Source organism: Tiliqua scincoides, chromosome 13, assembly GCF_035046505.1.
Source record: "Tiliqua scincoides isolate rTilSci1 chromosome 13, rTilSci1.hap2, whole genome shotgun sequence".
Taxonomy (NCBI): Eukaryota; Metazoa; Chordata; class Lepidosauria; order Squamata; family Scincidae; genus Tiliqua; species Tiliqua scincoides.
This window is the reverse complement of record NC_089833.1, coordinates 6,458,791-6,529,047: the sequence shown is the minus strand read 5'-3', so window position 1 is coordinate 6,529,047 and position 70,257 is coordinate 6,458,791. Positions and strand designations below refer to the sequence as shown.

Genomic DNA, 70,257 nt, shown 5'->3' with positions numbered 1-70,257 from the left:
CTAATACATATAAAAATAATACTATATATTACTATATAGTAATATACGATATACTAATATAATACTAATAATATATACTAATATATATAAATATATATTGCTAAATATATACTATATACCAGGGGTGTCCAAAGTTTTTGGCAGGAGGGCCACATCTTATCTCTGACACTGTGTCGGGGGCCGGGGAAAACAAGAATTAATTTACATTTAAAATTTGAATAAATTTACATAAGTTTACATAAATGAATATATTAAAGATAAACTTATATGAATGAATAAAGGTCTTGCAATAGCTCAAGGCCTATAAAAGGCCTTGCACAAAGCAAGGCTGGCCTTTCCTTTGCTGCCTCTGCTGCATCACAGACATGAAACTGCAAGCAATGGCAGGAGCCCTCATTCCACAGCTCACGCAAGAGGTCAAACAGTTGCCCTCATGCTAAGAGCAGCTGCGTTGGGGCAGTGGGGGCTCCAACAAATCTCTGGAGGGCCAGAGGCTCATTGGAGACTGGGGGCTCCCTGAGGGCCGCATTGAGAGTCCTCAAGGGCCGCAAGTGGCCCCAGGGCCGGGGTTTGGGCACCCCTGCTATATACTAATATAATATACTATTATTATACTAATTCAATATAATAATTATATATATACTCCCTATATTATCCTATATTATATTATCCTATATTATCCTATTATATAATATATAATAAATATATATTTATTTACTTATTGCAATATAATAACTATATATCTATATCTATATAGATATTTCTTATTTCTTATTCTTATTTCTTATTTCCTATTTCTTTTATATGTGTGTGTGTGTACACTTCTTATATTGCAATAAGTAAATGAATTAATGAAGCTGCACACCTATGCACACTTTCCTGGGAGTAAGCTGCACTGAACACAATGGGACTTACTTCTGAATAGACGTGCACAGGCTTGTGCTTTTATTCTGCAGCCGTGACCCGGAACTGCCCCATGGTCAGAAGGGGTGCGTGCGTCTCGCTCTTTCGAGGCTCTGCGGCTCGGGCCGTCCCGACGCTGTCCGGGCGCAGTCGGGCATTTCCGGAGAGGAGCTGGAGGCGGACAGAGGCCGGCAGGTGAGGCTGTGCAGGTGGGGGAGGACGGGACTCTGGGGGTCCAGCAGAGGACTGGCTGCCCTTCTGTCCATACTTTCTTGGGAGCAAGCCCCATTGACTCTAGTGGGGCTTACTTCTGAGTAGACAGGCATAGGGGTGGGCTCTGAGGCTGCCATCCTCTCCACACTTACCTGGGAGTAAGCCCTATTGACTAAAAGGTGTAGGCTTCCTCATGAGGAAGCTGCTTGAACCATTCAGTAAAGAGGCTATGCCGTGTCTCCAAAACTAGGTGAAATAGGGCAAAACAGATGCCATTTTTTGAATAGGCACCAATTACCCGGGAATTGGTGTAATGTTTAAGGAAACAAAATGTTTGTTACCCTGTGTTATCAGTCTAAAAGGTTTGAGAACCACTGGTGTAGACAACACTGTGATGGTTGGACTGCTGGCCTGACTTGGTACACTGGGTTCCCAAGTGGTACTTTTGCACGCGCGTGATAGACCACACTGTTGCTGGCCCAGCTTGACAAGGGCTTGATCCTCCTACAAGAACTTCATTCACTGAATGCTTTGATGAAGCTCGTGAAGCGGGCGACCAAAATAGCTTCTGCCTGCAGAACGGAATACTTGAATGATTAACTGGCAGGTGTCTTACTTGTGAGCAGTGCGTTGTCCTCAAAATGCATTATCTATTGAGGAAGCCAGTTTCCTCTTGGAAAAACTTATGTAGTAAATTTGGGGGGGGGGGGCTGTGTCTATCAGTTAAATGTCAAATATGAGTGTGTTATAACAGCTTGGCTTTGCCTATTAGAATGTAATTTCAATATAAGTAACTTAAGTGTAAGTAAGTGTAAAGTCATGCACATTGGGGCAAAGAATCAAAACTTCACATATAGGCTAATGGGTTCTGAGCTGTCTGTGACAGATCGGGAGAGAGATCTTGGGGTGGTGGTGGACAGGACGATGAAAGTGTCAACCCAATGTGTGGCGGCAGTAAAGAAGGCCAATTCTATGCTTGGGATCATTAGAAAAGGTATTGAGAACAAAACAGCTAATATTATGATGCTGTTGTACAAACTGATGGTAAGGCCACACCTGGAGTATTGTGTCCAGTTCTGGTTGCCACATCTCAAATAGGACATAGTAGAAATGGAAAAGAGGGCAACTAAGATGGTTACTGGGCTGGGGCACCTTCCTTATGAGGAAAGGCTACGGTGTTTGGGCCTCTTCAGCCTAGAAAAGACACCTGAGGGGGGACATGATTGAGACATACAAAATTGTGCATGGGAAGGATAAAGTGGATAGAGAGATGCTCTTTACACTCTCACATAACACCAGAACCAGGGGACATCCACTAAAATTGAGTGTTGGGAGGGTTAGGACAGACAAAAGAAAATATTTCTTTACTCAGCGTGTGGTTGGTCTGTGGAACTCCTTGCCACAGGATGTGGTGATGGCATCTGGCCTGGATGCCTTTAAAAGGGGATTGGACAAATTTCTGGAGAAAATGTTCATCAGGAGTTACAAGTCACGGTAGGTATGTGCAAGGCAGAGGTAGGCTGCCTCTGATTGCCAGATGCAGGGGAGGGCACCAGGACACAGGTTGTGTCTGTTGTCTGGTGTGTTCCCTGAAGCATTTGGTGGGCCACTGTGAGATACAGGAAGCTGGACTAGATGGGCCTTTGGCCTGATCCAGCAGGGCTCGTGTTCTTATGTTAATAAATTGATTCAATTTGAATTGAGATAACAGTTGTTCTACCCTGCCTCTATTCAGGCTGAGTGAAGGTTTACTAAATCTGATTTAGTTTCCTCTCTCCGCACAGGGTCACCCCTATATAATTTTCTTTTTGTCTTGCATTCATGTTTTTGGCCCACTTTGCAGCTCAGGTGAGTTGTGTCTCCAGTTACTGCAATAGCTCAGTCCCAAGATTTGATTGCACTTTTTGTCTTTGGTCCCTCCCAGGGTGCAATGTCGGAGCTGAGCGACGAGACCAGCGAGTCGGAGCTGCTGAACCGCAGCCTCTCCATGTGGCACGGAGTGGGCCAGCTGGTCTGCTGTCAGAAGCTGGACGTCCCACTGGACCTCCACACAGCGGCCTCCATCGGCCAGTACGAGGTGGTGAAGGAGTGCATTCAGCGGTAAGGGGGTCGGCGTCTTGGGAGGAAGATGGTGCTGGCTTGGATTCCAAGGATGGGTTGGTGTCGTGTAAGATCTGCCACTCAAGAGGAAGGTGTTAAGTTCTACTGGCCAAGCCAAGCTGCTCTTTGGGTCCAAGCCAATAAGCGTCCTTTCCGTAGGCTCTTCCTTTGCTCTTATTGTCTATAGCAGTGGTTCTCAAACTGGTGGGTCGTGACCCACCAGTTCTTGTAAAGGTTCCCCCGCCCCTTAAAGGGACGGGGAGAGGCAGGGAAGTGATCCCCAGGATCGTGTCCGTTTGGGGAGGCGAGGGGGGTGCTTGTGACTTACTTTCAGAAGGCAGGGCTGCTGCAGGAGGTGCGGGGAGCCCTGCGTAGCCCTGCACAGTGCTCCCCAAGGCTTGGCCCTTTCACTGAAAGTGGGTGCAAAGTGCCTCCTGCAAAACGGAAGTGCTTTGCGCACACTTTCCCCAAGTGTTTCAAGCCTCGGGGAGCGCTGTGCAGGGCTGCGCAGGGCTCCCCGCACCTCCTGCAGCTTGCTGCAGTCCTTCCTTCTGAAAGTAAGGCACAAGCACCCCCTCACCCGCCCCCCTTAGCAGCGCGATCCTGGGGATCGTGTCGCTGCCCTAGCCCCTTCCCCACAAAGACTTACTGAGAGAGTAAAGCTCTCTCAAAGTTCAAGAACCACTGGTCTATAGTATATAAATCTAGTCTTCTACTTGAAGTTAGGGCTGACCTGATGCTTCCCACGTGGGGCATCAAATGCCACCCTGCCTTACCTGACAGTGTGTCCTACTTCTGCTACCCTACCTCTTCTTTCCTGGATGAAAAAAAGAAGGCACTCCAGGCCACCTGCTCTCCTCCTCCTTTCCACTTCCTCCTCTGTTGTCCTCTCCTGCTCCATTCCCTCTTTTTGGATCCAAGGAGCCGGAAGGAGGTGTAGCAGCAGCTTCTCTCCCCTTCATCAGATCCACTCCATGCATCTGATGAAGTGGGCTGTAGTTCATGGGCGCTGATGCTACTGTGTAAGTGTTGCTCTTCAAGGTGTCACGAGACTTCAAGGTGTAGGCATCAGTACCTTGCTCTCCACCCCATTCAACCCAGCAATCCCTCCTTCACCCACTACACAGGCAGCAATACCTCCTACAATGCAGCTTCCGTTAATGCTGTCTCTTCATGAGTGACTGTTATTGTGGCCAATGGGAGCAGTGCATTCTGGACAACACAGGGCCAATCGACACTGATTGTCTTCCTTCTCTTTACTCGTGTTTTCCTGAGTGCTCTTTCTCACACACTCGGCTTCCTGGTAATGTATCCCACATGTTACGGGAGGTACAACTGAATCCTGCTTATCCAGTAGTCTCACCCCTCCAACCCCACATTTTTCTCATTCACATATAATTCACAGAGAAAGGTAGGGGTGTGTGTTTATTAGAATGAATTTGATGTAAGCCAGCCACATTAAACCCACAGGCAAGAACAGGTCTAAATATGATAATTTAAAAAAAAATTAGCTTAGAAAATGACCTTTAACACCTATATGTTGTGGTTGTTTGTAAAAGATGCTGTCCTTGAAAGCCTTAACTTGTCCTGTGCCTTTCAGCGGGGAACCAGACCTCAATCAGCGGAACTGCGGCGGCTGGACCCCGCTGATGTACGCTTCTTACATCGGCCATGACACCATCGTGCACATGTTGCTCGAGGCCGGGGTGAATGTCAACGTGCCAACCCCCGAAGGGCAGACACCATTGATGCTGGCTTCAAGTTGTGGGAACGAAAGCGTGGCCTTCTTCCTTCTGCAGGTGGGGGTTCTTGGCAAGGATTGTCTGTTGATTCTTGATCATGTTGTGCTTTTAATTTGTAAATTAATCTTTTTTGGGGGACTGGAAAGGTAGGGTGCTAAACTTTTTGGAGCAAATTAAAAAAGTATTCTAATTAGGTTACAATTTGAGAAATGGGAATTTAAATTACCGCATATTTCTGATGCTGTTTCTTTATCTGACATATGTAAAGGGTTCCATATGGAGACCTCAAATAATTACTAGGTTAGCTGAGTCTGCCCTTTAAAATGACAAGCAGTCCAATCTTGAGCTGCCTGACATGCGGGGCTGCAGCATTGTTACCAAAAGGGCTGTTGTGTTTAGCGGAATTATTACACTGCCCTTATTGGAACATTAGGATCGTAGGATGGATAACAAGACGGCGTGATGCAGAGGAATTCCCTTTTGCTTAAAGAGGAGACTGAGAGAATGATAACTTTCAATACAAGGTTATGGTTTTATTGCAAAAGAACAGAGGTAAAAATAATACACATGGAGAAATATATTTCTTGGTCCTAATGCTGGAATTCAGTGTACCTAACTTTCATGGTGGTTGCACGTGAAGAGTATTTGGTGCATCCGAGGAAATCAGGAAAAGGAAGGGTTGTAGGGAAGGATTTTAGGGGTCCCTGCTATGCCAATCCCAGCTGCTAACTAAAGATGGGGAGAAAAGGGGGGGGAGAAGGGAAAGAGTTCCAAGGGCAAGATAGTTACCTTTCCTGTAGAGCCAGTTGGGGGGGGTCGAGAGAGAGCACATGTGAGAGGAAGCCCTCTCTTAAAAGGGGTTGGGAGTCTGCTGAGCTGGATGGTAGTTTGATTGCTAAGGGTGGGTGTTTGGAGTGTATATACATTTGAATGGGGATCAGTTATCAGCAAAATTCAATGGGGTCAATGGCTGGCTTCCTAGAAGGGGGAACTTAACAAAGACTGAGTGGAAACAATACAATGACTCAGTTCATTGAAGGCAGTTCAAGTTTGCATACAGTAATGTAGGAGATGCTTAAACAGTGATTGGATTAAAACACCAGACTTCCTCCCATAATGTGTGACTGTGGGGGTGGTGGTTGTGTAACCATGAGCTTCTGTGTAGGTACAATACAATGAATCAGTAACACCGAAATCATTCGCGTGCAGTGATGTAGGAGACACTTAAACAGTGATTGGATTAAGACATAGGACTTCCTCCCATAATGTGTGACTATGGGGGGAGGGGGGTTGTGCAGCCATGAGCTTGTGGCTTGACTAGAGTCCTGGAAATGTAGCCTGTATGCTGGGAGAACAGTTTAGCTCGCATGATATTATAGTCCATAGAAAATCACAGCTAAAAGGCAAAAGGGGATTTTCACATAACAGCTTGGCTGAAAATGGCTGCAGCTGCATCCAGCGTGCCCCAGGCAGCCGCTGCTTCCTCCTTGGGAGAAGGGACTTTCGTTCCCTTCCCCCAGGTAAGGCAAGTAGCCCCATAATGGGGCTACTATGGCGACCCAAGGGTCAGCATAGAAGTAAGAGCCTCTGTGTCGGGTGGGCGGCCCAGCACAGAGGCTCAGGATCTGGCGGAGCAAAGCAGCAGAACCTTGGGAATAATTCCATGCAGAGGTAGCCATGGATATCAACAGCAGCTTGAAGATGCCTCCTGGGTTCATTAACACAAGTTTCGATGTCCTCTGGAATGCACACCACCTTCAGTGGACACAAGGACAAGAGATGCAGGACCATCACAGATGCTCTTTGTCCCTTTTGAAGCAAGGTGCTGAGCTGGAGATGAAGGACATCCACGGCTGGACCGCTCTCTTCCACTGCACCAGCGCTGGGCATCAGCAGATGGTCAAGTTCTTGCTGGACAATGGAGCCAATGCCAACTGCAGGTAGGCGAGAGAACAGGCGCTGGCAAGTCTGCTTTTGTGCAAATCTTTGGAAGTGCGAAGGAGAATGACTAGCCCAGCCATCACTATCACATAGCACACCATAGGCTAGACGAGGAGAAAAACGTTCCGACTTTCTTGTGCCTTGTGCATGGGAGACGCATAAGAGGCGCAGGCATTTGTGGCAGTCTTGGGGTTGAAAAGGAAAGGCCATGGCTCTGGCTGTGGTTCAGTCCAATCTGTACTCTTGCTGTCACTGTGCTTTCCTCTAGCTTAGAAGGCTGGAAGAAAAGAGAGCTCAGTGTGCAGAGGCCATGTATGTATTGCAGTGCACTTGTCAGGGAACCACAGCGGTAGCTTGAGGTTGACCTGTTGGCCAGTCGTCACCTGGCTGACACGAAGAAAGTCATTGCCTGGTTTGGATGGAACACAAATGAACCAAAGCAGTGGTTCCCAAACTGTGGGTTGGGACCCACTGGCGGGTCATGACTCGATTTTTGGTGGGTCCTGCAGCAGCTGAGCAGAGCCTCCAATGGAAAGATCAGATAACTGTCTCAAGCCTTAAGGCTATTCAAAAATCAGATAGCTGCTAAATATTCTCCAAAGAGCTCAGCTCCTGCAGTTTGCAAGCATGTAAACAAATGTTTACATAGAAATATTGTTTACACAGAGTGTTTACATAATGTTTAAATAGAGAGATGTTTACACAGAGAAATGTTTGAGCATTTTTTTCTAGTTGTTGTTACTTGGAAATAAATAAGTGAATAAAAATATTGTTACTTTCTACAGTAGATTTTTTTTTAAGTCTGGTAAACCTAGATGAGTCCTGATAGAGTATTGTTTTTAAAAACTGGGTCCCAGTGCTAAAAAGTTTGGGAACCACTGAACTAAAGGAGATCAGGGCTTCAGCTGAATGGCACTAGATTTTCCTGCAATGCAAACTGAGGAGTTGGTCCATTACAAAAAAATGTTTTTTAAAAAAGTTAATTTTGAATTCAGGTTTGGGTTTATCAGTATTTTTTTAATATAATTTTTTTTTTAAACTCCTCTGGGTTGGTCATGAATTTTCATTAACATTTTGGCAATTGCTTCAGATACATCCCTGGAAAATAGTATTCAACTCTCTTGCTTTCTCTGTGAAGTGATAAAATGAACCTGCAGTGCTAACTGCGTAACTTGAGGAAAATATTAATGGTACTTTTAAAAGTGATTTATTTACATTTAGCATGCAAACTATACGCAATGGGCTTTAAAAAAATAGAAAGGACACACTAAATTGTACAGCTGAAAGCCATGGTTGATTATCGAGCCACTGATTTTAAACCAGTTGCCACTTTTCCTGCTTATGAATTGAAGGCAACCACAAGACTTTAGGTCCAAGTTCTGGATCCTTGGAAAACGACTCCTCTCTGAGCTTGTTCCTTAGGTCCAGTTAGGTTGGATTTGAGTCCCCAGTATAAACTGGATTTGCCACCATCTGAACTACAGCCCCTCACTAGGATTTTGGCCCATGATTTTGACAAATCGAAAGCAGCACTGACCTTTACGAACTTCAAGATGATTGTAGTTTATAAAATGATCCAAAGTAAGAAGAATAGAACAGTTTATTTAATGTATTGTTCTGACTGATACATTTAAAAGAAGTCTCAATGGTTCAGGAAAGAAAAATTAAAAATTCAAATATTTATTTAAAATGGCCTTGCAATTCTGCTTGTGATGGCTGTTTCCATAGGGAGGGGCCAGAGTGTAAATACAGGTGTGCGCCACTTAACAACGGGGATACGTTCTCCGATCCCCGTTGTTAGGTTGTTAAACGAACATTGCACCCAATCTAGTGCAATGTTCTTTGTTTGTCAACAAAACTTTGTTTTGTACACAGACACTCTGCAGCAGGCTATGGGAGACTCGATTGCCTCATTAAGAGCCTCTTTGTCGCGTTTTGACCATCATATATGCGATCTGTTGTTATGTGGCCCGTTGTTAAGCAGTGCACACCTGTAATAATAAATACAGTGGGTCCTCCTTATCCATGGGCTCTGCATCTGTGGTTTTGAATATACATGGATACCGACCCTGCGGCTGGAGGGTCTTCTGGGCCCATCTGAAAGGCACCGGAAGGCTCCATGCTCTTATACTCTTGCTGGCGTTCCAGTTTTAATCCATTCTTACTGAAGTGTCAGTACTTCGTGTTGTTCTTTCTGCGTCCTTCTGGCCTTTCCTTGTCCCATCTTGCCTCTTTTCTCAGTTCATTTCTTGAGACTCTTTTTTTTCATTCTTTCCCTGATTGCATTAAAGCTTCACTTTGGAGCTCTCCCTGGTCTTCGTCCCTCTTGGCTTTAGTTCCTTGTTCTCTTCTGCACTTCTATTGGATTTCTGCTCCTTCCTTCTTGCTGGTCCCACTGCTGGTCTGGCCCTTCAGGACTCTTGTCCAGGAAACTCGGCTTGATACGTTTGCACTGGACCATATCGTCCAAGACTTGCACTCCAGCATCACCTACACCTGCCAGGTAGCTGCTATTGGTCTTACTCTGGCTGTCTCACAGTTAACCGCACCCCTCGTGACTCTAGCCTTGTGTGTCCTGTTTCTTTCTATTGTTTAGGGAGCCCCTCTGCGGATACACCCCTCTGATGGAAGCAGCCGCTTCTGGCCACGAGATCATTGTCCAGTACCTTCTCAATCATGTAAGTGGCTGTCGATTTTCCCAGGTCACGCCTGGCACCTGTTCCTCTAACCTGGCACCAGGATGAGGTGGGCACCAGGATGAGGTCTTCTTGTTGTCTGGTGTGCTCCCTGGGGCATTTGGTGGGCCGCTGTGAGATACGGGAAGCTGGACTAGATGGGCCTATGGCCTGATCCAGTGGGGCTATTCTTATGTTCTTAACTACAATTCCCAGGAAGCCTTGCAGGTTTCTTGTTATCTGGTGTGCTCCCTGGGGCATTTGGTGGGCCGCTGTGAGATACGGGAAGCTGGACTAGATGGGCCTATGGCCTGATCCAGTGGGGCTATTCTTATGTTCTTAACTACAATTCCCAGGAAGCCTTGCAGGTTTCTTGTTATCTGGTGTGCTCCCTGGGGCATTTGGTGGGCCGCTGTGAGATACAGGAAGCTGGACTAGATGGGCCTATGGCCTGATCCAGTGGGGCTGTTCTTATGTTCTTATGTTCTTATGTTCTTAACCTCTGCCTTGAGAAACTTGAACCCCATTTCCTGCCTGTTGCTTTCACGACTGAACTTCTCCCTGGCTTTTACCCTGGGGTGCGAAGAGGGCTGAGCCCAAACCTCTTGGTGTTTGAGAAAGCACACTGGGTGCCCCCCCCCCACTTACCCAGTGGCACACCAACCTCTACGAACAATCTTCCTGCTCCCTGGAGGTGAAAAGGAAGAGGGGAGCTTAGCAGAAAAAAAGTGGGAGGATTTATTTAGCGTATGGCATATAACACGTGGACTTATATATCAGACTAGATCAAATGTCAGTGTCCGGTTAATGCAGCCATTCAAGGATAGGGTTACCTTCAAAGAAATAGTCAGACCATGGGCCAGTATACACCCTCAGTTTGCAGCCAGACACAATGTGGTACATGGTTTGGTGGGAGAACCCGCAATCACACAGTGTGGAGGAAAGGAGAGAAGAGCGGTGGGCTCGAGTGGACTCTCTGACCCATCACTCCTCCGCACTTCCTCCTCCATTCCCCCCCCCCCATTCTTTCCTTTTTCTTCTGGGCACAGCAGGTGGGCAGTCGAAAGGGGTGTCCTCCGTCCCTCCCCCCAGTTTGTTGCCTGAGGAAGCTGCCCTCACGGACTTGCGTCCACCTTAGCTTTTTTCTGCAGCGTGTCCCCTCCTCTAATAACTTCTGTTACCCCCATTGGATGCTCCCCCTTTCTCAGCCTTTATACGTAACATGTGCATTATGAAAAACATGGAAAGAGGCACTTTGGCTGCCTCTCTCCGCCTCTTGCGCATTCCCATGCCTTCAGCAGTCTGACAGTGGCACCCAGAGTTCCCTGCTCAAGCTCGTTCACATCACCCAGGACGTCATCTTCGTTTTTGTGGTCGCCTCTCACAGTTCTCTTCTGCATAACATCTGGACTTTCTTGAGTGTTATCCCTCATGCATCTTATTGAAGTAGAAATGTCCCAACTAGCATTTGCTAGCTCTCTGCTCTGAACTGTTTTGTCTCACACATGGAAACAACTCTGTCCCTATTCTGTTTTTAATGCTGGGCTACATTGGGCTACAGCACACCCTTAGGATTCTGCTGGCCACCCCTCCCCATGACCCACCTCTTGAATCCCTTATAAAGCTGCAGCCTGCTGGCGGACCATACAACTGACTAGTGTCTCTTGTCTCCTAGCAGGGAGTGAGGGTGGACATGAAGGACAACACTGGAGCCACCGCACGCACGTTGGCCATGACATATGGGCACACAAAGATTGTGGGGCTGATCGACCTACACATGGCCCCCGTACCGAAAGTCCTCTGCAGGGGTCCGGGTGAGTCAGGCAACGCTTTGATTCCTGGGAGAAAGGGAGAAGATCTTTATCTCTGACTGGTCCTACTCTTCCTCGCTTAGCTATGTACAACTAAAAATACAGCAAGTCCTCACTTAAAGTCGTTTCATTTTAAGTCATTTTGTTGTAAGGTTGATGAGAAAAAGAATTGATTCCCGGCCAGGGCCACTGTCCGTGTGGAGTGTACACATTCTCCCCATGTCTGCCTGGGTTTTGCCCGGCCCAGAAAGCTCACATTTATTTCAGTGTTTAATATTAGAAGTGTTTTGGGTCTTTATTTAGAAGTGTGGTGATGTTTTTTGTGACCAGAAATATGCTGTAAGAACGTAAATCTTGTTTACATTATATCAATTAGCTTCTGGTAAAATTGGTTTCGTTATAAGCCACTTCACTTTAAATTGCAGTTTTCAAGAACCGATCGACAACTTTTAAGTGAGGACCCAGTAGGGAAGCTCTCAAGACAGCTAGCAATGTATAAAAAATGGTATAATACAATTTAGTAAAAATGCCACCCAAACTCGGGGACAAGTAGCACCAGCTAGGCTTTTCCACAGAAGAGAATCTTGCTCGTACAACTACCAGAAACAGCAGAGCAATTTTCCCACAATCCGCAGCAAGAATTAGGCCCCCAAAGGCTGAATAAAACAAAGAGTTTCCAGCCATTGCAGGAGCAGCAGTAGAGATGGAGACAGCCTCATGCTCTATGGTAGGGTGTTCCACTGAAGAGATTGCCCTCTCACATCACTGCCAGACGCACTTCTCTCAAAAAGACCATCTCGGTTGACCTCCAGGGGCAGGCAGTTTCACACAGGGAGAGGGAATCCTTTGAGTGTTCTAGTCCCCAGCCATTTAGGGTTTTCAGAGCTCAGAATTAAGACCTCAAATTGCACCTGGCAGTAGACCAGCAGCCAGTTCCGTTGACAAAGTAGAGCTGTGATGCTCTCACTATACCCATTGCAGGTCATTATCTGTGCTGCCACATTCTGCACTGTCTGAAGTTTCAGGAAGACCTTCAAGGGCAGCCCCACCAAGAGTGCACTACAGTAATCCAAACGTGCTAGACATAGTGGATAGAGAGATGCTCTTTACACTCTCACATAACACCAGAACCAGGGGACATCCACTAAAATTGAGTATTGGGAGAGTCAGAACAGACAAAAGAAAATATTTACTCAGCGTGTGGTTGGTCTGTGGAACTCCTTGCCACAGGATGTGGTGAGGGCGTCTGGCCTGGATGCCTTTAAAAGGGGATTGGACAAGCTTCTGGAGGAAAAATCCATTACGGATTATAAGCCATGATGTGCATGTACAACCTCCTGATTTTAGAAATGGGCTATGTCAGAAGGCCAGATGCAAGGAGGGCACCAGAATGAGGTCTCTTGTTATCTGGTGTGCTCCCTGGGGCATTTGGTGGGCCGCTGTGAGATACAGGAAGCTGGACTAGATGGGCCTATGGCCTGATCCAGTGGGGCTGTTCTTATGTTCTTAATGAGTGGACAACTGTGGTCAGTTCTTGACAGATCCAGAAAAGGATGCAGTTGGCACACCAACTCCTGTGGAGATCTAGCTTTCTTCCTCATATTGTCTCCTTTTCAGATTGTCATCATTTAAATCTCCTTTATAACTTAGACATGTTTTATTGAGCTAGAATATGTTTCTGTCTTTTTACCATTTATTTAAAAACCGTCAACTTACTGTGGGAAAGCAGCGTATCTTGTGTAGGAAATCCTTCTATGTCTTGCTTTTTGTTAAAGAACTGATTTAACAAGCTGTTGTGCCGTTGAAACATGTAGGGGACTGTTCAGCTATATTCACAATTGAGGACTTGGGAGCCAGCTAGATGCTTCCTCCTCCCGAGCCAGCCCCCTTTTGGGTGTCAGTTCCCCTACATCTGCGCGGGTTATTGGTCTGCTGACCCACGTGTGTTTTGACACTCAGGGAAATACGAAGATCTGAGCTCTTCAGACGAATCCTACTCCGCTCCCCAGAGGCCGAGGCCCACTCGCAAATCCAAAGGCCCCAGCATCCACGAAGGGCCCCATGCGTTGGCGAAGATCACAGCTGTCAGGATCGGAGGGAAGGGCCAATCATGCTATGGTGAGTCCGCGGGCCTCTGTCTGTTCCAAGATGCCCCCCATTCAATTATTGGTTTGTTTTTATTCTTCATAGTTTTATACCATAGTTCCTCCCCTCCTTTTGTGCTCGCAACAACTCCATGAGGCTGAGAGAGAGAAAGAGAGAGAGTGACTGGCCCAAGGTCACCCGGAAGCCTCCTGGCTGAGCAGGGATTTGAACCTGGATCTTCCAGGTCTACATCCAACTTCCAAACCACTATACCAGGGGTGTCCAAAGTTTTTGGCAGGAGGGCCACATCATCTCTCTGACACTGTGTCAGGGGCCAGGGGAAAAAAAAGAATTAATTTACATTTAAAATTTGAATAAATTTACATAAGTTTACATAAATGAATATATTAATGATGAACTTATATGAATGAATGAAGATCTTGCAATAGCTCAAGGCCTATAAAAGGCCTTGCACAAAGCCAGGCTGGCCTTTCCTTTGCTGCCACTACTGCATCACAGATGTGAAACAACAAGCAGTGGAGGGAGCCCTCATCCCACAGCTCACGCGAGACGTCAAGCAGTTGCGCTCACACTGAGAGCAGTTCCGTCGGGCCAGTGTGAGCTCCAACAAATCTCCAGAGGCTCGTTGGAGACTGGGGGCTCCCTGAGGGCTGCATTGAGAGGCCTCGAGGGCCGCAAGTGGCCCCAGGGCCGGGGTTTGGGCACCCCTGCACTATACCATCCTGGCTCTTACAAGTATTATACTTCCCGCATCCCTTCCTATACTACACACCCCTTTCTCATTTTACTCCTCAATCCCATTTTCTTTCACTCAGACAGCTCAGAATTAGGTTTCCTTACTAAAGGTGAATTGCTAAAAATCACCATTCCTTCATTCATTCCTTCATTGATTGCTCTCTTCCACTCACTGTTGCCCTTTTACACACAGAGCAGGTTCCTCCCGAAGGCTACGTGACCTTTAACGACGATGGCAGCAGCTTTGAAGGAGATCTTCGTCACAGAGATGTCACCTCTCCCATCAACGAGCATGATGTGGAGAGCAATAGTAGCCGGGGTATGGCCCAGTCTCCAGGGAGTAGTGGGTTGGAACAGGTTGGAGCTTAGACTCCAGTATTGCCACCCTTGGCAAGTTCTAAGATCTGTATACATTTTTTTTTTAAGTATACAGCTAAAATATTGGGGGGTGGGGGGAGAGGAAGCAACTGTGTATGCTTGACGCCATAGCTTGATCACCTGACTGGTTTTTCTTGTGGCAGAAGTGGAGGGGAGGGTAGTGAGGGTAGGAATGAGACCAGGGAGGGGTAAGCTCATTGTCTCATCCCTTCTTCCAGAAGAGACTCCCCACTTCACCAACGACTTGCGCACCATCAGGTCCACCACCACCAGCAGTAGCAGTGAGAGGGCTGTGGGCGTCAGCAGCGAGGGTTCTCTGGAAAGCAATGAGGTGGGTGTTCTGCTTCAGTAAAGGGGGTAGGAGCTCAGTGGGCCGAATCCCAGGTTTATGTGATGCAGCTGCTGGAATTTGGAGTTCGTTGCCTAAAAGAGACCAGATACCTCAGGCCCTAGATCTCCGGGCACCTGTCATCTCTGAGCACCTGCCTTCCCCTTTCCTGGCAGCAAGGTTCACTGCCACTACCTCCTACTCCCTGGACTGAAGAAGAAGAAGGGAGGAAGTGTGAAGGAGGGAGAGGAGCATTTAGAGACACTCTAGCCTGCTACTCTTCTCTACCCTTCTGCTCCATTCCCCTTTTCCTTTTAGAAGCTGGGGGAGAAAGAGGAGTGACAAAGGAGGGAGAGGAGCATTTAGAGACACTCTAGCCTACTACTCTTCTCTACCCTTCTGCTCCATTCCCATTTTCCTTTTTGAAGCTGGGGGAGAAAGAGGAATGACAAAAGGAGGGAGAGGAGCATTTAGAGACACTCTAGCCTGCTACTCTTCTCTACCCTTCTGCTCCATTCCCATTTTCCTTTTTGAAGCTGGGGGAGAAAGAGTAGTGACAAAGGAGGATTCTTTACAACTAGAGACTTTGTGCCTCTCTGGTGCCTGCAGCGCAGCTGTGCCTCCATCTTCATTCATGTGATCTTTGCCAGCTTTCAGGCTGCACGGAACTCTTTCAGGCATCAGTGCTTGAGCTGCAAGTGGAAACGAAATGATAAAAGTTGCCCTGCTTCCTCTCTAAACTGCCCATCACCGTGACTTGTTTTATTTTCCCCAACGATGCCGCCCTTCCGTATTCCACAGGATTCGGACCACGCCACGAGGCTCTCCAGCCGGAAACACGCCAAGAGCTACACGAAGGCAAAGAATCGCTGCGCCAACAGCAACAGCCACTGGTCCTGTGGATTTAGGGCCCCAGATCAGCACTGCACCCCCTCTAATCCAGAGGCTCCATCCTATCCAGGACCCCAGGTAACTTTAGCTAGGCAGTCAGAGAACATTCCTGCATCCCGAGGAGGGGGGGAACATGGCAGACATGGGTGCAGGTTGCTTATTTGTTGGATCCCAGCTCCTATCAAGTCCTGGGGCAGAGCAGAAGTGGAGCCAAGGTAAGGGCCGCCTACCTTAGGAAGCAGCAGCAGCAACAGAGGCTCCTTGTTACTTAGACTAGGAAGCCAACCTGACCTGGAAGCTGTTTGTAGTGGTCCAGAGGTAACCCATGAGTAGTGCTGCCTTGTAACCGTGAAAAGATTTCCTACCTGGACTGCCAGGCTGTGTCCTTGTGGTTCCCTCCTGGGTGATGGGACACAGACTCAATTACCAGGGAGGGAAAATGAAGCAAATTGCAAACTTCTTACCAAATGTGTGCTGCTGAACTATAATCAAGTTTGCTTCCATTTGTTGCTCTTTCAGTGTAGCTATACAGTGGGCCCTCCTTATCTGTGGGCTTGGCCGTCTGCGGGTTTGAGTACCCGCAGATGCCGATCCCGCAGCTTACTCAGAAGGCCTCCCTGGAAGTGCCTTTTGGAGGTGATATATTATGATATTTTGACGGAGGGTTTGGCAGCCGACATCTCACGTCCTGGAGGCCTTCTGAAGAGGCCAGGAAGCCACGTGTGACCTTCGGAAGGCCAGGGGCATCCGCCAGGTAACTTGTCCCAGCAGCACAAGCCCCCCCTCCCCCCGTGGATTCAGTTATCTGCAGGTTTTGGTATCTGCATGGGGGAGTCCTGGAACAGATCCCCCAAGGGCCCACTGTACAAGCGAGTGTCATTTTTCCAAAGGCAGGATGGTACTGTTGGTTTTAAAGGTTGAAATATGACATTTTGATGGAGGTTTTGACAGCCGACATCTCGAACAGGAAGCCTGGCTGGCTTTGCTACCCAGTCCTCCTGGATGTGGTTGGAAGTCACCAGTCCTCGCTGCCCATGAGATGTGGCATTTTTAGAGACTCTGAATGGAAATGCACTTGCATAAGCAGGGTGGTCTAATATTGTCACCCTAAGCTTCCCCCTTTGCCCCCATTTGCAGGACCTTGCCACCTTCCTGGAGCAGATTGGCTGCCTGAAGTACCTGCAGGTGTTTGAGGAGCAAGACGTTGACCTTCGCATCTTTCTGACACTAACGGAAAGTGATCTGAAGGAGATTGGCATCACGTGAGTCCCTGGAGCTCTCCCCGGCAGGATGGGAGGCGGGATCCGTTGGCTGAGCTGCTGACTTGCCTCTTCTCAAACCCTCCAGTGTGCTTACAGTCCCAGGCCCTCCTGACACTTCCAGTTGCTTCCAGTGCTCTCGCTCTGGTGCATTGCCATGGAGCCGTAAGCATAGGAAGCACCCCTGAGAAGTGGGTGGAACTTCTCACACCTGCTGAAAGGAAATGGTATAGAGCTGCTGGACAGGGCAGGCTCCCACTAGACGAGAGGTATGGTGCTTTGCCCTGAATAAGTGAGAAGCTGGGACACTGGAAAGGGGAGAGGGCTGTGTGGTTGGGAAGGATCCAATTCTGCCTTCTTCTTTGACTTCCAAACCGGAATGTTTGAATTCCAAGCTGTGCACAGTATAACCGTGTAATGGGACCTTTGGCTGATTGCAGCTTAGGTTGGAAGCCTAAATTGATGATGTCACTTCTGGCCATGACATCACTTTCATGTTAAGGTCATCACTTCCAGTGGGTCCAGACAGATTGTCATTCGAAAAAGTGGGTTCCTGTGCTAAAATGTTTGAGAACCACTGCCGTAGAGGATGGATCTAATGAATGGCCACTAGTCGTGATGGCTAAGCTGGTGGCTGTGAGTTGGCACCTGTGGTAGAGTTGGCAAAGGAACAGGCAAGCCTGTAGTGGCTCTGACAAGAACTGCAGTGGTGTTTGCAAGATGTTGGCATCCTTTAGTCTCAGAAGACTATGGTATCGCGCTCTGAATGGTGGCTCTGGAACAGTGTCCTCTCCAGTATGCGAAGCCTGGGTAAAGTAGGTATGGAGGATAGGCTGTTCCCCATGCAGCAAATCCCCCCTCTCCACGTCACTGAAATGGTCCAATGGAAAGGCAGAAGCCAATACGGTTGGTGTTTGCAAAGGGTCAGGTAATCCCTAGTTCCCAGGCTGCCCTCTAGTGGCCATAGGTGGAACTTGCAGGCTTAGCAGCTGTCTACCTATGCATGCCAGTTGCAGGGGAACAACATGGCTTCCCAGAAGTAGCTGTTTGGCCATTATAGCAAAGAAGAGGTTAGAGAACACGGGCTTCAGCAGGGCTCTTCTTAGGTTGCAGCATTCACAAGCAAGGGAGCAGCAAAAGGGCCACTGCCTTCACTGCTGACTCTTGACCTCTCTTTCCCTCCAGTCTCTTTGGACCCAAGAGGAAGATGACCTCTGCCATTGCCCGATGGCACAGCTGTGCCCGCCCACCCAGTGACGCCCTAGAGCTGGCCTACGCAGATCGCCTGGAGGCAGAAATGCAGGAACTGGCCATTCAGCTGCACAAGGCAAGGCCCTGTCTTTATGACCCTGTGTCGAGGCTCACATTTCTATAAGGGCCGGCGCGGCTACTTACTCTTCCACTCTGTTCCGTTGTTCCTTTCAGATTCCAAAAAGCAGGAGGAGGACGGGGGTTGGTGGAGATGGGTAGGCTGGCACTAGTTACCAATTTGCTGCCTGAGGCAACTGGTTCAGTTGGTCTAAGGGACAGGCTGAGCATGGGTTGGGTCCCCATGCTGGACTAGTTTTGTGCCCCTTGTCTCTTCCCCCTCCCTTCAACTTGCTCATAGAATTGAGCACAAGCGAAGGTATTGTCACAGATGAGGGTCTGGTGTGTGTTCCTTGGCCTCCTTTGGGCGCCCACCCCAGACTTCTGCCTCTGAGCCCTGCATTCCTATTTCCCTTACAGAGGTGTGAGGAGGTGGAGGTGCTGAAAGGGCAGGTGTCCCAGGAGCAGGAACTGCGGGCTGTTGTGGAGAGCTGCCTGATGGAGCAGGACATCGCCCGGAGTGAAGCCCAGGCCAAGCTGCGGGAAGCGCAGGCCGTCGCCAAGGATGCTGGGGTCCTCCTGGAACAGCTGCAGTGAGTTCTACTGGCAAGGGCCAAACGACTCCCTGCGCCCATTTTCTTAACACTGTTACCCTGCACATGCCTGATCTCATCTGATCTCAGAAGCTAAGCAAGGTCAGGCCTGGTTAGTACTTGGATGGGAGACCGCCTGGGAATACCGGGTGCTGTAGGCTTCTACCATAGTCTTTCGAGACTGAAGGTTGCCAAGCAATTTGGCCCTAAGATAGTAAGAAAAGCCCTACTGTATCCAGCCCTAGACTCAACCTGGTCCAGCATCTTCTTCTCTTCCTCAGTGGCCCACAATCAGGACATGAAGGCAAATGCCCTCTCCAGCTGTTGCTCCCCTGCAATTGGTTTGCAGAGGTAGGCTGCTGCTGAACCTGGAGGTTCCACTCAACCATCATGACTAATAGCCACTGATAGTCTTGACTTCTATCTAATCCTCTTCTAAGCCAGTGGTCTTCCCTGCAGCAGATTCTATAGCTTAATTACGTGCTGCTTGAAGGACCACCTCCCTTTTGTCTCTCCTGCACCACCCACCAATCCGTTTCATGGGATTAACCCCTGGCTTCAGTGCAGTGATTGTCCCTGAAATGCTTTTGGGCCCTTGAAAAATGACTAGAGAAATGCTCTGTGATGGGGATTTTGGTGTACTACTCGGATAAGAATAGACCCTCAGTTTGGCTGTACTTGTCGTAAGAGGCGACTAAACAGCCACCGGGTAGATGGGACTCGTCAGCCTGGGAAGGCAGCTCATCCGAGAGAAGGAAAACTCTGATCCCAAACCTCCACTGCCTTGTGGCTACATCCAGTTATGGAAAAGGCTTCAGGAGTCAACCACGAGGCAAAATCCGGAGCCGGAGTCCCTGAGGCAGTTCATGGCTGAACACAGTCACGTTCTGGCAACTCCTGGGACGTCGCTGGAACCAACCGTATTGGCCTCTCCACTGGACCATTTCAGCGACGTGGAGAGGGGGGATTTGCTGCATGGGTAACAGCCTATCCTCCATACCTACTTTACCCAGGCTTCGCGCACTGGAGAGGACACTCTGTTCCAGAACCACCATTCAGAGTGTGACACCATAGTCTTCTGAGACTGAAGGATGCCAACAAGGGCTCAGAAGCTGCCTTCTTGAAGGCTGTTTTACCAGGATTTATCCACAATACATACCTGGCAGTAGAGAGTTCAGTGGGTGTCTGTGTGTCCCCCTGGTCGGTTTTATTTCTTGCAAGCGCCAAGCAGGGGATTGGATTTGGATGCCCTTCAAGGTGCCTTCCAACCCTGTTCTTTCCAGAGTGCCCAGCTGACTGTGTCTCTGTTCCTTTGGAAGGGCCTGTCAGGCAGAATTATCTTCCCGGGTGAAGCAAGAACACATGGCTGGCTACTCACTGGAGACCAAGGCACAGCTGAGAGCCGGTAAGTGGGGAGGCATTAGGAAAATGCCTAAAGGGAGGCCTGAGAAGGAAAAATGTGCAAGGATACTGCACCAAATGTGTTGGATTCCTGCAGCCATGTATTTTTTATTTTCCGTCTGGAAGGCACAGATCCGATTATGGAAAAGTTGGGCAGCCCATGTTTCTAGTAGTTGTAACTAAGGAGCTCTCCTCCAGTGCAGGACAACCTGAAAATGAAAAATTGGGAGGAGAAGGAAAGGGTTTTTTGTTTCCTACACTGCACCTTGTCTCAAAAACTCCCCTGGGGCTAAGTAAAGTTGCTTTGAAGGCCAGGTTCAGCCTGTGGGCCACCAGTTGTTGACTTCTGTCTTCACTCGTTACCCGGTTTCCTTTTTTGATGGTTTTTTGCCTGATGCTTCGCCCAACCCAGGCCAGTGGATGGTAAACCAAGAGGCATTAATTTTTTTCTTTGTCCTAGGCCCTGGAGGTTGGTCCACTGCTTTGAAGATTCTTAGCCTGCCTGAGCTGTCGTCTCTTCTGGACGAATGTTTGGGAGAAATGGGTAAGGCGACAGGCCCTCTTTGTTGGAGAGCAAGCGCCTCTCTCTGAAGAGAAGGCTGGTGGGTGTGAGAGCCGGCGTAGCATTGTGGTGTGGGTACTGAGCTGTGAAGCGGGGCTTTCCTGATTTGAATCTTACCTCTTGCCATGACCTCACTATTGGTAGGCTTGGGTTAGACCACTTGGCCTCAGTCTTCCCCATCTGTGATATGGGGCTAACAGTACTTCCTTACCTTTCAGAGGAGTTGGAAGGATTTTATCATGAAAATATGTGAAATGCATTGCGCACTTTGAAAGCAGCATACATTTATGAAGTAGCATACATTTATGAAGTATTACTGTTTGCAAATGTGAGATAAGGTGCAGTGCAGTTGCAGTGCAGTGCAGTGTGAGATAAGTTGCAGTGCAGGTGATGGGGAAGAGGAACTTTTCTGCCTCATGCTTCCCCTGGAACAGGGGTGTCCAAAGTTTTTGGCAGGAGGGCCACATCATCTCTCTGACACTGTGTCAGGGGCCAGGGGAAAAAAGAATTAATTTACATTTAAAATTTGATTAAATTTACATAAATGAATCTATTAGAGATGGAACTTATAGAAATGAATGAAGGTCTTGCAATAGCTCAAGGCCTATAAAAGGCCTTGCACAAAGCAAGGCTGGCCTTTCCTTTGCTGCCACTACTGCATCACAGATGTGAAGCAGCAAGCAGTGGAGGGAGCCCTCATCCCACAGCTCATGCGAGAGGTCAAACAGTTGCCCTCACGCTGAGAGCAGTTGCGTCAGGTCAGTGCGGGCTCCAACAAATCTTCGGAGGGCAAGAGGCTCCTTGGAGACTGGGGGTTCCCTGAGGGCTGCATTGAGAGGCCATGAGGGCCTCATGTTGCCCCAGGGCTGGGATTTGGGCACCCCTGCCCTGGAAGAACACAGGGATGCCCACATGTGGCAATGTTGCTTATCTGTGTCCCTAGACACCGCCCTTCGTTCCATGAGCCAGAATCTGGAGAGGCTACAGAGTCCAGAGAAGGGGAAACCACCCCGGAAACAACCCTAGCAGCAGAGGAAGGTGAGCAGGATGAAAGAGGAGCATGTGTGTTTAAATGTAGAGGCTAGCGGCCTGTAGAATTTCATTCTGTCTTTCCACCTTGTTCTGCCCACCATCCTCCAGTTCTCCAATCCACCATCCTCTGGGGAGAAGTCTCCCCAAAGGCAGAGTTGAGTCTGCACTGCTGAATGTAAATTCCCTCCCCAGAGGACCTTGGAAGTTGTAGTTTTGCTGCAGGATATAGGGAAGTCATGACTTCTATATCAGTGTGAATCTTGGTTTACATTTGTGGCACAGACAAGGCCCATCAAAGCATTTTTGATTGAACGCCTAAGGCTACCATATATCGAGTCAGACCCGCAATGCCTCTGACTCAGTATTGGCAGCTGCGCTCAACGTTTCCAACAGATAATTGGCTGTCCCTACCTGGAGATGCTGCCTGAAATTGAACCTGGAATCCTTGGTGTGGAAAGCAGCTGCCACGTACCACTAAGCTATGGCCCTTTCCATAACTTTGCACCCTTGCAGAACAAGAGTTGCCAGTGTTCTTTGGGGGAAGCTGTTGCCATTAGAACTCCCTTCAAGCCAGTTTAAATTGTATAATACAGAGAAAGTGGATAGAGGAAGCATTAATTCCTGTGACGCTATCACTTTGGAAGTCGTCCAGTGAAACCGATAGGCAGTAGATTCAGGACAGACAAGAGGCAGTACTTCCTCGCAGAACAGCAACACAGATATAGCGCTTTCTGCTGCAAGGCATGGTGATGGCCGGTTGTGTAGGTAGCTTCCAAAGGGAATTGGGCAAATTTTCTGTTGCCTATAGCTTTGCCAATTCCATTGCAGTTCCAGTCACAGCCACCGGGAGGCAGACTTCTCTGTCACCTGTTCCTTTGCCAATCCGATTGCCAGTGGGGAAGACTAAGGAAGCTGCCTTGTACCAAGTCAGTCCGTTGGTCCATGTTGATCGGTACTACCAATGCTGACTGGCAGTAGCTCTCCAGGGATTTCAGAGAGAGCCTTTCCCAGCCCTACTTGGAGACTGGACATGGGACCCTCTGCATGCGAAGCAGACTCTGTGCTACTGAGCTATGACCCCTTCCCAAGTCCTTGCAAGGGCCGTATAAAGTAGGCTGGTAATATTTTCATCTTATCGGGGATGGTTATGGAGGCTGAAAGAATGGTGGCTTCCTTGAGCTACTTTACAGCGCAGCCCCTGTGCATGTCTATTCAAAAGTCCCTTGACATTCCGTGGGACTGACCCCCAGGTAAGTGTGCGTAGCAGAGGTTCCAAAAACATGTGCCATGGCGCACTCATGGGGGTGCTGTACGGCCTCTTTTTCCTGGCTCGACAGGCCGACCGCATGAAATCTCATGCAAGCGTGAGGTTTTGCACAGTGTTTGCTCATTGGGCCAGGAAGAAGAGGCTGCACAGCACCCCTGTGAGTGCAAAGGGCTCCACAGCCTCAGTGAGTTTGAGAACCACTACTGTATGAGATTGTAGTCCAAGCAGCCCTTTTATCCTGTATTCTTTGCACGAGTACAGACAAGCTCTGGAAGCCTTCGCAGTCCACCAGCCTTGCAAAACCCTGCTTCCCCCTGCCACATTCCCATTCTCCTTTGAAAAGAGGGCTGACATGCCCCCACAACAGCATTGCTGGCGGAAGTCCCTCTCCCTCTGCACATGCTTGACTTGCTGCCACCTCTTTTGCAGAAATCCTGACGTCGGGTGACCATTCCACCCGGAAGCAATAGTTTCCCTGGGAGAGTGAGCACGAGAGCCGAATCGCGACTGCGCGGATTGCTGCTGGCCATGAGAGGACTGGTCCGGGGAGAGCAGGCAGACCGTTGTGCAGAAGGGAAGTCGGGTTTGCTGCACGCAGGAGGTGGTCTGGGCCTCCAGGAGGAGCGTGGGTCTGGATCCTGCCAAGAGCCCGGCTGAGATGTGGATGTAGTGTTCTCTCAAAGTGTGGTGGATCTGAGCAGGCAATTTGACATGGCGTGTGCTCCTTCCTGTGCAATGTGGTTTGGCAGATCTTGGGAGCGGGATGTTCCTGGTTTCAGAAGATGGCTCCCTTGCCACCTGTTCCTTTCCCCCAAATTGCTCTTAGGTACATAGGAAGCTGCCCTCTGCAAAATCAGATCTTGGGTCAAAATCTAGATCAGGGCTGTCAGCACACCTCCCCAAGGGTTTTGCAGAGAAATCTTTCCCAGCCTAACCTGTAGATACTGGAGGGTTTGAAGCTGGGGCCTTCTGCACGCAAAGCAACCAACCTATAGAGGAAAAGGAAAGCTGGTGGCAATGAGCGGTTAGGGAACTCATCGTCCTCTTGGTGGCGGACGTGGCTTGCTACAGTTGGTCTGAGAACCAACTCAGTTCAACTAGAGAACTGAGGGAGGGCAAGGAATATCCTGGCTTCTTCCTGGCTATGATGGGGCAAATATCTGAGTAGGCACTACAAGAATGGGACAGAGGTGGGGGAGATTCACCACTAAAGGCCACTGTGCTAAAAAACAAGCAATAGCTCCCCCCCCCGAGACACACACAGCAGTCTCCTGTGTACAATCCCCCCCTTTTGTCCTTGCCACTGAAGTAGTTCTTTAACAGTAGTGCTGTCGCAAGCAGTAGCCATGGGGGGGGAATGGGACTTTTCCACTTCGTACATCTGAAATCTGACTCGGTGGTGAAATCTGAGCCACTCCCATAAGGATTGGTGCCAGTGCCCCTACTGCAGGGGGCGTTCAGCCATTGAGCGCATCTCTATCATGACGGGCTGTGTATGTGTGTATCCACGCCTGTAGGGGAAGCATTTTCTTTTCAAGCCCTTGCATTTTGTCGACAAAATGTAATATGCACTGTTTTTGGAATAAACCAGTCATTTGATTCTGAATGGTCCAGCCGCTTAACACGTACAGGTCTTGTGTGCATCGAGGGGTCAGGTCACGTCTCTGTGAGAGCTGTGGCCCCGATCTCTGTGTTGCCAGCAGAACCATGGTGGTCTTTCTGCCATGCCAGTAGTGTTCTCAGGGAGTAGATGATGGTGATAACCAGGGCTTTTGGACCTTCTTTTTTTTTTTTTTGCATCTCACTTGTTCTAATACCAGCATTGGTAGACTTGCCCCATTGCCCCCTCCTTCCCCACAGTGTCCCTCTTTTGAGAAGCCAGGCAGCTGTGCACTGCCCCTTCTTGCCTACCGACTTCCCCCTTGCCCTGATCACTTCCATTTCCCGCAGGGCAGTGCCATGTGGTTTCCCATGGAGGCTACCAGTGTCAAATATCAATGTCAAGTACCAGTATCAAGTACCAGTGTCAAGTACCAGTATCAAGGGTGTCTTCTAAACAACAAGAAAAGTGTCAAAGCCTACAGCTGCAAAAATCACTTGATCAATAAGTGTGTCCACACACACACACACACGTACAAAATAAATTATAGAAAACTATTCAAGTAAAAGGCTTAGACTTAATAATCGGACTCAAGTGTCAGGCACAACGTATAACAGTTGCTCACAATTTACACTGACATTGCCCCACCCAATTGCAATTATTTGTGAACTGTTATTGTGGTTCCTCTTCGCAAATTGTGTCTCCTATTAAGTTGTCAAAACTTTTGACATAACAAACCGCTCAGTGGGCCAAGTGATTTTTGCCACTGTGTGTTTATAGCCTTTAATCTTGCTCTTGGAACTGACAATTGTTCATTGGTGAAGCAAACTCCCCTCCTGCCAATGAAGTTGTTGTTAATTTGAGGTGCTGCCCACTGATAACCTCTGATCTTGCTTGTCTCCCTACCTGCTCTCCCCCCCAAAAAAAAACAACCTGCAGAGAGAAGTTTGAGAAATCAGGTGCCTGTGTTCGTGCATGCCTAAATTCCTTCCTTCCTCTGGACCTGCAGTGCTTCAAGCCCCACCACTAGAACCACAAAGAGACTAGATCAGGGGTGCCCAAACCCCAGCCCAGGAGCCACTTGTGGCCCTCGGGGGCTCCCAATCTGGCCCGTGGGGAGCCCCCAGTCTCCAGTGCATCTCTAGCCCTCTGGAGACTTGCTGGAGCCCATGCTGGCCCGATGCAACTGCTCTGTGAGGCTGACTGTTCAACCTCACATCTGAACTGTGGGACAAGGGCTCCCTCCACTACTTGGTGTTCCACGTCTGTGATGCAGCAGTGGCAGCAAAGGAAAGGCTGGCCTTGCTTTGTGCAAGGCCATTTATAGGCCTTAAGCTACTGCAAGACTTCCATTCATTCATATAAGTTCCATTTTTAATATATTCATTTATGTAAATTTATTCAAATTTTAAATGTAAATTTTTTTCCCTGGCCCCCAACATAGTGTCAGAGAGATGATGTGGCCCTCCTGCCAAAATGTTTGGACACGCCTGGACTAGATCATCAAAGCTATGGGGGCTGTATATCGCCCCATTGGCACATTGCTCCTTATCCCCAGAGGAGGGTACCATTTCAGCAGCTGAATGTGTTTACATTTTTTTATTGAAAAGAATGCAGCTGAATCTACTAGCAGCTTCATCCACGAGCACTTGGTCCAAAGATGGTTGCCAGTTTGAACTGAAATTCCATAGGGCGTTTTGTCCTGGCTGAAAATGACAGGGATTCTCAAGTCTGGCATTAATCTTGGTCAGGATTCTCAGTTCCAGAATAAAACAGGCATCTTTCTTGCCACTTGAAGATAGCCAGCTAATCGAAGAATAAAAGCTTCCTGTTTGGCACAGTGAGGACTTGGACTGTCCTTTGGGGGAGAGGGTCACAGGTGTAGAACTGATTGGATCTGGGAATCCTGGCAAGACCTTGAGCCTCCCTTTGGAGTTGTTTTGGTGCATATAGGGACAAAGGAGGAGGGGTACATCCAGCGTAATAAGGCACATCTCAGTAACTCTCAGGGCACATGAGGATGCCCTAGCATCACACAGATTGGGAGTTGATGCTGGGTGAGGATGAAGGAGGGGTGGACTTTGCTTCCCCACTTGGGAGGAAGCATTTTTGGGAAAGAGGGCCTTGTGCATCGAGAGAAGGCAGTTGGTTGTTCTAGATGTGAAACGTCCTTTGTTGGCGAGGCAGTACAAGGACTTGTAGTTTGTCCCCTTGGAGTTTCTCCAGGGTTAAGCCTGCAGCTTGGGAACTGCAATAAGGAAGTTGCTGGCTCAGCAGAGTCCTGGCCTGCTGCTCCCATGTCTCCCTTGGTGAGCCCAACCTCAGTTGTGCAATTTCTGCACTGGGCCTCACAGTCGCTGCCAGGAACGGGAGTGTTCCATTGAGCCAGTCAGGCTGCATCAACAGGCCAGTTCCTGAACTCCAGAGGGGAATGGGTGACACAGGCAGCAAGAGTCCAGGACTGGCCCCAATGCCTGAAGGACAACTCCCCATTCATCTGCTAATGGCTGCCTGCACTGATCTTCAGCTGGAGGTGCAAAGGTCTCCACCATGAGTAGCTGAAGTGGCCTTGCACCACATCTGAGCACCAGTCCACCCAGCAGCAGCTCTCCAGGGGATTAGACATAGAAGGATCTGTCCTAGACCTACATGGCGATGCAAAGGATTTGAACCTGGGCCCTTCTGCATGCAAAGCACTTTGTGATGGCCCCTTCCCCCTCCATTCTGCTGGGGGGGGGGGGTTCCCTCTCTAGTAGCAAAGGCATGAAGGCTGGAGGGTTGATAGCAGCACTGTACAATGTCATCAGGCAGCAAATTAAGGCCCTTGGTCCGTACCAAACTCTACTCCTACCGCAGCCGAATCTAAGGTTGTCTCTTGTGTGTGATGCATATGCGTCCTGTGGTTTCCTGTTCCATAGGTTTCTCTGCAGTCTCTCAGGGTGGGGGGAGGGTGCTCCCAAAAGGTAAGGCAGTTCCTCCATCACACTTCTTGTGGTCCACACACCCACTGCTTTCTCACCCTGCTGCTCCTGGCCAGCTAAGCTGAACTCTGTGGTCCCAGGACTGGCAAACCAGTTCCTTCTATGCCCTCTACAAGGTGCCACCCTTGGCCTGCCAACAGAGCTCTGGGTAAAGCCACAACTGGCACTAGCCTTCCCAAAGCCAGAAATCATCTGCTGAAGAGGCTGAGAACGGAAGGCTCTTCCAAGGCCCACTAGGGCGGTTTCTCCGCATTCTTTGCTTTTGTTTGGCACCGAGCGTCTTCTTCACTGGGTACAGCAGACGGCTGGGTGATCCAGTTTCCAGAGCTGCCACTTCTTTTTCATTTCAGATTTCACCTGCACAAAAGGGGAGAGTGGCACCCTCTTGGTTTTCTGTCTGAACCCCTGGGCGCATAGCACAGATCCCGATACCCGGCAGGTTGACCACCCCACAATCTTGCAAAGCAAAATAGAAAGAGACATCTCCCCCCCCCCAAAAAAAAAAAAAACCCCACATGGAAAACTGCAGGGGAGACTCGTCAAATTCTGAAAGCTGGTGGTGTCGTACAGAGGCCTTCTAGCCAAAGTAATAAGCCAGATTGAGGGCCAGCCCAGCTCTGAGACCAACTAAGGTCCTGGCAAAATTGGAAGTTCACAAGCCCTGGGACGGGCCTTCAAACAATTAGCCCTGTCTCTTGCGTCTAATAAAAAGGATGTGGATGCCCCACAAGGCACAGTGGGGAGGGGGGGCAATAGACACCTACCTCCTTGTTTGCAAAGCAGTACAACACGGCAACCAGGAAGCCCTGCAGCAGATAGAGAAACACACAGCCTGAGCCTCCAAAGATGGGCAGGCACTGACCTGGTCATAAAGGGGCTGCTGCTCTCCACCCCTGTCCTTCCTATCTTTTCACTCCAGCCACAGAGTCCAGCTGTCCTTGGGGCCTTAGGTGGTGGACTGGTCCAGGGGTGACCACCTTACCTTTCCTGCCCTCTTCCATCTTCTCCCTGGATTCAAAAAGGGGAGGGCAGAGAGGAAGAGGAAGTATGGCCCTAGCACACCTCTCCTCTCCCACCTACCCTTATACTTCTCCTCCATTCCCCTCTTCCTCAAGAGGAAGAAGAAGGGAGGAGAAGGAAAAATGGAAGAGGGCAGGAAGGGGGATGTAGGCACCACTGGACCAATCCACCATCTGAGGACCCATGCACAATCCCCCATGCACAACCTGGCTCTGTGACTTATCCTTGAGCAAAACTACTTCTAGAACATTCCATATCCCATGTAGCCAGGTGGCCTTGCAACTCATCGTATCCCCATGCCGACGCCAGACAAGAGTTGTATCATTCTATCCATCTCTCGGTGTTCCTACCGTGCACCCCAGACCAGCCAATCTGCATGCAGGAAAGTTCTTGGTAGGAAGCCGAGGAGGCGCAATCCTGGCAGGGAGGAAATCAGACCTCTGGGTAGTCCTTTCCAGAATGAGACCCAGGCACACACCCCCACTGACCTGGAAGGAGTTGAGGAAGAGTGTGGCAAAAACTTTGATGTAGCGCAGAATTCCGGTGGTCTGCTCGTCAGTGGCAAAGATGAAGACCACATCGTGGATGCCAAAGAGAGGAATAAGGGTGAGGGTGGCTTTGGCTAACCTAGGAGAGGTGGGGGGAAAAAACAGCAACCATGAGATTAGCCTCGCTAGGTCATGCTTGGAGCACAGTGTTCCTTTGAGAAGTGGTTGGGCCAAGCTGGACATGTGGCTAATCACTCTCAATTTAAAATGCAGGTTTAAACTGGAAGGGTCTTAAACATTCAGAGTTCTCCTCACGGTGATGCCAAAGCGGGTCACAATCTGCCTTCAGCAGTGCCTCAGTGCCATTGTATTCTGATCTCTGCCTTGTGCTCTTTCTCTCCCCTAACTCTCAAAATTCAGCTCCTGCTATTGCCTTGCCCTCCCTCTGCATCCAGCCGGCCTGGAACTAAAGAAGGAACAGAAGGACACACATGAATTGGCCGCCACTGGGTGGTCAAAGAGGAGAAATTGATATGACCTCCCATGCCCCAATCTTCCCACCCACTGGGCTCTTGAGGGTGGGTTCCCTGTTGCAGCTTGGGGTGTGCAATGGGTCCTAGCACCTGCCAAGTTGAAGATCGCTGTTTTAATGCATGAAAAACATCTGCAGTGGAGTGGGGGCAAGTGGGCAATTTTTCTCTGATCTGGGACCCGCAGGGAGGTTTAGATCTTGATGCCCCCACCCCCGAAGGCTGTGATCTGATCTGTCAGAATTCTCACCATACGTCTGCTCTGAGGCTGCAATTCTAACCACTTTCCTGGGAGTAAGCCCCACTGAACAAAATAGGACTTACTTCTGAGTGGACCTGGTTAGGATTGTGCCCCGAGTCAATTAAGAGGCACACCCACTTTTAAGTACACCCCTTTATTGGCATACCCTGCACATGCCGGATCTTGTCTGATCTCAGAAGCTAAGCAGGGTCAGACCTGGTTAGTATTTGGATGGGAGACCGCCTAAGAATACCAGGTGCTGTAGGCTTATACCAGGGGTGCCCAAACCCCAGCCCTGGGGCCAAATGAGGCCCTCGAGGCCTCTCAATGTGGCCCTCAGGGAGCCCCCAGTCTCCAATGAGCCTCTGGCCCTCCAGAGATTTGTTGGAGCCCACACTGGCCCGATGCAACTGCTCTCAGCGTAAGGGTGACTGTTTGACGTCTTGCGTGAGCTATGGGACGAGGGCTTCCTCCACTGCTTGTTGTTTCACATCTGTGATGCAGTAGAAGCAAAGGAAAGGCTAGCCTTGCTTTGTGCAAGGCCTTTTATAGGCCTTGAGCTATTGCAAGACCTTCATGCATTCATATACGTTCATCTTTAATATATTTATTTATGTAAATTTATTTAAATTTTAAATGTAAATTAATTCTTTTTTTCCCCGGCCCCCGACACAGTGTCAGAGAGATGATGTGGCCCTCCTGCCAAAAACCTTGGACACCCCTGGCTTATACCATAGTCTTTTGAGTCTTGCCAACCATTTATTGGCACAACCAGCTGCACATCCATTCAGACGGGCAGGAGGCCCAGTGGTCCGACTCACCTGAGTTTATAGTCCGCGTAGCCCTTCTGATTGGCTCGCAGCTTGGCCAGGATCACTTTGAGGATCTGCATGAAGATCAGCAGGTTGAACTAGGAGAGAGAGAACAGAGATGCTGCTGGGAGAGGAGGGGCTATGGTTGACCAAGAGCTTTTTCAAATGTCTTCATAAGGCATACGCAGCTGCTTCCTGCCATGTCTGGCCACTGGTCCGTCTAGCTCAGGATTGCCGACGCAGGCCGACGGTGGCTCTGCAGGGTCTTTTCTCTGCCTGGAGATGCTGCCAGGGATGGAACCTTGGACCTTCCACCTGCAAAGGCAGTGCTCTCCCATGGAGCTATGATCACATCCCTTCGGAAGCAAAGTCCCCCCGCCCCCAAATCTTTCAGATTTGAAATTCTCTTGTTTCACCTTAATTGTGGATTGAATTGAGTTCCATGGTATTCTGTACCATGCACAATTATTTCCCGTCATTTATTTATTTATTTTTATACAGGTATTTCTATACCGCCTTTCTTGGTCCTCAGATTTCTCCTTAGACTTTATTCAAGGCGGTTTACATAGGCAGGCAAATTTAAATCCCCGTAGGGATTTTTACAATTTTGAAAGAAGGTTTCTATCTTTCAAGAAACCACAACATTCAGATGTTTCTTTCTTGATCTGGTCGCACATTCTGGCCTCCATCCTCCCACGCTCAGAGCAGATGGAATAGCTCGGCTTCAGCTTGTCAGTTGCTTCAAGGTCGCACGATGCCGGTGGCCTCGAACTGGCGACCTTCAGATGTTATCTTCAGGCAAATGGAGGCTCAACCCTCTAGATCAGACCTCCTGCCCAATGCCCGAGTCATTGTCTCGTTCATTCATACAAAAGCTCTTCTTTGGCTTTCCAGGGCCTTGCCTCTCAGGCCAAATTCTTTGGGTCGTGTTGGCCCCTTAAATCCCTATACTGGCTTCCTGTCTGCTCCCAGATAAGACCAGAAGGGAAAGCTCATTGTATCAGGGCCATGGCCCATCTTGCCCAGTATCTGGTCGCTCACAGAGGCCCAACAGCTCCCTCTGGGAAGCCCACAAGCAGGAGAGAGTAGAATCTCTCTCACTCCACTGCTCCCCTGCAACAGGAATTCAGTGGTACACCGCTACTGAGCCTGGAGGTAGTATGAAGCCAACATAACTACTAGCCACTGGTAGACTCTTCCATGCCGGATTCAGCACAAGCCCTTCACTCACCCAGCTCCACAGCCCTCCTTCTGCTACCATCTGGAACGGCCTCCAAGAATTCCTGCTTTCCCACTTCTTCAAGTCCTTTCTGGAAACCTGACCTAATCCTTGAAGGCCCTGGCACAATCCCTTAGGCTGCAATCCTAACCACACTTTCCTGAGAGTAAGCCTCATTGAACAAAATAGGACTTACTTCTGAGCAGACCTGGTTAGGATTGTGCCCTTAGTCTCCATAGCCCATGGTAACCAAGCCTAAGTACATGTCGCTGGAATAAATACACATTCTTCCCCCCTGGTTATCCCAGCCTCCATTCCCTTTCCCTCCGTTGAACCATCACTTGCAAGCTCCTGGGGGCAGAGACCCGTTCCCTTATTCTTTGTGAAGCATCATGCATTGACTAATAACAAATCATACTGCAATTCTGTTGTTAATCCATTGTTACTTCAGATCTTTATACTCCACTTTTAAAATCTGAGAACGTTTCCAAAGAGGCATCCAACACATATTGGTAAACACACAAATAAGTTTAGAACATCAAGCACATCAACTCCCACAGAGACCAATCAGGAAAGGAATAGCCGGAGAAGGAGGAAGAGGCCAGAGGCTGTGGACGTGTTTAAATCAAGACCAATTGCCATTCATGAAAAGTTCAAGCAAATAAGTTCTTCGGGGGGCGCACCTAGAATTCTGCAAGAGGAGGTGCTATATGGGACTCTCCAGCAGGGCCACCCCAAAAGTTTCCTTTCGCCACGTGCACTCCCCCCAACTTCATCACCAAGTCTGGATCCCCAGGCAAGGAGGGGAGGCAAGTCCTTTATTTACAACGGCTGATTGCGATTTAGATCTTTGAACTTAAACCTGGCCGATCCACACCACGCTGGAGACCAGAAGAATCTTCCAATCGGAATACTGAACCATTTGCGTAGCACTTTTCAGGCATACAAAACGCTTCGTATGTGTGAGTCTGCTGGTGTTCCTATTACAACCCTTCCGAGGCAAATGGTGTTCTCCCAGCTGGGCAGTGGGCTACGCTGGCTTTGACAACCCCAACTCACAAATGCCAGTGTGAACTCAGAAAAGGGCCTGAGCTCCCCGACAGTTGACAGTTGCTCCCACAAGTTGCTGCTTAGCAACACAGTGATGGAGAGGAAGGAACCTTCAGGTGGGTGTGACTCGAGACTTTGCCTTCCCCCCCCCCACAGGTCTTGCTCCTACGTCCTCCAAACAGAAGCAGGTCCCTCGCCTCCTTTTTCCAGGACCCTTCTTTTGCCTATCTACTCCCCCCCCATATCACTGACGGGTCACTTGACCACACCTGTGGTTGCCAACCATGTATCCGAACCCACCAGCAACATGCCTCAATGTTAAGTTATCCGATTCCCGGGAACAGCGCAGACACACTGCGCCCTACATCTACCCCATGGGCATCTCCCCTCCTTCTCACCACCGCGTCAGCCAGCGCAGCATCGTCCCGGAGACCAAACCGCCGCGAGATTACGAGGTCTGGTCGCTGTTCAACTTTGTCTTCCTCAACTGCTGCTGCCTGGGCTTTGTGGCGCTCTTGTACTCCATCAAGTCGCGGGACCGCAAGATCGCGGGGGACATCGAGAAAGCCCACCACTACGGCAGGAAAGCCAAGAGCCTGAACACCGCTGCCCTGATCATGAGCACTTTTTTCATCATCTTCACCATCACTGTGCTGGGTGCTCTGTTAGCGACTCGGGCCAAACCGCTGGGTCAGTTGTTGGGGCAACTCTTCCCGGTTACGCCAAAAGAACCAGAGAGAACCATTGCAAATTCAACCCGCAACTGAAAAATTGCGCACCCAGGAAGTTCTTCTTGGTATGGCAGCCACTGTGAGCATTGACCTATCTTCCATTACGATGGCTCCCATCTTGTTCTTCCCATTACGAAGGAGGTGGTGTTCCATAAATGTGGCTTACAGGACTAGCAAGTCGGGAGGGGGGGCAGAGGCTCCTGTTTGCCCCTCGGAGCCCTGATGCAACTGCTCGGCTATCAAGAAAGGCAAGAGGTTGGGACGACCATCTTTGGTTGCTTGTCTTAAACTGGGAGAAAAGATGGGTGCAGAAACAAACTTCCATCAGCGCTGCCGATGAGAAGCATCACCATTTTCCAGTTTATTTCGGGATTTCAACCACGCTCCTTGCCAAGGATGAATTTGAGAGCTCTCTGGTGCCCAAATGTGAAGTCTGGCGTGAATTCTGAACCAATAAATATCTACGCTTAAAATGAAAAGCAAGGCAGTTGTCCTGAGTAAATCTTACAGTTGTCCTCTGTAAATCTCGGGAAGCCAAGACAAGTCACCTTTCCAACCCCAAAACTGTTTAAATCCAACCATAAGCATTAGCCCCTTGAGCGCAAGAGCCATTTCTGTGGTTCTGAATATAGGTCAGGGAAGGGAACTCCCAAGAGAAGACAGGTTGACCAAGGGGAGTAGGGCCTAGTGGTCAGTGCATACTCACATACCCCTTACATAAGAACATAAGAACAGCCCCACTGGATCAGGCCATAGGCCCATCTAGTCCAGCTTCCTGTATCTCACAGCAGCCCACCAAATGCCCCAGGGAGCACACCAGATAACAAGAGACCTCATCCTGGTGCCCTACCTTGCATCTGGCATTCTGACATAACCCATTTCTAAAATCCCTTCCTGCTTTCCATTTTCCCTTTATTGGACCAGCAGTCGAACGGCAAAATATCTTGGTAGATTTTATCCACTGCCACCATCACAGGCTATAGAAACCAGTCGGAGGAGGAGGGCCATCTGGGGGAAAAAGAACCCTCCCCGGAGATCACTCTGAACCCCAGGGGTTCCTATTAAAAATCAATCCCACAGTAGCAGCATCTGCAGAGATGCAACCATCCACTAAATTACTTGTGAACATGGACCAGGCAGACAAAGTGCCAAAATGGAACTAGTGTTAAGAAGTCAAAACAAACGGGATTAAACAAAGTGGGGAAAGAAAGGTGGGTAGTAAAAATACAAGCAGGTGGAGACCATGGGTAGTTCCAGTGCTTGTGTTTTTTTTTTTGGAGGGGGCGGGCATGAGCTCTACCTTAACTCCAGAGCTCAGGCCAACCAGGTGGGTAGACCTGGGATCTCAAGCCAAGGTTTGCATAACTGGTAGAATTGGGCTCAGGCCCGGATTTTGAGCCCAGAGCTACCTTCCAGGTAGACCTGGGCTTCCATTCTGACTCTGCCCTCTGGAGCTGCGCCTTCCAAGCAGGTAGATCTGGGCTCCCAGCTGTACTTGGGCTTCTCCACATCCTGGCGGGCACCCTTGCCCACTGGCATGACAGTTTGGGTGGGGCCATGCACCCACGCCCCCCTTGGATCCACCCCTGCTGGAGTCAAACTCCCCTATGTTTGGCCGGAAAGCACAAAGAAACATTTTCACCCAAAAGATGCAATAACCCTGACTATCCAGCAGATGAAACTGGGATGCCACTGGATCACACATGTTGTGTGTGCCCGCCGCATAAACACAATATGTTCCAGCAGGTTACCCAGTGACTATTGGGCGGCTGCAACAGGTGACACTGCTTTTTCAGTTGCAAAGCATGTGTGGAAGTGGCCAAGGGTCAGTGGCAGGGCACCTGCTTTGCATGCAGAAGACCCCAGGTTCAGCCCTCACCATCCCCAGGCAGGGTGGAAAAAGACTCTAGGAAGCCACTGCTGCCAGTCAGGGTTGGCATAATTGAGCTAGGTGGACTAAGGGCCTGACTCAGTATAAAGCAAGTACAAAGCAAGGGCCTGACTCAGTAGAAAACACCCATCAGAAATACAAGTGTTCAGAGCATTCCACATGTCCTATCTCATTGGGATCCTTCCAACCCTTGTTGGCATCCTTCAGTCTCGGAAGACTATGGTATCGCACTCTGAATGGTGGCTCTGGAACAGAGTGTCCTCTCCAGTGCGTGAAGCCTGGGTAAAGTAGGTATGGAGGATAGGCTGTTACCCATGCAGCAAATCCCCCCTCTCCACGTCGCTGAAATGGTCCAGTGGAGAGGCCAATACAGTTGGTTCCAGCGACATCCCAGGAGTTGCCAGAACGTGACTGTGTTCAGCCATGAACTGCCTCAGGGACTCCGGCTCCAGATTTGGCCTCGAGGTTGACTCCTGAAGCCTTTTCCGTAACTGGATGTAGCCGCAAGGCAGCGGAGGTTTGGGATCAGAGTTTTCCTTCTCTCAGATGAGCTGCCTTCCCAGGCTAACGAGTCCCATCTACCCTTTCCAACCCTACAAGGTTGCAAAGCCACTGGGTTGAAGCGGGAAGGGTGCAGATGGTCTTCATTTGTGGCAAAGCTTTCCAACTCATAGCACATTCCCCTGCCCCATTACACCACCCCAGAAAGGACCCGTGTTCCCCTTCAGTCACAAGGGGAGGCACTTACCACAGATGCTAGCAAAATTGGGATTCGGATAATCCACCAGTAAGCCATGTTCTCATTCACCGCCCAGCACCTGCAATGGGACAAGGGAGAAGCGGATTGTGGTCCAAAGCGGGTTGTTAATGGAACAGGTAAGAAAGACAGAGGCCGGGATGCAGCCAACATCCTTGATGCCCCGAAGAACTAGGCCCAGCAAAATAGAGGACTAGGAAGAGCTGAAGTAGCCCAGGAGTTTGGCCACTGTGTTGGATTTTTATGGACTGGGCCTCCCTATTGTTCCTGGTTGTCTATACCAGGGGTGCCCAAACCTCAGCCCTGGGGCCACTTGCGGCCCCTGAGGCCTCTCAATGTGACCCTCAGGGAGCCCCCAGTCTCCAATGAGCCTCTGGCCCTCCGGAGATTTGTTGGAGCCCACACTGGCCCAACGCAACTGCTCTCAGTGCGAGGGCGACTGACCTCTTGCTTGAGCTGTGGGATGAGGGCTCCCTCCACTGCTTGCTGTTTCACATCCGTGATGCTGCAGCAGCAGCAAAGGAAAGGCCAGCCTTGCTTTGAGCAAGGCCTTTTACAGGCCTTGAGCGATTGCAAGACCTTCATTCGTTCATATAAGTTCATCTTTAATATATTCATTTATGTAAACTTATGTAAATTTATTCAAATTTTAAACGTAAATTAATTCTTTTTTCCTCTGGCCCCTGACAGACTGTCAGAGAGACGATGTGGCCCTCCTGCCAAAAACTTTGGACACCCCTGGTCTACACCATCACCCCAATCGGAACCTAGCTACACCGTGTCAAAAACAGCCATGTGGCAAGATACACTCTGATGGTTGATAGTTCTGAAGCTCCCCTGGAAACAGGCGGAGAAGTAGGCAAATTATACAGGGAAAGCAAGACTGCCTTTCCCCAGCTGTGACTTAGCTCTGCTCCTTGTCTCCTTTAAGTAACGCATTTCCCCCAGAGGTTGGGAGGTTGCAAGAGGAGGTTGGGTGGTTACTCCATGAGGGACAATTTCCTTGAGCAAACCACAGTTAGAACAAGCCACCGCTTCCCAGAGTTTGGAGGCAACAGGAAACTGTGGCTTATTCAAAACTAAGAGTGGAAGCTTCCAGTTCTTTCCCTTGCAAGGGGAGAGAGAAATATGAAACTGGTAGACTGTCCGCAGCTATCCAGAGTTTCAGATGTGGGTCTTTTCTAGCCCTGCTTGGACATGTTGGGTTGAACCTGAGACCTTCTGTCTGCAATTCATATGCTCAGCCAATGAGCTTCAAAAGGGAGCAAAGTTATAATTAAGATCACTTCCTTTTCCATTGACATCCCAATCCTATGCATGTCTACTCTGAAGTAAGCCCCATTATAGGCAATGGGGCTTACTCTCAGGTAAGCGTGGTTAGTAAGTGGTAAGTGCGATTGTAGCCTTAATTGTATAATTCAGGGGTGGGTGGACTTCAGGGCTGCAAAATCTATTTTGATTTTCCTAGAATCCCAAGGTTCGCTAACCAGAGTCGGATGCAACATAGTGGCTTAGGGGGCCTGAACCAATTATGTCTTGCACCCCCCCCCCCGGGCCATATACTTGTAGGATGACCTGCTAGTACAAATCTACGTCCTAGTTACTACAGATCGGATATTTGAACGCAATACTCTACAACCGGTCAACAGGCCTCTGCACAAAGACACAAAATAAAGCAACTAATTAATGCGCCTTTTTCACAGATGAGGAACACTGAGGCAGAGTAAGAAATCAAGAGCCCAGGGTCAACCACAGCAGATAATTCTTTCCCTTGCAATTATTCAAATGACTTGGAGTAAAAAAACACTTTCAATCTATTGCAGATCACCTAGAGTTTATCAGTACATCTCAATCCACCTTCCACCTGCTCCAGGCATAGCCTAATATTCCATCGGTGTCAATCACCTGAAGCCTCCATCTCTCCATCCAGCACCCTCATACTTACTCCTTGTTCTCCTTCAGGTACTTGGCAGCCATCCACGGCACCACAAATGCCACCGGGGTTCCTGCAAATCCAAGAGAAACATTTCTACAAACTGGGCATCTACATGCCCTGCTCAAGCACTGCCCAGCCAGGCCACTGCAGGCTAAACAGGAGAGATCTTTGGCGTCCCAAATAAAAAAATACTCTTTTTGGCAAGGGCTGGGGAACAGAAGGAGGGCACGTTAGGGGCACTGAGGACAGGAAGCTTCTAGAGCAGGGGTCGGCAACCTTCTTCCACATGGTTGGCGACCTTCAGTCTTGAAAGACTATGGTATAAGCCTACAGCACCCGGTATTCCCAGGCGGTCTCCCATCCAAGTACTAACCAGGCCTGACCCTGCTTAGCTTCTGAGATCAGACAAGATCCGGCATGTGCAGGGTACCACATAGAGGTCAGACCTTGGGCACCCTCCCCCACACACATGCAGCTTGGAAAATCCTTGCCATGGAGTTCTGCATAAACTGGCTCATCACAGCCTAGTCCAGCAACAGCTTCCTCATCCCTGCCTCCTCCTTACCCCAACCCAGGTAGAGGTAGAGGGTGTAGTAGTTCTTCTCCGAAAATACAGCTCCGATCAGAAGCTTGTACAGATAGACGGCTTCCACCAGAAACCAGTAGTGATTGGCCAGAATACAGTACTGCATCAAGACTTGCGCCACGCGACAGCCAATCGCCACCTGGGGAGAGAAGGACCAGCTACAATGAACAGCAGGTGGAAAACCACAAGGATGGATGGAACCTCCCAGACAAGTGTACAAAATACAAAATTACAGGTTCTTTACATCGTGTACTTCAGAGGTTCAAAGTACGTTGTGTATATCACCACAGATACGTCATGGTGTGGGGCAGGGGGGCCGATGTCCGTGTGTCGGTTTGTAGGAGTGTCACTTAAAAAAAAAAAATGATCCCATAGGTTAAAATCTCCCTCCTCTCAGAAAAGCGGCACAGCAGGAAGTGGGCTGGAATATAACTTTTAAACCTGAAATACTAGTTTTCTAGATGCAGGGAAGATGTTTTGTTTTGAAATCTATAGTGCCGGCAAGATGCATGGTGTCTATAGTGCCAGCAAGACAAAGGCAGGTTGCTGCCCCAGGGAGCTTACAGTCTAGATATGGACATAAAGTAGACAACAGAGAGAGGAGGTAGATAAAAGCAAGGAAAAACATACGTAATTGGTTTGTAAAGTTACATTGACTGTAAGTTTAGATAAAGCAGGGACCTGGACTAGGCACAGACAAAGAGGAAGAGGCTTGTCTAAGGCCACTCAGCTCAGAGATCAGATACGAGTTAAGAAAGTCCTGATTTGTAGCTCAGGCTTTTAAAGCCCAATCCTATGCATGTCTACTCAGATGTAAGTCCCATTACAGTCTATGGAGCTTACTCCTGGGAAAGTGTGGACAGGACTGTAGCCTTAGCCACTACACTACACCAGCTTTCAGACAGAGTGCTCACTCACTGCAGAGAATATTCCATAATCTATAACAATAAAATAATATGCCACAATGGGAAACTGCCCTTTCCCAGGCCCCCCCACTTTCCCAGGCCCCCCCACTTTCCCAGGCCCCCCCCACTTTCCCAGGCCCCCCCCACTTTCCCAGGCCCCCCACTAATGGTACTTTTGGCAGGGGGCCCAGTCTCCATTAGCATTGGTGAAGACAAAGTGTTGCACACTTTCAGAGTGGTTGGTGGCCACCCCCGCTTGCCTCATTGCTCAGCAAGGTCTCCCAGTCGGACACCTCGAAGATCTCCTTCCCCCAAAGCTTCTCCAGCAACACGTCCTTCATGATCACCGAGGCGGCCCGTAAGCCGAAAGAGGCAAAGAGGTTTGCGTGAATGTAGTTCCGGGTGCAGCGAAGCTTCCTGGGGAGCGAAAAGCAAGTTGCGCTTAGAGGCCCAGGATGGCAAAAATGAAGCCCAGCCCTGCAGAGTATGTTTCCAAAGAGGGCATTTTCTTTGGCAAGAGAGTGGTTGGCTTACATCACACACACACACACACACACACACACACACACAGAGGTAGATATTCTGAGGCTAAATTTCTCTTGCCGAACTCTCTTTTCAGTCACACAGCAAGGTAGGCACACACAGACCTCACGCCTTTGAGGGGCAGACTTTGCCACTCCAGAGCTTCGCAGCAACAGGAAAAACCATCACTGGGCACCCTATTGCTTTGTCTTAGCTGCGGTACCTGAAGACAGTCAGGATCAGGAAGGCCAACACGAGAGCAAGCAGCGACAGGGAGTAACCCACTGTGTAGAGGACCTTGAAGCTGACCATCAGCTGGTGGGCTCCCTCCTGTCAGGGAGAGAAGGAAGTCCCTATTAGAAAGCCAACTAGCAGCACTTATTCCCTAGAGTTCCCCCAAGCTCTGGGCAACATCCATGGCTCCCTTCCTTATCACCACAATCACACTGAGGGGCACGCTAGGTTCGGACCAAGTGACTGGCCCAAGCTCAGTGAGCTTCAATTGGCTAAGTGGAGTTCTGAATCCCAGTCTCCCAAGTCCACCACTCTAGTCACTAGACCACACTGCCTGGCAGCCACTGAGACCCCCTTTCGTCTGCCCCTTCACAGCCAACAAGAGGGATACAACTGGATGCAAGGATGCCCAGGGGGGGTCAGAGGGTGCGATTAGGATGCGTGTACTTCTGGCACATGGTGTGTGGGACTGGGGGGGGGGATCTGCCTTTTAAAATCATTCGTAACAACTGGAACAGGGACCAACTGGGGCTCAGAAGCAGGCAGAAACCAGCGAACCAACAGAGAAAAATTGATGCCAGTTTCTCCAGTGCTAGCCAGTCACCCCAGAGTCCTAGTAGTCCTTGGCCAGGAGAGGACAAAGCAGGAGGAAGCTCATTTCTAACCAAACCACTGGGTGGGAACCAGCTGGTCTAGTTTCCTGTTTGAGCTGTGTCCTGTGGCACACTGGTTGAAAAACCATTGTCCTAGAGGAATCCAGCATGATCCCTGGCTGCACCCTGGCAATCCCGTGCTCCCAAGCTGTGCATACGATCCACCAGGAGCCGGAAATCGGATGCCACGTGAGCTTGACCCCTGGTAGGCAAATCCCAGCAGACCACCCTTCTCACCACTTCACCGGCAGCTTCCATCTCATCTCTGCACTGGGAATGATCCCTCCAGGGCTCTGACCCATTCAGCAGCAGCCACTGGCCGTCGGGCCCACACTTGCGGCTCACCAGCCCGTGTTTCACTGCAAAGAGAAAAGCTCCGGCTGCAGACCCTGGAAAGTGCCTGACACTCTGGGCCACCACTCTACTCCTCCAATCCTCTTCTGATCCCATCTCTCTTTTCCAGTCCATAGAGAGCAACGCTGGGCACATTGCGAGGGAAGGGAGAAGCTACATGTGGCACACTGTCTCATGATACACCAAAGCAAGCACCCTGGGTTCCTTTGTAAGATGCTGGTTCAAAGCGGCCCTGAGAACTGGCCTCACCTTTTTCAAACCAGGGCAGGTAGAAAGGGCAGGAGACGTTGACAAGGCTGCCTGGGCTGCCATCTGGCCAACACGCATACATGTCAAAGGTCCGGTTGCAGAAGAGCCCTGCAAGAGACAAGAGCAAAAGTGAACAGGTGGGGGTGAAGCTTATCACCTAGACTGTGAGGAGGCCAAAGGCTGGTAGTACCTGCACTCCATCCTAAGGACCTAACCAAAGCACTTCCTTATCTTTCCCCAATTCAACCCTGCCTCCAACTCCCTTCCCATCCTCTGTGGTCTCCCTTGTGTCAATACCTAGATTGTAGGCCCCTGGGGCAGAGACTTGTCCTTCCCTTCCTTTCATTCTATGTAAAGCCCAGTCTCATAGCCACTACTTTGGGGGCACCGCACCTCCTTATCCACGGGTCCGGCGTTCATGGATTTAAGCATCTGGGGGTGCCGAGCCGATGGCTGGAGGGCATCAGCAAAACCTCTTGTACTGAGCATGCCCAGTGCAGACACATGCAACCAACAGGAAAGGTTTACTTCCTAGAGGGTTCGCACACGAATAGCAGAGCAAAGAAAGACTGGAATCCTGAATTTACTGCTGGAGTCAGCCACTGAGGTTCAGGATATGGTGAGCGCACCTGATATTCTGATCACTTTCAGAAGACAGAACAGAAAAGGGTTATCCCTTACCCGAGGGATAAGGCTCAGTCTCGATCCTCTTGAAGCACTCGTCCTTGTACCTCACCCACTCTTCAAGGGTCTTCTCCAGAATCTTCCCATCGCAGTTCTGCAAACACGCCCAACAAGAAAGTTGAGCCTTTTAAAACAGGGGTGTCAAACATAAGGCCCGGGGGCCGGATGCGGCCCACAGAAGCATTTTACCTGGCCCTCAGGTTCTCAGCAGCTAAGCAATGCTGAGGTCTTGCCTAGATGCCTTTAAGAGGGGACCGGACAAAATTCTGGAGGAAAAGTTCATTACGGGTTACAAGTCCTAGTAGGTATGTGCAAGCTCTTGGTTTGAGAGGCAGGCTGCCTCTGATTGCCAGGTGCAGGGGAGGGCACCGGGACGCAGGTTGTGTCTGTTGTCTTGTGTGCTCCCTGGGGCATTTGGTGGGCCACTGTGAGATACAGGAAGCTGGACTAGATGGGCCTGTGGCCTGATCCAGTGGGGCTGTTCTTAACTACAATTCCCAGGAAGCCTTGCAGGTCTCTTGTTATCTGGTGTGCTCCCTTGGGCATTTGGTGGGCCACTGTGAGATACAGGAAGCTGGACTAGATGGGCCTTTGGCCTGATCCAGCAGGGCAATTCTGATGTTCTTAGGTCTCATTGCTGAAAGGGTGGCCTGCATGATAATTGGGCTCCCCTATATCTTGTAATACGATCAAGCTGTGTATTTTCTCATCTGTCATTTGCAGCTAATGAGTTCCTACAAAGTGCTTCTTTCCGGTTTTGACCTGTTTGACGACATCACTTCCTGCCAAATGACATCATCAGTGTAGATGATGTGAAAACTATGCCCTGGGTGCCCCACAAACACCAGCCAGTAGGATGGCGAGTAGATTTGGAGGCACCCCAATGTCTTTTGTTTGCAGAAACATTTTAAAAATAAAAAAAACAAGAGATTTTACAAACTCAAGGGAGTTATTGCTATCGTCGTCTCATAGACTTGTTTAAGGACATCACTACACTGTTGAATGACATCAAATCACTGTTTAATGACATCACGACACGTGAACTCAGCCTCTGGAGGGGGCAGGGCTGGCTCATTTATGAGGCCTACTGAGGCCGTCATCTCAGGTAGCAGACTGGCAGTGGGAACACATTTCCATCCACTCGCAGGCCTCCTCTAATCCTCTTCCACCCACTACCTGAGTGGAAAAGGAAGAAGGGAACAAAACAGAAGTGTGGAGGGCAGAAAAGTGGTGGGCTAGAGTGTCTGAGTGGCAGAGGCTGCCACATCGTCAGAGGAAGGAGGTAGCATTTGGTTGGCTGCCTGAAGTGCCAGGAGATCTTGGGAGAAACAGACTGCCCACCTCACTACTAGAAGTACTGGCCAAGCAATGGTTGGTTGGCAACCTTCAGTCTCGAAAGACTATGGTAGAAGCCTACAGCACCCGGCATTCCCAGGTGGTCTCCCATCCAAGTACTAACCAGGCCTGACCCTGCTTAGCTTCCAAGATCAGACAAGATCGGGAGATAGTGTTCAGTATAGGGAGATGGTTGGCAACCTTCAGTCTCGAACGACTATGGTATAAGCCTACAGCACCCGGTATTCCCAGGTGGTCTCCCATCCAAGTACTAACCAGGCCTGACCCTGCTTAGCTTCCAAGATCAGATGAGATTAGGTATGTGCAGGGTAATGGTCTAATGTAGACTGGGAAAGGGCTTCTTCCCCTCTTTACACCTGCTCCATCCTCCTTCCCTTCTTCTGTTCTTTCCCATGTGTCAACATCTTGATTGTAAGGAGCTCAGGGCAGAGCTCCCTTTTCACTCTGCGTAAAGTGCCATGCACATGGACAGCACAACAACAGAGATGCACAACGATCTTTGTGTCTCCCAGTCAGTGCTTCTGCCAGGGCCAGACCTGGGCTCACCCAACGGTGCCTCTACCCTCCATATAACTGTGCAGTGGACACGACCATTGTCGCTGGTCCTGAGGGTTCAGGTGTTGGCCCAGCTGGGTGGACTCTCTGAAGGGCATGGGCCTCGATCTGGCTGATGTCACCCCTGCTCTGGTTCAGCCGTCCCCAGACACACCCCCATCAGGCTCCGCTCCTCAATCTGCCTGGTGCCCTCTGTTAGCGCCGAGCCTCCCAGGGGTTGAGTGCTAGGAGACATGGCAACCATAGCACCCAACAGAGGATCGTGGTGGGGTAGGGGAGAGTGGGCAGGTAAGATTCTGTCTCTCTGGACCTGGGTTGGGTTGAATGTTTAGGTCTCCGCTTCAACTGGTAATACCATTGAGCATTGCTGGTCTGCTCTGTAATACCATTGAGCATTGCTGGTTTTACCTCCACGGCGATCAGGCTCATCCAGAGGAGGTGTGCGCACCTCACCAGGCATCGAGGAAGAAGTGCATCTCTCATGCTTAGCCGTGGTCCGCGGCACGTGGGTCGCGCAGGCAAACTAGGGTTCCAGGGCCCCTGAGAAGGAGACAAAACAAACATGTCAGGGAACAGCATTTCAAAGTTAAGTGTTGAAGGACCTTGAACAAACGATGCCCAAGTTCGTAGCTTGGTGGAACAGCAGCTTCTCAGACTGCGGAGGGTGTCAGGTTGAACCCTGGGCAGCATCTCCCAGTAGGACTGGGAATCGGCCCAGTCTGAAACATCAAGAGAGCTGGTGCCACTTCGTGAATACAATACACTGAATCCCCGAGCGATGGACGTCTACGTCAGCGCTTTTGCACCAGCACAGAAGTGCTGGGCCAGTAACGGCATTTCAACCTACGTACCTTCCAACTTTAGACAAACCTCCAGAATGGAACCAGTACATTTTTGGGGAATAGAACTGTGGAGGAGAAGAGAGAAGGAGCAGGCACTTGGAAATGTGCCTCTTTGCCCAGTTAGCAGGGGATTTGAATAGGACATCCAAAAAGGTTGCGTGATGGTCATTATTCAGCCAAGGAAAGGAGGGAAAGCAGTTTAATCAAAAGCAAAACCACCCTGACTACAAAAGGCCCCAAACAGAAGCGCCAGATTCAATCATGACCCCAAAAAAAGAAAAAATCCTTTGTATTTTTATCCGGCTCTGTTGAAATCAATGAGTGTCTCAGGATCTCATCAAGCCTCTGCTCACAGAAGGCTGCAGATGAAAAGAACCGGTGGACAGCCAGCCCTGAAGGAAGAACAGTGGCAAGCCTACTCATGGTCTTCCATTGACCTGTTTCGATGCCAACCCTTCTTCATTCATTCCTTCATTCCACCTTTATTGGCATAAACAATCCAACAAGCAAACAAAATTAAAACATTCAGGGTAGCCACCAATCATTGATCAGGCAAAGAAATACAGAGGAATTTACGCCTTGACAGTGCCTTAAATGTATATTTTGCTGCATTTGATGAGCGGCACTCATTTCTCCCGTCTAACAAGTACCGGACCAAGTCTGTATCTGAACCATGAAAGCTTTCCAGAAATGGATATAGAAATCGATGGCGTAAATCAATATAGTGGGTATAGTACAGAAGTACATGGGTCAAGGACTCTTTTGAGGTCAGGTCGCAAGAACACGACTGGGGACTTTCCAATTAAATCTTGCTCTTAGTACATTTGTAGGTAAGATATTAAATTACCCAGGGTAAAGGCTCTACGAATCTGAGGTGAACACAAGAACGATAGATAGCTTGAACCCGCCAACCCTTCTTGCTGCCTCACACAGGACTAGAAACTTTTAAACCAAACCAAAAAAAAACAGCCACCATGGTCAAAGTGCTGGTTTGGGTGCCTTTTGTAGAGCCAACTCAGAACTGGGCCTCTCTCAGCCTCCCCCCGCCCCCCAGCTAGCAACACCAGCACTGAAGGGGCCACAACAGGCCATCAAACAAAACAATGAAAGAAATTAATAAACGTGACACTGTTTCCGATTCCTGGAAGTCGCTGCAGCTGTGGCTGCACTGGGGGGGGATTGCTTAGACATGCTTTTGCAGGTCAAAAAGGCTGCAGAATATGCTCCCATTATGCAAATCAACATCAACAGAACATCAACAGAGCATCAACCTCTACAGAGATGACCCCTCCACACAATTGGGTGGAGCTGTACAAGAACATAAGAACATAAGAACAGCCCCACTGGATCAGGCCATGGGCCCATCTAGTCCAGCTTCCTGTATCTCACAGCGGCCCACCACATGCCCCAGGGAGCACACCAGATAACAAGAGACCTCATCCTGGTGCCCTCCCCTGCATCTGGCATTCTGACATAACCCATTTCTAAAATCAGGAGGTTGCACATACACATCATGGCTTGTACCCCATAATGGATTTTTCCTCCAGAAACTTGTCCAATCCCCTTTTAAAGGCGTCCAGGCCAGTCGCCATCACCACATCCTGTGGCAAGGAGTTCCACAGACTAACCACACGCTGAGTAAAGAAATATTTTCTTTTGTCTGTTCTAACTCTCCCAACACTCAACTTTAGTGGATGTCCCCTGCTTCTGGAGTTATGTGAGAGTGTAAAGAGCATCCACTCTGTCCATCCCCTGCATAATTTTGTATGTCTCAATCATGTCCCCCCTCAGGCGTCTCTTTTCTAGGCTGAAGAGGCCCAAATGCCGTAGCCTTTCCTCATAAGGAAGGTGCCCCAGCCCCGTAATCATCTTAGTCGCTCTCTTTTGCACCTTTTCCATTTCCACTATGTCTTTTTTGAGATGCGGCAACCAGAACTGGACACAATACTCCAGGTGTGGCCTTACCATCGATTTGTACAAGGGCATTATAATATAAGAAAGGGGTGCAATGCTCTGAGTGGTCTGGAGGGAGAGGTTTGCTGGGGAGGGGTAGCCAGTGTGGTGGGTGCCCGTTGTCAGTCTTTGTAGGAGAGGTGCAGCTTGTGGCCAGAAAACTGGTTCATCTACGAATACAGAGGGAGCCCCTGCTTCATCTGCTGAAGGTTCCCCAAGCTCAATCCCTGGCATCTCCAGGTAGGTCTCAGAAAGAAAAAGCCCTGTTGAGAAGCCTGCTGCCGGTCAGTGATCGCAGAACCAAGCTAGACGGGCCTGAGGTTTGACTCCGTCGGCAGCGTCACGGTAACAAGGCTGGAGCAGACCTTGGTGAGCTTCCTCTGGGCAGCACAGACAACACCAGCTCAGAGAACCGACGTGAGAACGCTCAGCGCCCCTGCAGCTTCTTGAGGAACCTTCGTTCCATAGCCATGTGGCAGCAAGGAGTCGCGGTCACCGCACATGATGCGCACACCTGCGCTCCGTGCAGAGGCAACCATCTGCATGAAGAGTCCAAGCCCACAGGAAGTGGTCTGCCTCGCTCAGGGGCGCAAACACTGACCGGCCACTGCAGCAGCGCTCCAGGATTTCACATGGGCTCTCTTTCACAGGGAGGCCAGAGATTGAACATGGGACCTTCCGCATGTGGTGCAAGGTGCTCTACGACTGGTGATCCCGATGAAGTTATGAAGCTGCTGCCTGCTGGGTTCAGACCACCAGTCGACTCTGTTTACTACTGTTTACAACACTGACCGTCAACCAGTGGCATAGCCGGAGGGGGTGCAAAGCACTCCGTTTTGCAGGAAGCATCACTAGTAGGGGCTACTCCCCCTCCCTTTTGGAGCCATTCCAGGCAGTGGGAGCAAAACAGAGGTGTACACCTGGAATGGCTCCGAAGGGGAGGGGTCCTTGCGCACTGTGGTGAGGCTCCCTGCAAAACACAGTGCTTTGCACCCCCTCTAGCTATACCATAAGCTGCAGACCTGGAGGCTGTGATGAACCGGCCACTGGCTGTCTACCCAGAAACTACACCCAGGGCACCAAGTATTTTCACCCATCGCACTCACATGCCTTTGACCTCTGTTGTTCTGTATTTGGACACATATATGCATCCCATTTTGTCCCATGATGCCTTCAGGGGACCACGCATGGGGTTTCACACACGCAACGAGTTCACCTCTTTCAAGCACTGGTCAAGCCCAGCCTAGATCACCATCTCATGCATGTTCAGCTTAGACCCCCCCCCCCCAAGTGGGAGCCAGCCCCACTGAGCTCAAGGGGGTTTCTTCCCAGTAGCAAACCCATTCAGGATTGTGCCGCACCCCACTGCCACCGGAGGATTGACACTTGCCTTCATAGGATTTCTATTTTTGAGACAGGACTCGGACCTCTGAACCTGGCAGGTTAGAAAGCATTAAGGAGAGAGTGCACCTGAGCGTGTGCAAAGTGCATCTAGGGCAGCACTGACTGGCTAGCAACCATACCCGGCCCTCGCTGGGGTGGCATCCCTTTTTTCAGGCAGGAGAACCACGACCTTACAAACCAGAGCCAAGAACAGCAAAGCACACCCCCGCCAAAATGATGAGATTGCCCAACGCCCTGTCTCCTAGGAGTCCCCAGGAGGACAGAAAAGCACTCTGCATATGCGCAGGGGCACCCTTTCTTAAACACTGACCCCTCCTTCCCCTTTCAATCGGTCACAGATCCCGGGGCTGAAGTTAACTCCCCTCGTTTGGATTCCAAGGAGGACGGATTTGCACTCTGCATATGCGCAGGGGCACCCTTTCCTCAACGCTGACTCCCCCTCCCCTTTCCATCGGTCACAGATTCCGGGGTTGGCTATCCAGGGCACCAAAGGGGTCCAAGACCCCAGGTCGTCCCCCTCCAGAAGACCTCACCTCGCGAGTAGACTCAGCTGCCACGGGATCCGTGCCGTCGAAAGCCTTCTTGTCCCAGCGCCCCCGCGCCTGCAGACCCGCAGTCGGCGCTTCCCAAGATCATCTCCAGGGTCGCCTGCTAGAGAGCTAGGAAGGCTCTGCCCCGCCCAGCAGCCAATCCCCGCCCCTCTCTGCTCCTGGCGCACGTGGCTCCCCATTGAGGGAGCAAGGCTGTGAAACGATGAATGGTCATGAGAGATACAAGTTCTCCCCCCTCTCCTGATGGCATCACCTGGGAAGGGACACCTGGAGACCCCTGGCAGCTCCCCAGACTGCACAACCTGGGGCGATCCTACCATGAGCCTGAGTGACAACTAGGCCTGACTGCCTTCTGTATTGCCCAGGGGGTGTGATCTAAAGGAGGACAGGTTAAGGATCTAGGTGGGGTGGCCTGGCCACCCCACCTAGATCCTTAACCTGTTCTCCTTTAGATCACACACACACACACCCAGGCAATCACACCCCAAAGGAGGCTGGATTTGGGGGCGTCCAATTTCAGATCAGGCAGCAGACATACCCAAGGAGTAGCTCGGTGGTGCAAGGTGGGCTGTTCCCTGTTGCTACCCAGAACAAGTTGGTATTCAGTTGCAGTGACCATTGTAGTGGACGTTGTCCCATTGCTATCACCCTACCTCCAAGGAGCTCAGGGTGGTGTACACAGTTCCCTCCTTTTGTCTTCACAACAACCCTATGAGGTAGGTGAGGCTGGGAAAGAATGCGTGGCCCAAGGTCACCCAAGAAGCTTCCTGGCTGAGTGGCGGATTTGAACCTTCCTGGCTCTCAGGTTACTTAGACCAAGTGCAGTACCAGTACCAAGGGTTGTAGTACCAGTTCTGGCCATAATAAAGATGGCGCTGTAGAGCAACAGAGATCAGGCTGGTAACTCCTTCAGTTTAGGAGCTGCTCTAGGGCAGGGCGTAACTTCCTAGAGTCCCTGGTTCAAAACTCCAGCACCTTATAGGGTATGTATAGTAGTACAGGTATTTATATACCGCCTTTCTTGGTCGTCAGATTTCTCCTCAGACTTTAATTCAAGGCGGTTTACATAGGCAGGCTATACTAAATCCCAGTAGGGATTTTTACAATTGAAGAAGGTTCTGTCTTTCAAGAACCACAACATTTCAGATGGATCTTTAATGATCTGGTATCACATTCTGGCCTCCATTTTCCTCCCACACAGGCTGACAGCGGCCAAAGAGCAGGTGGAATAACTCAGCATAACTCCACTAGGCTTGTCAGCTGCTTCAAGGTCTCGCCATTCACGGTGCTGGTGGCCTCGAACTGGCGACCTTCGGATGTTATCTTCAGGCAAACAGAGGCTCTACCCTCTAGACCAGACCTCCTGCCCACATAATATAAGAAACCATATTTATACAACATATCCTGAAGCTGTTATCATGCACCCCAAAGGTTCATGAGCACAAAGGCACTTGCCTTTGTCACATCCTGTATTCTCTATTTTGATCATGTATATAGTGACCATCTATTTAAATGCCTTAATCTGTTTTGGCTTAATTGATTGTAAATTTAGACACCAATCCTATGCATGTCTACTCAGAAGTAAGTCCCATTACAGTCAATGGGGCTTACTCCCAGGAAAGTTTGGATAGGATTGTAGTCACAGAGCCCAATCCTATCCAGTGTTGATGCAACCATGCCAATGGGGTAGGAAAAATGTTGGGTCCTGGGGAAGAGTGCCATTGACAGGGACCTAGTTGCCCAGGCATTCAGGCTAGAGGTTGCCAACGTTGGTTTTATTTTAACCCTGCTCTTGTGCCCTGCTCAGGCAAGGTCTGGTGTGGAGGATGGGTCTTGTTTGGTAACATCACAAGACGGGGTCAGAAATCCCCTGCTCCCAGCTCCCCCACATTCAGATTGGTAGTTTTCCAACTGAAAACATTGGTATTTGGCAACCTCCGGCCAACCAGTTCTTTGGAGACCTGCCTGTGCCCCTAATCAGTATTTATTGACTGTACACGACTGAAAAAGCATCACAGGCCACGGAGCCTTGAGGAAGATGCCGTGCCGGGTCTCCGAGGCCCCTGTTCCTTGACGGATGGGGAGGCAAGGCGACAGTCGCCAACTTTTCAACCAGCCCCCGCCCCTGTGCTTTTAATCACCATGGCAGAGGAGCGAGTGAGCAGAGGACAAGCCGAAGACAGAGTTGGCTGAAGACAACATGGCTACCTCCTTTTCCTGTTGCATTGAGAGAACCTATCCTGTGTTCAGGCTGCAAAGTGGAAGCACCACATCAGGGCCTCTGGGAGGAATTTTATCAGGGGGTACAAAATTTCTCTTGGGCCCATTTTGGGGTACAGAGTTTCTTTTGGGCTCCTTTCCTTCTCCACTGAGTCATAACTTCATACGAGCTTTGGATCATAATTGCTACGAACTACAGCTTGTAAAACTCTAAAAGGCTTACGCCAAGTGTGCAAATGCTTGTCTTCACCCAATATTGGATATGCAAACATTTTCTGAGATACCACGAAATTTCCAGCTTCCTCCAATGGCTCCCATGCCCTTTTTTGACCCCAGACCCAGGTATGATGAACCCCGCACCCTGCTCTCATTGGCACTGGTGAGATTGGAAAATGTAAGTTCCCAGGAAATTTCAGGGGCTCCTGGGCCCCCTTTGTGACCCAGGCCAGGTACAAATTACCCTTTTGCCCCTCTCTCATGGACCCTGAACCACATATTGCCACTAGCCCCCAAACTGACGTTCAAAAACATATAAAGTACTATAACACCCCAAACGCCAGTTTAGTAGCCGCAAAAACTAGAACTGTGTGACCTATCTGTGAATTACTGTCCTTTAAAACCTGCTTCAACGCCCCCCACCCCAATAAACAGTTATCTGCATCCAGTTTATGTAATTTGAAGGGCAAGTGTTAAAATGTGGTCAGCCTGTTAAGATTTCCATCCTAGAAATTTCAGTGGATCCAAGTGCAATTCTGCTGGGCACTTGAAGGAAATTGGCAGAGGTTCCCCAGGAGGGTTTTAACATTAAACAATTTCTGCTACATTGTTAATAGCTCAGAGTGGGAGGGCGAAATGCAATATGAATGTCTCAAAAATGTCTAGGGTGCACTGTCATTATTAAAATTGGCATATTGCATAAGATTTGGAGAGGGGCAATTTCCTGAAGGAACAGGAAACATTGTTCAAGAAATTTGCACTAGACTAGGATAGAGAGAAATTATTGATGGGAAAATGAACGCAAGCAACCCTAGCAACCCTGTGATACGATTCACAGCTGTTCATTTTAATACCCAAATTTATTTTTTATTTATTTTTTCACTGCCCTTCCTCCAAACAGCTCAGGGTGGTGTACAGCTCAGGGTGGTCTACGCAGCTGCTCCCCTCCTTTGGTTCTCACAACAACCCTGCAAGGTAGGTGAGGCTGAGAGAAAGTGACTGGCCCAAGGTCACCCAGGAAGCTTTGAGGCTGAGGGGGGATTTGAACCTGGATCTTCCAGGTCTAAGCCCACCTCCCAAACCACTACACCACCCTGGCTTTCTGAGTATACCCTAAGCCTAAGCATGTTTACTCAGAAGTACATGTCATCTGTTTCCATATGCCTCAGTAAGGGCGCATAGGAGCACAGTCTTCGTATTATGGGTCAAAGTGGCTGGATCTCTTGTAACAGAACCGTAAAAAAAGGTATCAAATGTTTGTGATTAATTTCACGGTGGCTTTTCCAGGGTGGAGTCTGTTCAGGTACTCTAATGCGGTGGTGCTCAAACTTTTTTGCATAGGGACCCACTTTTTAGAATGACAATCTGTCGGGACCCACCGGAAGTGATGTCATTAACCAGGACAGGATGGCATGGCCAGAAGTGACATCATCAGGCAGGAAAGTTTTTAACACACACCCCATATGACAAGATCAAATCAAATTAAGTAAGTAAATTAAAAGTTTACAATAAAGATAAGTTTAAAAAAATTTAAAACAAAGAACCTTCCTAACCCTCCCAAACTGTTGCTGATCTGTTTAAAAAAAAAAAAAATTCCCCAAACATCCCAAAGGCTGCAATGCTGTTCACACTTACCCGGGAGTAAGCCCCATTGACTATCATTGTTGAAAGCATATACAAAGTACATCAGCGTGCACCAGATTGAAGTCTTAGGGCTAAATCCTATCCAATTTTCCAGTGCTGGTGCAGTTGTGCCAATGGGGTATACGCTGCATCCTATGGTGGGGTGACATCTTTGAGTCAGAGAGACCTCCTCAAAGTATGGGAACATTTCTTCCTTTATCAGGAACCAGGGGACATCCACTAAAATTGAGTGTTGGGAGAGTTAGAACGGACAAGAGAAAATATTTCTTTACACAGCGTGTGGTTGGTCTGTGGAACTCCTTGCCACAGGATGTGGTGAAGGCATCTGGCCTGGACGACTTTAAAAGGGGATTGGACAAGTTCCTGGAGGAAAAATCCATTACAGGATACAAGCCATGATGTGTATGCGCAACCTCCTGATTTTAGAAATGGGCTATGTCAGAATGCCAGATGCAAGGGAGGGCACCAGGATGAGATCTCTGGTTATCTGGTGTGCTCCCTGGGGCATTTGGTGGGCTGTTGTGAGATACAGGAAGCTGGACTAGATGGGCCTATGGCCTGATCCAGCGGGGCTGTTCTTATGTTCTTAAACTACAATTCCCAGGAGGCCTTGCAGGTCTCTTGTTGTCTGGTGTGCTCCCTGGGCATTTGGTGGGCGGCTGTGAGATACAGGAAGCTGGACTAGATGGGCCTATGGCCTGATCCAGTGGGGCTGTTCTTATGTTCTTACGTTATCCTGGGGCTACATTGCGGCTGCACCGGTGCTGGAAAGTTGGATAGGATTGGGCCCTTAGTGGTGTTATTTCCATACTGTAGCAGAAAAGGGTGACTTGCCTAAGGCTACCTAGTGAGTTTGCGGCAGAGGCGGGGTTGAAAGTGGGAAAATCCTGACTCACAGTTCAGCCTTTCTTATTAAGTGACATCAGCTGTGGCTGCTCATTAACAAGCAAGGAAGCATCCTCTTGAAACTCAGCTGGAGAACATCAAGAGCAACAGAGTAAGCACCGGCTCAGCCTTGGAGACAGAGAGGGAGGAAGGGGCCTTGGTGACACAGTGACAAATGATACATGACACTCACAGAAGTGATGGAAGCTCAAACGGCTCCATCTGTCACCGTTTCTTGGCTCCCGGAAGGTCTCGTCATGCGGTGAGGTCGTGCGGTTTTGCCGATGGCCTTTTCCACAAAGCACCAGTTCAGCAAGCGGGCAGAATGGTGGAGGCTTTGTCCAGCTGGCCACTTGGTAGAATGGGGCACCTGACTTCCCTGATGCCCCATTCATGGGCTCGCTTTCCACGACAGCCCAGCTCAAATGCAAACCCTTGACCAAGTTGCGTTCGTATGGGAGCTCGCGAGCAGGGCCTGGCTCTAATTGCACTTACTGGGCAGCTCTTTGTCTTAACGAACACAGTGGAGATACCACCTCCCAAGCCATGAATGTTGAACTGGCTGTCCAAGTGCCAGCCAAGAGAATCAGTGCAGGTTCTTGGGTCTCTGTGTGTGCACGGATACATGTGCATCAAGCTCCAGCTCGTTCAGCCATTTTGTTGTTGGCAACCTTCAGTCTCGAAAGACTCTGGTATTGCGCTCTGAAAGGTGGTTCTGGAACAGCGTCTAGTGTGGCTGTAAAGGCCGATTTGGGAGTGACAATCCCTTCCACACCGGAAGCAAGTGCAGTCTGTCCCAGGTGTGTCTCCCTGGCTGTGGGCCTTCCTTCTTTGCCTCTTTGCCTCAGACTGTTGGCCAAGTGTCTCTTCAAACTGGGAAAGGCCAAGCTGCACAGCCTGCCTCCAAGCGGGCCACTCAGAGGCCAGGGTTTCCCACCTGTTGAGGTCCACTCCTAAGGCCTTCAGATCCCTCTTGCAGATGTATCGCAGCTGTGGTCTACCTGTAGGGCACTTTCCTTGCACGAGTTCTCCATAGAGGAGATCCTTTGGGATCCGGCCATCATCCATTCTCACAACATGACCGAGTCAACACAGGCGTCTCTGTTTCAGCAGTGCATTCATGCTAGGGATTCCAGCTCGTTCCAGGACTGTGTTGTCCTGTGTGTTCCAGGACACGTTCAGCCATTACAGCTACGGCTTTCAGTCCTATTATACATTCCTTGCCAAAGGTCAACTTCTCTTCATTCCCTGGACAGCCATTACTCTGTGCACCCTTTGTTGGTTCTTGGCCTATTAAGCAATTATTGAACTGAAGTGTGTAATGAGTGAAAGTGACGTCGAGAGTCTTTGCCGGTGAACGACACTGGATTGGTGAGCTGGGGCTGTATCCACCAGTGCCACCAGTGCACCAGGCCCAGTGTCCTCTCACATTGGGTCATGTCTCTCCCCTTCTCAGTGCATCAAAGTGCCTTAATGGTAGGATTGAACCATCATAGAGATAGATTTATTCCAAGCAATCCGGCCTGTAGCTGAAGTCATGGTGAGCACCACTGCATATGAAACCCTTTGTGCAACATGGTCCCTTCAAAGGCATCTACTGGATAATGTCTGTGACTTCACTGATGTCAAGATAGAATCATAGAATCACAGAGTTGGAAGGGTCCTATGAGATCATTGAGCCCAACCCCTGCCAATGTGGGCTGACCACAACTACAGCCGCAATTGTACGCACATACAATTGTACACACGTGTCCTGCCTGTGTTGATTGTTGGTATTGCCCCATGGGTGAGCAGAAAGTGTTCTGCTGCTCATTGCACACAGTTCCTGTGTCTAATCACACATTGCTCTAGAGCAGGGGTGTTGAACATAAGGCCAGTGGGCCAAAAGCAGCCCCTAGAGGCAATTTATCCAACCTCCACTGTAATTGGGGTCTCCCAGCTTGACGCTTGGTCTCTTCCATATCTTGAAAATATGAACTTACTCTTCTGTCATTTGCAGCTAATGAGTTTCTATGTGGGAACAAAATGCTTATTTCTGGCCATCATCTGCTTAATGGCACCTCTTCCTGATTAATGATGTCGCTTCCAGTCTTCAGCAGGCCCATGAATGCTCACTTCGGCCCTCTGTATGAAATGAGCAGGGGTGCCAAACCCCAGCCCAGGGGCCACTTGCGGCTCTCAGGGACCCCCAATCTGGCCTGCAGAGAGCCCCCAGTCTCCAATGAGCCTCTGGCCCTCCGGAGACTTGCTGGAGCCTATGCTGGCCCGACACGACTACTCTCAGCATGGGAGCAGACTGTTTGACCTCTTGCGTGAGCTGTGGGCTCAGGGCTCCCTCTTCGTCTTGCCGTTTCGTGTACCAACAAAAGGCCAACCTTGCTTTGCACAAGGTCTTTTATAGGCCTTGAGTTATCACAAGACCTTCATTCATTCATATAAGTTCCATCTCCAATATATTCATTTATGTAAATTTATTCAAATTTTAAACATAAATTAATTCTTTTTTCCCGGCCCCCAACTCAGTGTCAGAGAGATGATGTGGTCCTCTTGCCAAAAAGTTTGGACATCCCTCCTCTAGAGCAGGGGTCTCCAAACCCTGGCCTGGGGGCCAGATGCGGCCCGCAACCAGCCTCTATCCGGCCCGCAGCCAGCCTCTTGTCCCCTGAAAGCCTCTGGCCCATTCAACTGTACATGACCAGAGCTGAGCTCTGGTTGCACCTGGAGGGTCTTCTAAGGGCCAGAGAGGTTGAATGAATGAGCCCATTCATTCATTTATTCACTCATCTAAGCTCCATCTCTAATTTATTTATTTAAATTTAATATTTAAATTTTTTTCCCGGCCCTCAACACTGTGCCAGATATTTGATGCAGCCCTCTGGCCAAAACGTTTGGAGACCCCTGCTCTAGAGGATCCCCATAGCTGTCCAAAGCAATTCTGCAAGGGGCTGGAAAATTGGGACAGCACCCACACGGCTTTTGATCTCGCGCAAGGTTTTTTATGCGCTGAGGTGTGGGGAGCTGTCCAGAGGGTATAGTGCTGACATGATTGTGCTCCAGGAGGGAGTGGAAAGGTAATGAAAGAACTGTCCGGAAGGCGATGGTGCTGAAACCCCTCCTAAATAGAGCCTCTAATAATAAATCATTTATTTATTTATTTATTTATTTATTTATTTATTTATTTATTTATTTATACTCCGCCTCTCTCCCCAAAGGGCACCAGAAGTGGCTAACAGTCAATACATTAAAATACAATATAAAATACAGATAAAAACATTATTAAAAACAACAAAAGACAATATAAAATACACAGCAGTCAGCAATTGAAAAAAGATGCACAGTAAAAAAAAATTGATTAGTATGTTAGATATTAGAGGTGGACGGTCTCGTTCTGCAAGGTAAGTGCTTCTCCAAGCGTGGGACTCAAAGAAGGCAGGTTCCTGTGTACCTCCTCCTTCTGTTCTGAGTAGCCACGGCCTCAGTATGAGACCGTATCATTTGATATGTCTTTTATGGGTTATTTCTCCCACCCCCAACCCCTAGGTATTCTAGGCATTGTCCATGGACCGGTAGGACAAAACAATTGTTGGACACAAGACATCAACACTGAGCGTGTTGGGCTCCCTGAAGCACTTGGTGGGCCACTGTGAGATACAGGAATCTGGACTAGGTGGGCCTTTGGCTCAATCCAGCGGGGGCCCTTCTTATGGTCTTAACACTCTGTTGTATCATGTTTACCAGCTCAAGCCGCTTGCATAAGCTTATGCAGATCTTTGAATCCAGGCCTCCGCCTCTAGCCTCCCAGTCAGGAATGTTATCTAATTTACAGTATAGCTGTGATACATTGCATCTACAGAGGCTAATTGTGCTGAACTAAAGCATCCTCCAGTAGGATCTGAGATGCCTTCGGCAAAGACTGCAGGCTCTGCCTCTTTTACGCCAACCTAGTCAGGATGTAAACAAGGTGGAGAGAAATGTGTGTGTGTTGTACTTCAATGCATGTGCCCACAGGATCACATATATACTTCTTTGCATTTTCAGTTTTCTCTTTTGTTCATGGCTGGTTCTCTCGTGCTTGAATTTGGTACGCTACGCTCTGTCCATGGGTGAATTTGTGCTTCTAAGAAATGATGTTCCTGATAAGGAGGGATGAAGCGATGTCTCCGGCAATGTGCCTAGCAGAGTTCACAAATGGCAGTTGCACCAGAATGGTGGAGTGCAGTTGTATGTCTTTCACCCTATGCAGTGACACCATACTTCAGTAGCATGCCTCTTGTGGGATTCTAAAAGGAAGGGGGGGTGAGTGGAAGAGGAAGTGTGGAAGAAAGAAGAGTAGTGGGCTAGAGCGGCGCTCGCCAAACCAAGGCCCACAGGCCGAATCTGGCACAGCACTGCATCCCTCCCCTGTGTGAGCAGCACATACCATTCTGCTGCACTGTTCACACAAAACCCCCCAACTGCTGTAACACAACACTCTAGGCCAGTGATTTTCAACCTTTTTTGTCTCATGGCACACTGACAAGGTACTAAAATTGACATGGCACACCATCTGTTTTTTGACAATTGACACGGCACACCATGCTGTTGGGGGGGGACTCATATCCCCCAATGGTCCTACTAATAAATGACCCTCCCCCCCAACTCCTGTGGCACACCTGCAGACCATTCGCAGCACACCAGAGTGCCACAGCACAGTGATTGAAAACAGCTGTTCTAGGCAGTCACGTCTACCTGGAAATGCAGGCGCAAATCCTACTGGGGCAGTGGGCGACAGACACAACTTCCTAGAGCGTTGCATTACAGCAACTGAGTGGGCTTCATGCGAGGTGGGTCCAAACGGAGACCATTTTGTCCATGCACAGCAGTTGCAAGTTTGGTGACCGCTGGGCTGGAGCATTGATGGTTGAAGGGGCCATGTTGACTGAGCATTACATGAGACGATTAGATTTCCTACGTGAACCCTGATAGGTTGGCTCGCCATTGCTAGAATCAGAATGCCGGAGTAGAGCGAGTGTGGCAGGATCCTGCAAAGCAATTCTTATGGATGAACTATTCCTTTGTCTTCTACCCATCCATCCACACCCTAGGAAGAATGGCTGCTGAGAGGATGCGTTTATGGAAGCTCAATGAAGGCATCTGGGAGCAGCTGTTCAGAAAGACAGTGCGCCGGCTCACGCAGCGCACGTTAGAAAACTCCCTGAGCATTGTAAATGCTCACATTGTAAATGACAGCAGGAAAAATTGCTCTGTTCCAAGTGGGCTCGAGGTTTACCTTTCTGATAATGTGATCAGAGAACAGTGAAAAATGCGCAGTGCTATTAAGGAGGGACATGGACTACATGGGGAAGCAAAAAAAAAAAAAAAAAAATCCCCTGTTCTTTGGGCTGTAGGACCAAACTTGGCTAAACTTTAAAAAAAAGTGTTTTAAAAACTCTGTTGGTCTCCAATAAAAGTGTGTGGAGGATCACAAAATGGGTACTCGATTGTTGCACCTCCCTTGAGCTCATAAATTCTTTAAACATGCTGTGAACCACTTTATCCTCTTGTGGGCATGGCAATGCTGCCCACTTTGTGATGGGCCAGCCTCAGTTCCTCCCATCCCCTAGATTGGAAAAGAGAGGACAGAGAGGAAGTGCAGAGGAGAGGAGAGTATGGTGGGCTAGAGTGTCTATCATTCTCCTCTCCCCCTTACTTCCTCTCCTGCTCTGTCTCTCTCTTGCAAACCAGGTAGTGGAAGGAGGTTTGATGGAAGCGAGTGGGTGGATGGAGATGGGCGTCCCCAATGCTACCTGAGGCAGCCATCTCAGTTGGCCACATGGTTGGGCCAGCCCTCCTAGGAAATAGCTCCCAAATCCATTTGAGGATTTTCAGGTTTGTTTCGAAACATTCTCAGAATTGTTTGTTAGCTGCTGGTTTTGCACCTGCTCTGTACTTAAGGGAGTGTGGTTGGGTCGACCCAGTCCCTGACTCGGTCCTGTGTCTTGAGGTGGGGTTAATTCGATTAAGGACTACTGCATGGGTAAGACTACTGAAATTTTGGTTTAGGATTTTATTTAACCCTACCTCCTCTGGTCTAATGCACCAATTATTATCGGATCCAGTCCTGCCTATAACTGATCTTCTAACTAAAATTAAGTCAATAGGGCTGGACACTGCAGAGTTAGGTATGATTGGCTGTGATGCAGCTTACAGAATCGTCAAAGGAAGAATTCTGGATATCGAACAACAAGAGCTGTTTAGTGCCGCCAGAACCACATGCTCTCCGCTCCATCTCCATATTCCAGTCAGTTTTGGGAAACCGGCCTCCTTCTTTTACCACCTGGTGTGCCCGCAGGCTCGGAGAGCTTTCACACTGGCAAGATGTAACGCTCTTCCATCAGCCTTGTTAACGGGCAGGTTCAATGGTATTCCCTACTCAGAGAGGAAATGCAAGTGTGGTAGGGACTGCGTTGAGACTCTAATGCATACCTTTTTCTACTGCCCGCTACACGATGCGTCACGCAAGAAATATCTAGGCCCATTGTTAGCTAGGATGCAGGGCTGGGAGGATTCAATCATGCTTCAGTCTCTCCTTGCCACACCTGATCCTGAGACTCTGGATAATGTCGCTTCCTTTTTATCTGGGGTAATAGCCAGGCAGAGCCCTGGGACTCTGGGCAGTGTGTGGGGAAAAGACTGATGTTTATGTTGTGTTGTCTTCATATATTTTTGTTTTGTTCTTTCTCTGTATTTTATGCCAATAAAGGTCTTACTGAACTGAACTGACCCAGTCCCTGCCCACTTGCCTCTGGTCCTGCTGCTACTGCCTTTCCGTCCTGCTTCGTTGTGCCTGGCCCACCACCCACTTTCTTGGCTGTCCCTGCATGGGGCTCTCACTCAGGCCAACCACAAAAGACATTGCGGCGCGTGATGGCAGGAGGCGGACTACTGCTGCCCTTTGAAGGAAAAAACCAAAGCAACGCAGAGTGCGGCTGCGACAATCTCACAGGGATTCTTCCCCCGTGGCAGAAGCATGTCAGTGACAAATAGCGTCGGACAGCACGCCGTCTCTCCCCATGCACCGCACGTCCCCAGCAACTGTGCGAGATGCCACAGGCATGTCGCAATTACCAGGAATTTTGGGTCAGTTAGGGCAGTCACAAATCTCGGAAGCACAAATGAGAGACAGTCAGCTCTGCTCACTGGACTCAAGGCACTTTACAAGTGGCTGCTCTCCTGTCTAGCAAGCGGAGAGTCACTGTCCCTCTTCACCCCACCAAAGTGTCTTTCCCTTTGGCAATTTGGTGGTGAGTCTCCTTCGTCTTCTTTAAGACTGCAGGTCCTTTGGAAACAGGGAAGCCTCTCCTTGTTTATCTAGCTGCGTCAACTGCTTTGTGACCTTTTTGTCATGGGCGGAAAATGGGACATAAATATTCCGAATAAAAATAACTTGGTTCTGACTTTGCAATGGGTTATACCAGTCAAGCATGGACCCGTTCATGCAATTCTAGCCTCCAAGGCCCCCCAAAATTGAGGCATTATTTTAATTTGACAGCCTTAAAGATGGACTTGACTGGCAAGGAGCCCTCTGGTGAACGCTGGTCCCCTCTGGTGATGGGACTTGGGACTCTGGTGTGGTGCTGGCACTGGATATGTGGGGACGTTCAGCCAAGTGTACTTGCAGGCTCCCTAAGTAGTGGGAGGGGGTCGAATGAGCCACTTTTGCAGCTGCAGTACCCCCTAAGAACATAAGAACATAAGAACAGCCCACTGGATCAGGCCATAGGGCCATCTAGTCCAGCTTCCTGTATCTCACAGCGGCCCACCAAATGCCCAGGGAGCACACCAGATAACAAGAGACCTGCAAGGCCTCCTGGGAATTGTAGTTAAGAACATAAGAACAGCCCCACTGGATCAGGCCATAGGCCCATCTAGTCCAGCTTCCTGTATCTCACAGCGGCCCACCAAATGCCCCAGGGAGCACACCAGACAACAAGAAGACCTGCAAGGCCTCCTGGGAATTGTAGTTATGAACATAAGAACAGCCCCACTGGATCAGGCCATAGGTCCATCTAGTCCAGCTTGCTGTATCTCACAGTGGCCCACCAAATGCCCCAGGGAGCACACCAGATAACAAGAGACCTGCAAGGCCTCCTGGGAATTGTAGTTACGAACATAAGAACAGCCCCACTGGATCAGGCCATAGGCCCATCTAGTCCAGCTTCCTGTATCTCACAGCGGCCCACCAAATGCCCCAGGGAGCACACCAGACAACAAGAAGACCTGCAAGGCCTCCTGGGAATTGTAGTTATGAACATAAGAACAGCCCCACTGGATCAGGCCATAGGCCCATCTAGTCCAGCTTCCCGTATCTCACAGCGGCCCACCAAATGCCCCACCCCCTGCTCCTCTGTTGGGCACAACAGCCAGGCATTGCTTTGGCGGTAAACAAAGATGGCAGCCACTAGAAGGTTGCCAAATAGTGCTCCAAGCCACTGCCAATGAAATTTCACAGGGTGGCTGGCAGTAACTTGGCCCCACTGCTATGGGGACCCTGTAGCATTACCCACCCTGGCTCAATCCAACTGGAAGTGGAGATGGTTGGGGGAAGGGGTGCAACAGATGACAGCTGCGCAGCTTCCTGGCCCTTCAAAGGAAGCCCAGTTCGGGGAAGGAGGGTGCAGAGCAAAGCCCCAACTGTGCCACCAGCTGCTCTTGGGCTTAGCTGCCAGCTCGGGTGGCAGTGCCAGGACTCCCCAAAGCACACCTGCAAATGGAAAAAGTGGTACTTGCCAAGGGAAACCTGATCTTGATTGCTCATTGGCCAGCTCTTTCCTTACGTTGATAGTCCAGGAGCACCCTGAAGCACCTTAAATAGAAGTTCTTGTAAATTGGCTTATGACACCCCCCCACCACCACCACCTGCTGAGAGGGGCTGAACTGTATGCTTAAATACAGCCATTGGAAATGGGCTGCAGGAGATGGAGATGGAGAGATACTGGAATGGACGCTTGCAGAGGCAGAGCTGAAAGTGAATGGAAGCAACTTGGCGTACACTGTTTTGTATGGGGGTAGAGACTTCAATTGCATGGCTTCCATCCCCGCACATGATGTAGCCAGCAGTCACTGGTGGAGAGGGGAGGTGGAACTCAGGGCTGCTTCAAGGCCATTCTGCTCTTGGCTCGGTGGGGAAGTGATGTGTTGATGGTGAAACTGGGGGAGCCAGGAGGTGACCCTGGGTTCAGAGCCAGGGTGCTTTGCCAAAAAGGACAGTTCCAACACGCTGTCTCCTCCTAGTTAGGGACCCACAGTATGGAGGGGTGGAGCTTGTTCAGGAACTGCTGCAATCTTGTTGGCGCTATAATATTCAATAAAGCATGACCCTCTTTGTCTCTAATTCTTCTGTCATGTTTATTTTGTGGGTGGAAGTTGATGTAAATGCTTAAGTAAACGTAATAAGCATTTAAGCATTAAGCAAAATGTAATACATTAAGCAAAATGTAATAAGCTTAAGTAAATAATAAGCATTTATCTTCCACATTTTTATACCGCCCTCCCTCCAAGGAGATCGGGGGGGGGGGGTGTATGCAGTTCCACCCCTCCTTTTGTTCTCACAACAACCATGTGAGATAAGTGAGGCAGGGAGAGAGAGAGTGACTGACTCAAAGTCACCTAGGAAGCTCCATAGCTGGATTTGAACCTCAATCTTCCAGGTCTAAATCCTATTTCTTTACTCAGCATGTTGGTTGGTCTGTGGAACTCCTTGCCACAGGATGTGGTGATGGCGTCCGGCCTGGGTGCCTTTAAAAGGGGATTGGACAAGTTTCTGGAGGAAAAATTCATTACGGGTTACAAGCCATGATGTGTATGTGCAACCTCCTGATTTTAGAAATGGGCTATGTCAGATGCAAGGGAGGGCACCAGGATGAGGTCTCTTGTTATCTGGCGTGCTCCCTGGGGCATTTGGTGGGCCGCTGTGAGATACAGGAAGCTGGACTAGATGGGCCTTTGGCCTGATCCAGTGGGGCTGTTCTTATGTTCTTAACTACAATTCCCAGGAGGCCTTGCAGGTCTTCTTGTTGTCTGGTGTGCTCCCTGGGGCATTTGGTGGGCCGCTGTGAGATACAGGAAGCTGGACTAGGTGGGCCTATGGCCTGACCCAGTGGAGCTGTTCTTATGTTCTTAACTACAATTCCCAGGAGGCCTTGCAGGTCTTCTTGTTATCTGGTGTGCTCCCTGGGGCATTTGGTGGGCCGCTGTGAGATACAGGAAGCTGGACTAGATGGGCCTTTGGCCTGATCCAGTGGGGCTGTTCTTATGTTCTTAACTATAATTCCCAGGAGGCCTTGCAGGTCTCTTGTTATCTGGTGTGCTCCCTGGGGCATTTGGTGGGCCGCTGAGAGATACAGGAAGCTGGACTAGATGGGCCTATGGCCTGATCCAGTGGGGCTGTTCTTATACATTTTTAGCATGTGTGGCTGAAGCAATCACATATGTTCACTCTTGTCTCTGTTCTTCTTATCCCCTTTGTGTCAAAATTTTGACTGTAAGTCTCCTGGGGATGGATCTGTCCTTTCGTGGTATGTAGAGCACCTTACGCATTGATGATCTGCGTTAATAATAATAACCACAATAATAGATATAATTTCTGTCATTTAGAATCAGCCAGGCTTCTTTTCCTTTCTTGTCCTTTCCTTCTGCCTTGTAGCAATATTTTATTATGACACTTTTAATATTATATGATAGCTTAAATATTTGATATGTTATAATGTATTTTTCCTCTTTGTATTTTCAGAATGAAAATTTCAGAGAGAGAGAGAGAGAGAGAGAGAGAGAGAGAGAGAGAGAGAGAGAGAGAGAGAGAACTAACAGCCCAGTCCTATCCACACTTCCCTGGGAGCAAGCTCCATTGACTCTAATGGGACTTACTTCTGAATAGACATGCAGAAGTCTATTCTGCATGATAGACTTGCAGACTCTATCTGCAAGGATTGGGCTGTCAGTGTCTGCAACTTTGACCGTGAGCAGAAAATTAACCCTCCGGTGCCTCTAGAAACGCCACAGACTTTGCCTGCATTGCACAAGTTTTCTAGATTACATCTCGAGAAGATGCAGCAGTGGCACATTCAGGGCTAAGCCCCTGAGTTTTCCCAGATTTGCTTTGATCATGTTCTTTGCAGTGCTTATAAAGTTTCTTACATGGGGGGGGGGGGGGGCGGAAGGCTTTGAATCAACACCAGGCTGCCATGCCCGTTCGCTTTGATTTAGAAAGCCTTTAATGTGATGCCAAAGTCAGGGGGTAAAAAAAAAATCAGAAGCAAATCCCAATTGAATCATGTCAAAGGAGCAAAGCCTCGCATGGAAAACAACCCAGATTATTAACATGATGCAGAGGAGTGGTAAAGACCAGAAGTGATTGTGAGGAGCTCCAGAAGGATCTCTCCAGACTGGCAGAATGGGCAGCAAAATGGCAGATGCGCTTCAATGTCAGTAAGTGTAAAGTCATGCACATTGGGGCAAAAAATCAAAACTTTAGATATAGGCTGATGGGTTCTGAGCTGTCTGTGACAGATCAGGAGAGAGATCTTGGGGTGGTGGTGGACAGGTCGATGAAAGTGTCGACCCAATGTGCGGCGGCAGTGAAGAAGGCCAATTCTATGCTTGGGATCATTAGGAAGGGTATTGAGAACAAAACGGCTAATATTATAATGCCGTTGTACAAATCTATGGTAAGGCCACACCTGGAGTATTGTGTCCAGTTCTGGTCGCCGCATCTCAAAAAAGACATAGTGGAAATGGAAAAGGTGCAAAAGAGAGCGACTAAGATGATTACGGGGCTGGGGCACCTTCCTTATGAGGAAAGGCTACGGCGTTTGGGCCTCTTCAGCCTAGAAAAGAGACGCTTGAGGGGGGACATGATTGAGACATACAAAATTATGCAGGGGATGGACAGAGTGGATAGGGAGATGCTCTTTACACTCTCACATAATACCAGAACCAGGGGACATCCACTAAAATTGAGTGTTGGGCGGGTTAGGACAGACAAAAGAAAATATTTCTTTACTCAGCGCGTGGTTGGTCTGTGGAACTCCTTGCCACAGGATGTGGTGCTGGCGTCTAGCCTAGACGCCTTTAAAAGGGGATTGGACGAGTTTCTGGAGGAAAAATCCATTATGGGGTACAAGCCATGATGTGTATGCGCAACCTCCTGATTTTAGGAATGGGTTAAGTCAGAATGCCGATGTAGGGGAGGGCACCAGGATGAGGTCTCTTGTTATCTGGTGTGCTCCCTGGGGCATTTGGTGGGCCGCTGTGAGATACAGGAAGCTGGACTAGATGGGCCTATGGCCTAATCCAGTGGGGCTGTTCTTATGTTCTTATGTCTATTAGGTAGCCAAAAAATCAAACCCAACCAGGAGTGCTTGGTGGTGGTCATGCGGAATGTGTTGTATTAGGATCAAGGATAACCAGATCCAAGCTCCCACTTAGCCGGGAAATTTTCTTGGTAACCTCAGCCCGGATTGGAAAAGAAAGGTGAAAGGTGGCGGAGAGGGGGTGCTGAGTTAGGACACTGGAGAGCGGGAATAGCCAAGGCAGTCATTGAGTAAGGGGGCAGGATTCAGCATGCGGCTTCAGGTGTCAGGAGGTCTTGATCCTGCTCTGTGCCTTCAGTTCACCTATTGCAGTGGTTTTATTATTTATTTATTTATTACATTTTTATACCACCCTTTCTCCAAAGAGCTCAGGGCGGTGTACACAACTGCTCCCCTCCTTTTGTCCTCACAACAACCCTGTGAGGTAGGTGAGGCTGAGAGAAAGTGACTGGCCCAAGGTCACCCAGGAAGCTTTGTGGCTGAGGGGGGATTTGAACCTGGATCTTCCAGGCCTGAGTCCACCTCCCAAACCACTACACCACCCTGGCTCTCTTATTTACTATATTTATTTATTTACTGTATTTATATCCAGTCTTTCTCCCCGAAGGGACCCAAGGTGGCTTACAACAATAATTTAAAAGAATACAAAAAGCAACACATTAAAAAACGCAAAGGTAAAGACACATTCACGACAACCTTCAGGAGCCCCAGCACCGCTAAGGCAAAAATTGGAATCATCATGGATGATGGGTGGTCTGGCCGCCGCCCTCTCTGGTGGTCTGTCTCCCAAGCTCCCCGATAGACTATCACAGAGAATGGACCACCCACAACCACAGCTGACCCTTGTTGGCTGTGGGCAGTCTCCACCCTCTTTGGTGGCCCGTGGGAGAGTGCTTGTTCGGCAAGACACCGGAAGTGGTCAAAAGTGATTTCCCCCCCCCCTAAAACCTCATGGACCACTTCTCAGGGTCTCGTGGACCACCTGTTGGGAACCAGTGGCCTATTGGGTCCAGATTGTGAGTGGAGGCCCCTACAGGCAAGAGTGAGCAATGGCAGGATGGCAGGATGGTGGTTAAGTCAGAGCCACCACACCCTGGACAGCTCCAAGAGGCAGAGATAGACAGAGTTCTTAAGGCAGGGGTGTCAAACAGAAGCCCCACAGCCCAATGCAGCCCATGGAAGCTCTTTATCCAACCCTCGGGCTCTCCCAGCACCATCATAAGCTGCTGGGCTATATGTGGAGGTGTCACTGCTGAAAGGGCAGCCCGTGTGATAATTGGGGCTTTCCCACATATTGAAAGTCTTTTCAAATATTTGTGCATTTTCTGTCATTTGCAGCTAACCAGCTCCTACATAAGAAAAGTGTGTTTATTTCTGGTCACCCCCTGCTTAATGATGCCACTTCCTGTTTACTGACATCACTTCCAATCCTCAATCCTATTTGGGCCGCTATATGAAACAGGTTTGACACTGCTACCTTAAGGCCTTCTGAAAGGCCTCCACCTCTTGGACTCCTCTCCCCCCTGTCTGCCTGGAGGGTGGAGACTTGCAAGGGGCACCCTTTTGGCTTTCAAACTCCTTGCACTTTGACTCATCTTGGTCACGTCCTGCCCTGCCTGGAGCTGCTGGGCTTCCACAGTGGACCCCACACAGGCATAGTAGGGACAGGTTCTTGAAGGGGACCTGGGGGTGCCTTTGTAGGGGTCTTCTGGCTCTGGTTCAGTCTTGGTCCTGTTTCTTGGGGTTCAGGCTCAGGGTCACTACTTGGAGCCAGGATCATGAAACCTACGTCTTCAAATGTGGATCTCTACTGCTCTGGGCCAGGGTATCTTAGAGATCACCTACTTCCGTACAATCCGGCTCGTCCTCTTAGGTCATCAGAGAAGGCCTTTTTACAAGTGCCGCCGCCTAAGGAGGTACGTGGGGCGGCGGCAAGAAATAGGGCCTTCTCAGTAGTGGCACCAACGTTATGGAACACCCTTCCCCTTGACTTGAGAATGGCTCCCTCTCTTGAGGCTTTTCAGCAAGGCCTGAAGACCCTGCTGTTTAAACAAGCCTTCTGACTTCATGGCCTTTTTAACATCTTTTCTATATCTTATACTATTTTTACAGGCCTGATTCCTCTATGATTTACTGCGTTTTGCTCTTTTTATCTGACTTTTTATCTGCCTACTGTTTTTATGGTATCTGTTAATGTGTTTTAATACATTTTTATTTGCTGTTAAATTATCTTTTTAATCTGTTTTTAATATGTTGTAAGCCGCCCTGCGTCCCTTTGGGGAGAAGGGCGGGATAGAAATAAAGTTTATTATTATTATTATTATTATCTCTACCAACTATGCGTGAAGAGGAGGGGGAGATTTCTGGGAAAAGGGGGCAGGTGGAAAGGGGAGCTGAGCTCTTCCTCCTTGAGTCTCCTCAGTCCTGCCATCTATCTCCCTGTTCCTCAAGGGGAAATCACACCAGATTAAGAGAAGGATCATTGGGGTAGGTCCTGGAGTGTGAAATTGGTGGGGGGAGGATAGCTTCAACACCTCCCCTCCCACTTTTGGCTCTTTTGCTTGCTCACAACAGCCCAGTCCCCAAGGATTGAGAACCATCCCTTGGGTTCTCATTCATGTCTAGGCTGGAATCATAGCCATGGACGTTTCCAAGTGGGAACTGCCAGAAGTTCAGAATTAGGCTGAGAAGCTCAGCGGGTGCTGAATGGCAAAGGCCTTCTATACCGGGCTCACTCCAGCTCTCCTACATTATGCATCGATTTCGACAGAGGGGGAGAGGAGCACCAAGTATAGAATCTCTGTGATGTGGATAAACTTGCCCAAAGCCTCCATGCAAAGCCCACAGGAGCTGCGGCGGCTAATTGGCATCTATATGCCAATGAGCTCAGTGGCTCAGCCTGGGACAAGAGGAATCTCTTCCCCTTATCCCAGGGGAGAGCCACTGCAGCCCCAATGGGGCGACTCGGATCTGCGCCACCTCTGGAGGTAGTGCAAATCCAAGCAGCCCAGGGCTGGCCCAGTGCCCAGGAATGGGGTTAGGGTCTGGCATAACCTGCCAGATCCTGGCCCCGCCTCCCGCTCCCCATCTCCCGCCCCCTGCCCTGGAACACCTCCTCCGGACCTCCTGGTATACAGGTTGGTTAAGTAGCAAGCAGGCAAGTGACACAAGCACTGAAGCAACATCAGTAGCACCTTCTGTCAGCCACTTCCAAATCTGGAAACTGCTTTCCCAGGTTCATTTCAAACTTAAGAACAAAAGAAGAACCTCGCTGGGTCAGGCCAAAGACCCATCTGGTCCAGTTTCCTGTATCTCACAGTGGCCCACTAGATGCCCCAGGGAGCACCCAAGTCAACAAGAGACCTGCATCCCAGTGCCCTCTCTTGCATCTGGCATTCGGAGGTAACCCGCTTCTAAAACCAGGAGGTTGCACAGACACATCATGGCTTGGGACCTGTGATGGACTTTTCCTCCAGAAATTGGTTCAATCCCCTTTTAAAGGCATCTAGTCCAGACACCATCAACATACCCTGTGGCAAGGAGTTCCACAGGCTAATTACAGACTGGGTAAAAAAATATTTTTGTTTATTATT

At 49.4% G+C, this 70,257-nt stretch overlaps 2 protein-coding genes and 2 pseudogenes across 2 annotated transcripts; 2 read left to right on the top strand and 2 right to left on the bottom strand.

Moving 5' to 3' along the window:
* Positions 1-1,066: 1,066 nt before the first annotated feature.
* ANKS3 (ankyrin repeat and sterile alpha motif domain containing 3) lies at positions 1,067-24,811 on the top strand. The gene is made up of 17 exons (XM_066640674.1): positions 1,067-1,098; positions 3,041-3,216; positions 4,817-5,015; positions 6,777-6,898; positions 9,496-9,577; positions 11,253-11,388; positions 13,345-13,503; positions 14,420-14,545; positions 14,823-14,935; positions 15,734-15,901; positions 16,961-17,085; positions 18,268-18,409; positions 18,811-18,983; positions 20,303-20,388; positions 20,845-20,928; positions 21,890-21,984; positions 23,675-24,811. Exons 2-16 carry the CDS (start codon positions 3,047-3,049, stop codon positions 21,970-21,972), a joined length of 1,968 nt encoding a protein of 655 aa, XP_066496771.1. The 5' UTR covers positions 1,067-1,098; positions 3,041-3,046; the 3' UTR covers positions 21,973-21,984; positions 23,675-24,811.
* Positions 19,026-19,144, top strand: LOC136633799 (5S ribosomal RNA; annotated as a pseudogene).
* A 3,300-nt stretch (positions 24,812-28,111) lies between the features above and the next one.
* Positions 28,112-45,082, bottom strand: LOC136663814 (glucagon receptor-like). Its single transcript, XM_066640761.1, has 13 exons — positions 45,008-45,082; positions 42,686-42,782; positions 42,005-42,112; positions 41,639-41,760; positions 40,738-40,844; positions 40,253-40,409; positions 39,067-39,226; positions 38,511-38,571; positions 36,557-36,626; positions 30,927-31,015; positions 29,335-29,473; positions 28,591-28,632; positions 28,112-28,183 (listed from the first exon to the last, which is right to left on the bottom strand). Exons 1-13 carry the CDS (start codon positions 45,080-45,082, stop codon positions 28,112-28,114), a joined length of 1,299 nt encoding a protein of 432 aa, XP_066496858.1.
* LOC136633961 (5S ribosomal RNA) lies at positions 44,251-44,371 on the bottom strand (annotated as a pseudogene).
* Positions 45,083-70,257: the final 25,175 nt, after the last annotated feature.

Coding starts and splice junctions, on each gene's coding strand:
- LOC136663814 (XM_066640761.1), bottom strand. CDS start 45,082: ATGAGAGATGCACTTCTTCCTCGATGCCTGGTGAGGTGCGCACACCTC. Junction 42,113..42,685: donor GACTGAGCCTTATCCCTCGG/GTAAGGGATAAC, acceptor TGTCTCTTGCAG/GGCTCTTCTGCAACCGGACC. Junction 31,016..36,556: donor CAATTTTGCTAGCATCTGTG/GTAAGTGCCTCC, acceptor TCTCTCTCCTAG/TTCAACCTGCTGATCTTCAT.
- ANKS3 (XM_066640674.1), top strand. CDS start 3,047: ATGTCGGAGCTGAGCGACGAGACCAGCGAGTCGGAGCTGCTGAACCGC. Junction 3,217..4,816: donor GTGAAGGAGTGCATTCAGCG/GTAAGGGGGTCG, acceptor TGTGCCTTTCAG/CGGGGAACCAGACCTCAATC. Junction 5,016..6,776: donor TGGCCTTCTTCCTTCTGCAG/GTGGGGGTTCTT, acceptor TCCCTTTTGAAG/CAAGGTGCTGAGCTGGAGAT.